At 39.2% G+C, this 72,089-nt stretch overlaps 1 pseudogene; it reads left to right on the top strand.

Annotated features, from left to right (window-relative positions):
• The first annotated feature begins 21,674 nt into the window (after nt 1-21,674).
• LOC130866881 (polyadenylate-binding protein 2-like) lies at nt 21,675-53,466 on the top strand (annotated as a pseudogene).
• The last annotated feature ends 18,623 nt before the right edge of the window (nt 53,467-72,089 follow it).

Here is a 72,089-nt window from a genome sequence, read left to right as displayed (position 1 = left end):
CATGAGAAGCTGTGGATGACCTCCACAAATTTAAAAATAATGATGACTATATGCGAAGGTTAAATGAAAACTACTGAATGTCAGGAAGATACTGGAGAAACTAGGCCTCTCCAAGTTTGCCAATGGTTTTCCATGAATGTATCATGCCTGCAGAAATTGACTAGAAAGACGTTTCTACACACAGCTCCCTGCTCTCAACTCTCTAAGCAAATTAAGCCCACAGAGCAGAGTTATTCAGAGGCCTGCCCACAGGTCCATGAATTAGCAAAGACCACATGGGACTTCACAACACAGGAAAACTGGTGGCAGGTTCCCACCCAGATCTGGGGAAAATGCACCTCACCTCACCCTCTGCTCCTCCCCATCTGAGACAGCATTCCCTTGCTCACCATGTTGTGGTTCTCCAGCCTGCCAAAGCTCTCCGTTCATCATTTCCCTGCAGCAGCAAAGGCAGACAGCACATAATCGCTGGTGCCAGCTCCTCTGGAAAGCCTAACATGGAGGCAGGTCGCAGGAAGAGCACTGCACCACTTCTGACTGGCAGGTCAACTGGAGGGTCTGATTGGCTAGTGAGGCCTGAGTGGGATGAACCTTCCCAAAGGGCTATAGTTTGCTTAAAGAGACAGCACAATGGTTCCTGGCCATTCCTTTCTGCTCCCATCAAAAGTCTTTTCTAGATTTGCAAAAACATGCATTTCAATAACACTTGCCTGAGCCTCCAATAGCAGACACTGCCACAATCCTGCACTCCATAGGAATCTTGCCTTTTTCCTCCAGGACACAATGTGGCTAGCTAGCTTGTACAGTGAGCTGTGCTGGGTGGGTGGAGTGATTTCCTGTCCCACAGGTAGAAGGCAGCCCAGAATATTAACAGCTAAAGACAATTTTTAGATCACAAAAGGAAATGTTTGTTGTGTGATTTTATGCTGAGGTCAGATGAACTAAAGGTACAGTTTACCTCACTGTCACAGGGATTTCAGATAATCATGAGAAAAAAGCAGGAACCAGATCTTTAAAAAGACCTTTCCCCCAACAGAGGCTGGGTGGTGGCTCCATGGCTTTACAATTTTATTTCTGAAATTCAGAGCAAATTCCAGGCAAATGAAAAATATTAAAGAGAGTAGGGTTCATGGAAATTTAAATACATAGAGAATAATGGAGCCAGGAAGAATGTCTTTATGAGCACTGCTGTGAATAAAATATACAGCTGTGTTACAGCATGAACAAGACAGGGCGAATGAACTCACCATTTTAGTAGAAATTGAGCTTATGACAAAGTCTCAAAAGCTGTGGTCCAGGTCATCTTAAAAATAGCTGTCTACTAATGGAATTTGGAAGAATTCAGTAGATTTCTGCACAGCCTTTTGTCTATGATCAAGTGAAGAATCCAGTAGTTGTTCAGTCCATGAGGTTCAATGTTTCACCTGGTTTTCAATATACATCAAAATTCCAAAGAAGTCGACTCTAATGCTAATAATGGAATGAACTCAGTAGCCAGAATTTGATACCAGAGCAAAAAGAGAGCTTCTTTCTTCAATATCCTTTCTATTATTCCAGCTGCAATCATCTAGAAGGTGAGATCTAGGTTAAAGGTGGATTATAGTCTTTGTTTGGATTTTTGTTTGTTTGTTATTTCTGTTTTTGTTTTGTTTGTTTTGTTTGGATTGGTGTTTTCAAGATAGGATTCATCTTTGTAGACCTGAAACTCATTCTGTAGGCCAGACTGGTCTCAAACTCAAAAAATCCCAGTGTCTCAGCCTCTTGAGTGATAATATTAAAGGTGTGCACTGCCACCAAGCAGCTAAAAGTGGAGCTTACAGGGTGGTGATGGTGTATGCCTTTAAACCCAGGAACTGAATGCAGAGGCAGGTGGACCTCTGTGAGTTCGAGTCCAACCTGGTCTACAAGAGCTAGTTGCAGGACAGGCTCCAAAACCACAGAGAAACCCTGTCTCAATAAAACAAAAAAAAGAAAAGAAAAAAAGAAAGAAATAGTTCCAAAACAGGGTCCAAAGCTACAGTGAAACTCTGTTGCAAAACACCAAAAAAAAAAATGTGGAGCTTACCACCTCAGATGATCCACATGAATAAAGGGTTTACCTATTCAAAACCTTTAATTAAATAAAATCCCTCTAAGGTATAATCAATTCTTTGTGTAGTTGATAATCCCAGAAGTAGTCAGTTTGACTACCATGAATAGCCAACTCAAGAGCCAAGATAGAGAAATGAGAAAATTTTCATCCCTGCATTAGGTATAGAAAGCATAGGAGTTTTTTTTTTTTTCAAAGAAGTCTTTTTCCTAAACAAAGGAAGGATGGAAATTTTACATAGGGAGTCTGGACATGCTCACATAATATTCTTCCTCTTTTTAAGCATGCTCCATCAGCGAATCCATTTCTAAACATGATCCCAATGTAAAAGCAAAGACATTTAGTGACATTCTTACTGCACTCATGCTGGAACATATATACATTATAAAAATGGTGGAAAGAAATGTCTCTGGCATGTTCATATTGCACCACAATGTTTTATTTGAAAATCCAGTAAATGACACTGTGAAAAGTTGATTGTCAACCTTAATGTTTGATCTAAAATAATAACTGGACCAATACCTTAATTCTCACAGAAACAAAAGATAGAGAACACAAAAGCAGAAAACTTCAAGGTAAAGTCACCTAACAGCACTGCATACTGAGAGAAAGAGACAGAGAAAGAAAGAAGAAAACTGAATAACATACAAGAAATGAATCACTGGGACAATATAGTGTTCACAGTGGCAAAGACAGGGGATAGGCATGAGCTCAACAACATGGACTTGCATTCACAATGGCTGACCTGACTAAAGCTGCTGCTGATGTCAGATGACCAAACATTAGAGACCAACATTGAGCCTCAGATATGACACCATTGCTGCAGTAACCAGCCATCAACCTACTGGGAGGTTGACTACACTGGACAACTTCCTCCATGGAAAGGACAAGTTTTTGACTTAGGCTTCTTTCCACCTCTCCCCATAGCTGTTCAGTCGCAATGAAGCACACAGAGGCTTACATTAATTATAAACTGGTTGGCCTATTAGCTCAGGCTTCTTATTAACTCTTACATCATTCATTAACCCATAAATATTGCTGTGTTACCCACGTGGCTTGGTACCTTTCATCAGTGAGGCTTTATCATCTTGCTTCAATTTACTCAGGTGAGATTGCAGATTCAGCCATTCCTCTTCCAGAACTCCCCTGTTCTGGTTGCTCCACATAAACTTCCTGCCTGGTTACTGGCCAATCAGCCTTCTATTAAAGCAATACAAGCAACAAAACTTTACAGGGTAGAAGACAATTGTCCCTCAGCAACAAGTTTTTGTCCTTATAGGAGTAGATACTTATTCTGGTTATGGATTTGCCTTTTCTACAAGTAATGCTTCTATAAAACCCTGATCAATGTATTTACAGAATGTTTTATCCATGGACATTGTATTCCCTACAGTATTGCTTCTGAACAGGGATCTCTCTTCCCAGCCAGAGAACCCTGAGAGTGGTCCTACAATCATGGAATCCTCTGCTATTAACATGTTCTCCAGCATCCTGAAGAAGCTGGACTGATAGAAAGGTTGAAAGAACTTTATTCATTTGATAAAAAGAGTTACAGCACCAATTAGGTTTCAGCGTCTTGAGAGCTGGGACAACTTTCTCCAGAAAGCCATATATGCTCTGAATATACACAATATATGGTATGGTTTCTCCTGTAGCCAGGATCCATTGGTCCAGGAATTTAGGGCTGAAAAGGAAATATTTCCACTCCCTATTACTACTATGGTCCATCTATGAAAGTTTGTGCTTCCTATATCTGCCACCAAAGTTCTGATGGCCTGGACGTTTTGGTCCCAAAGGGGAAGAGCTCCTGTCAAGAGACACATCAAATATTCTATTGAACTTTAAAAGCAGACTTCCCTTTCATAATATGTGCTTCAAATGCGCTTAAGTCCACAGACAAAGAAGGGAAAAACAACCTTAGGCATGGTAATATATCCAAATTACCATGCGGAAATTGAATTACCTTTGCACAATGGAGGTAAGATGGATTATGTCTGGAGTGCAGGAGATCCTTTAGGACATCTCTTTGTAGTACTGTGCCTTGTGATTAAAGTTAATGGGAAACTATAACACCTTATCCAGGAAGGATGAAAAAGGAAGGTATGGGTCACTTCTTAGGAAAAGCCCCAGGACCACGTGATGTGCTACCAGAGGGTTAAAGAAAGTATAATAGAGAATGGCCTGGCATCCTCCATAATCCTGAAGAAATTCACCTCAGAGAAAGACTGAATGAACTTTGTTCTTTTGAAGAAACAGTTACAGTACCAATAAGGTCTCAGCATCGTGAGGACTGGGGCAAGTTTCTCCAGAAAGTACTATAAGCACCGAATCTGCATGCAATATATGGTATGGTTTTTCCTGTAAGCAGGATCGATAAGTCCAGGAATCAAGGTCTGAAAATGGAATATTTCCGCTCACTGTTGCCACCAGCAACCATCTAGGAAATTTTCTGCTTCCAGTTTCTGCCACCCTAAGTTCTGCTGACCTGGCCTAGAAGTGTTGTTACCAAAATAAAGGGACTCCTGTCAGGAGACACAACAAATATTGTATTGAACTTTCAATGCAGACTTCCCTCTGGTTACTTTGGGTTCAAATACACTTAAACCAACAAACTAAGAAAGGAGTAACAACCTTTGACAGGGTGATATATCCAAATTACTTTGGGGGAATTGAATTGTCTCTGCATGATGAAAATTAGAAGGATTATGTCTTGAATGCAACAAATCCTTTGGGGTGTCTCGATCTGACATTGTACATTGTGATTAAAACTAATGGGAAATGACAACAATCTAATACAATAAGTATGACAAAGGTCACATATCCATCAGGAATATGGGATAGGTCACTTCTCTAGGAAAAGGCCCAAGACCATGTAAAGTGCTTGAAGAGGGTAAAAGAAATACAGAGTGTGTAATAGAGATGGCAGTTATACATACCATCTAAGACACGTGACCATTGCAGAAAGGAGACTTTTAACTGACATGAGTGCTTCTGTTGTATTTTGTTGATAATGCATTTGTACAGTTACTTCTATGTTCTTTTAATTTTTTAAACATATGTTGTAATATAAATTATGAGTATATCTGTGGTTATTAGAAATAATTTTGAAATAATAGAAAAAAATGTGCTCCAAGGGACATTGCCACTATTCTAAATAGATAATGCATTTGCAATTGTATTTGGTATACTTATGGTATGCTTAGGCATAATTACAACCTAGTTATTGATTTCAATTTGGAAATTAATAAGTTGATATGACTGTATGCCAAGTTGACAAGTGATTGATTATGAAAGCTGTTTTTGGTTGTTAACTTTGATACATTTGGAATGAACTATAACTCCAAAATAGAGAACAAAATTGTAATCAGGACCTTAAGGCAAGAAGACATGCCTTTGACCCAGATACTGAGGATGGATGACTCCTGCCTTTAATCTAGACCTTGAGGCTGGAAGGCACATGTTTTGTCTGAGTTCATATTCTGCTGGAAGGAATGTGGGCTGTTATTTCTCTCTCTGCTTTCCCTCACCTTGTCAGCACATGTATTCATTGTCATTGAAGTCTATTTCTCTGGGATTCCAGCACATACACTAAACAGCTTAGACACCCAGTCTGGTGGGACTGAGTAACTATGAGATCTTGCACTTTCTAGTCACTGACAGCAATTGTTGGAGTGCAGCCTTTAAGTTATTCCAATAAATCCCCATACACACACACACACACAGACAGACAACAGACAGACAGATATATAGATGGAGAGAGAGATTTAGTCCTTAAGTTCTGTTACTCTAGAGAATCCTGACTAATATACTGTGATTTTTTAGTCAATTAAATTTTTAAACTTCTAGTTCCCAATTTTTTATTTATGTCATAATTACACACCTGAAACACTTTTAGCTAATACTTCAGTATCACATTATATACATATGAAGAAAATAACCTTTCATGCAGTAATAGTCCAAAGTATGGGAAAAATAAAGTGTAATATTGAGTGTTATTTCTGATGAAAAAATTATCAAACAGTATGAGCCATTAGATCTATGGAAGATTTGATCATTTGTTTTGATCAAGTTGAAGGTGCTTATTTGTAGAATTCTATTTCTCTTTAAATTTTATCTTGCTGTCATTTATTCATGTCTATTAAAATTTTAAATTAAGTAAATGGATGCTTAAAAGGGATATACCACATTTAAAGGTTAAACCACAACAAGGTAAAACCCACTGACATTTTGTATTGGATCTGTTGAATTAACAGTCTGAAATTTTTTTCCGAGATAGATTTTCCTCATAATTTCTCAAGTCCCTAGCTAGTAAATCGTTGCATATTTAATACAAACATTTTAAAGATTATTTTAACAGGCTCACTTATTTAAAAGAGTGAAGAGTACTTAGCTAGTATTTCTCCCCTTGAGAATTATGATTTAGAATCTACAATAAGTGCTAATCAGTTCTCCATTTTCATTTTGGGTATTGGTTTCAGCATTCCCAAACAAATGGGTAGACCTTTGTTAGGTTTAAGAAATGTTAAAAAGAACAGCCATCTGAAACGTTTGGGGAGGGGAAGTTTTCTTGACCAGGGTCTCACAAGATACCTTAGCCTGGTTTGAATCTATTGGTGATACTCCTTCATCAACTTGCTATGTACTGAATGAAATCTAAAGTATGAACCACCAAAATCAGCACAAATGATGTTTGTTTAATGTTTTCTTTTGAGACAGTTCTTGCTATGTAGACTAGCCTGACCTGAAAGGTAAAATTCTCCTGTCTCCATATTCAATGTGTTGGGATTATTGGTGGGGAACAATGTGCCCAGCAGAAATCTGTCTCATTTGTCAAGCTCTAATTGGTTTTAAGGCCCTCAGTCTTGAGCTGGGGAGATTGCTGAGAGGCTAAAATCAGTTCCTGCCCAAAAGAATGATCTCAGTTCTATTCCCCATATCCATAGGGATTTGGAGGGGGAAGAAGTGAATGTGGCTGTTGTGTTGCTTCTCTGTTCTCTCAGCTTTACCCAAATATCTGACTCTGGGATTTTGTTAATACTACTAAATAGGATCACCCTTCAATCAATCATCTAGAATGTATCACCTCACTACTTATTTCTAAAGTAGACTACTTTAGTAAGTTTTCATGCTTCTTCTTGTCCATCCCTTTCTGTGCTGGGGCTATGCATGCTTTAAGTTGGTCATTGAACTCAATTTGTATACAATCCATCTTTATTTTTAAGTTTGCATTATAACCCAGAAAAGTAGGAGAGCCCCGTTTACCAGTCTATTTTTTTTCTCACTGACCAGTTAAGGTCCAGTCATGAAGAAGTTGGAGGACTTTTCAGCACTTGGAAGCAGAAGCAGGATAGGGTGTGCAATGGAATTCTCAATGGCATTGTGTGTGGCCAGCCTAAGCTACAGGAGACATTGCTTAAACATAAATAAGTAAGAAAAACAAAACAGACAAAAACATAAAACAAAAGGACTTCAAAGGTACAGAAAACCCCTGTCTTGAGAAACTGAAAAGCAAACCATCAAGCAATAAGTGAAGAAACTTAAAAACTAAAGTTTAAGAAATATACTCATGATCCATTGGACCCTGAATTCTACAGGTCCCATTCTGCCCCAAATCTCCTATTACATCCCTACAAACCCCCTGCCACAACCTCAATGGAACTCTGAAACACAGCCTTCTACTACTCAGAGGGGACCAAGAGGTGAGTGATTACCCATGCAGCAGGACACCCCACTCTCTATGTCCTCCATACCAGAACCAAATCACAGGACACCCCCCCAGTGGCCTCAGCTTCCTTAGCCAGATAGCCCATGAGTTTCCTGAAAGTGGGCTGCTCCAACAGCCCCATCGCATCCAGTGAACCTTAAAAGCTACAAGTCACACTCTGCCCCAAACCCTCCTATCCATGCCCCTCAACCTAAGTGGAACTCTGAATCACAGCCTGCTATTACACAGAAAAGTCCAAGAGGTGAGTGATGATCCACCCAGCAGGACAACCTCTCTAGTACTTCCATACTAAATCAAAACTCTGGGCCCAAACACTTTCTGCTTCAGTTCTCTAGCTAGTCAACAGGCAAGTTTCCTCCAGGTGTGCTACTCAAACATCCCCACACCATCCATCAGACCCTGAAAGCTACAAGTCTCACTCTACAACCAAAACCTCCCATCCTACCTCCCAGCCCCTTGCAACTTCAGAGGAATATTAAAACACAAGATGCAGCTTCACAGGGTGGACCAAGACAGGGACCCTGAAGCACGAGCTGTGACTGCACAGACTGGACCAAGAGAGTGATCCAGGAGTGCAGACCAAAAGATCAGGCCAAGAGAGAGTGCAAAGAGAGACCTAAGTGGCATGGCTCTCTGAAACACAGAGTTGGCCAAGAACAGGTCTCAAAGATACAAACAACCACATTAAAAATTGGACCAAGAGGCAAAGACACTGCTGTCACCAATTGAAGGATGAGATGGGTAGGTGTCAATGCAAGAATTCATCCCAACAACATAGAAAGCAACATGGTAACACCAGAACCCAGTGGTCATACAACAGGAAAACTTAATCATCCTAAGAAAGAGAAGAAAAAAAAAAGATTTTCAATGTAACTTTGTAAAAACGATGGGGTTCCCAATGTAACTATAGGAGGATGGTGAAGGAAATAAAAATTCCCTTAAAGAAACAAAGGAAAAGACAAACAAAAAAATGAAAGACATCAATAAATCTCTCAAAGAAACCAAGAAAAAACAGTCAAACAGATGAAACAAACAGCTCAAGACTTGAAGACTGAAATAGCTGCAATAAAGAAAACACTAATGAAGGGAATTCTGTATATGGAAAATCTGGGTAAACAAACGGGAACTACAGCAGGAAGTATAAATGGCAGAATACAAGAGATAGAAGAGAGACTCTCAGATGCTGAAGATACTATAGAAGAAATCAAATCATTGGTCAAAGAAAATAATAAATTCAACAAATTCCTTACACAAAACAACCTGGGAATCTGGAACACCATGAAAAAAATTAAAACCTAAGAATAATAGGGATAGAAGAAAGAGAACAACACCAACAGAAACAATATTCAACAAAAAAATCATAGAAATAAACTTTCCCAACCCAAAGAAGAATATCCCTATGAAGATACAAGAAGCTTAGAGAACACCAAATAGACTAGACCAAAAAAAAATCTCCCCTAACATATGATGATGAAAATGCAAAACAGAGGGGGCTGGAGAGATGGCTAGAGGTTAAGAGCAATGCCTGCTTTTCCAAAGGTCCTGAGTTCAATTCCCATCAACCACGCAGTGGCTCACAACCATCTGTAATGGGGTCTGGTGCCCTCTTCTGGCCTGCAGGCATACACACAGACAAAATATTGTATGCATAATAAATAAATAAATATTTTTTTAAAAAAGAAAATGCAAAACAGAGAATAAAGAAAGAATATTAAGATCTGCAAAAGATAATGGTTAAGTATAATATAAAGGCAGACTTATCAGAATAACACCTAAATTCTCCATGGAAACCATGAAACAGAGAAGACCCTGGACAGATGTGCTGAAGACACTAAGAGACCACAGACACCAGACCTACCAAAGCTTTCACTCACCATAAATGGAAAAAACAAGATATTCCATGGCAAAACCAAATTTAAACAATACCTATCCACAATCCAGTCATACAAAAAGTACTAGAGGGAAAACTCCAACCCAAGGAAGCTAACTGTAAACACCGGCAACAGATATCCTAACATCCACAAACCCCAAAGAGGGGAAACACATAAACACCACTACTGAAAAATAACAGAAACTAGCAGTCCCTCATTATTTACATCTCTTAATATCAATAGACTCAATTAACCTATAAAATGGTACAGGAAGAAAATGGATATAAAAGCAGGATCCATCCTTTTGCTTTATAAAAGAAATACACCTAAACCTCAAAGACAAACATTGCTGAAGAGTAAAATTTTGGAAAAAGATTTTCAAATCAAATGGACCTACACAGCACACAAGTATACGTATCCCAATAGCGAACAAAATAGACTTCAAAATAAAGGCAATCAGAATAGATGAAGAAGGACACTTCATACCCATTACAAAAACAATCCCTCAAGATGAAGTCTCAATCCTGAACAACTTTGCCCCAAATATAAGAACACCCGCACATGTAAAAGAAACATTACTAAAGCTAAAATTGAACCTCAAATCTCATACAAGAATAGTAGACTTCAACACCCCACTCTCCCCAGTGGGCAGGTCATCTAGACAAAAACTTAACAGAAAAATAAGACAACTAACAAATGTCTTGACTTAAATGAACTCAATGAACATCTACAGAGCATTCCACCAAAACACAAAATACACCTTTTTCTCAGTACCTCATTGAACCTTCTCTAAAATGGACCACAAACATGGTGACAAAGCAAACCTCAACACACAAAAAAATGGAATAACCCCCTGTGTCTTATCAGATCACCATGTTTTAAAGTTAGGATTTAGCAACAACAATAACCACAGGAAGCCTAAAAACTCATGGAAATTGAACAGTGCTCTATTAAACCACCCCTAGGTCAAGGAAGAAATAAAGAAAAAAATTAAAGACTTTGTAGAATTCAACAAAAATGATGGCAGAAAATACCCAAATCTATGGGACACTATGAAAGCAGTGCTAAGATGAAAGTTCATAGCACTAAGTGCCTACATAAAGAAAGTGAAGAAAACTTACACCAGTGACTTACCAACACACCTGAAAGCTCTAGAACAAAAAGAAGCAGACTCACCCCGGAGGAGTAGAGAATAGGAAATAATCAAATGAGGGCTGAAGTCAATAAAATGCCAAAATTAAATCAACTCCAGATGAACAATTCAAATCAGCTTATAATCTTCAAGGAAAGAGAAGTCATCAAAAGCCTTCCAACCAAAAAAGCCAATGGCAAGACATGTTCAGTTCAGAATTCTGTCAGAACTAAGAACTAATAACTATACTCAAAGGGTTCCACATAATAGAAACAGAAGTAAGATTGCAAAACCTCTTTTATGAAGCTATAGTTACCTTATACCAAACCACACAAAGGTTCAACCAAGAAGAATTCCAGACCCATCCTACTGATGAACATAGATGCAAAAATACTCAATAAAACACTAGCAAATCAAATCCAAGAACACATAAAAAATCATCTATCATGATGAAGTCAGCTTCATCTCAGAGATGCAAGGATTGTTTAAAATACAAAAATCTGTTAAGAATCCTGCCCTCTAAAATATCCAAGTTATGTAAAAAAAAGAATCCTGACCTCTTTTAAGTTCCCTTCCTAACATCCTTTAATAGTGAACAACAATATGGCAGTATAAGCCAAATTATCCCTTTTCTCCTCATCCTGGGTTTTGGTCATCATGTTTCATCACAACAGAAACCCTAATTAAGACACCATGTTTGGTTGATACGTATGACAGACCTGCTCTTTTCTAAAGTTAAACAGAGAAGAGAGATTTGGGGGAAGGTTGGGACAGAGAGAAATAGTGGGAGGAAACACTGCAGTCAAGATGAAAGAATAAATAAAAGATAAATGAAAGAGAGGAATGAGGAACACCGAGGGAAGATTGGGACAAGGAAAGATGAAAATTTAGGGAGGCAAATGACAAATCTTGTGGCTCTATCTCAGGTATATGGGCTTTATTTTCAAAGGGCTTAGAAAGTTCTATCCATGCTAAAGCATTAATCTAATTGACATTTAACAATAAGAAATGAGGAGTCAGAGAGCAGGGTAAGAAACTGAAAGATCAGAGAAGCAGTTAACCAGCAAATTGTCACTACCACCTCTTCAGTTTCTCCATGTTAGTAAAGTGCTAATATTCTCTTAGGCCTGCCTTAGGAATCCTGACTCCTATCTGTCCAGAGTCCTCCAAACCTCTATGGTAAATTTTGGTCAGGTAGTGATTAGCTCTGCTGTAATGCTAAGCAAGTTTTATTATCAGAATATAATCAAAATATCACACATTTCCCTATTTGTCTAATTAAAAAGTGAAGGTTTAACTATCACAGTAAAGCTATATACACTAAATACAATAACTAGATATAATATAGACAGGGAAGAATTATACTAACAATATCCAATCCATTTGCATTTGGTAAATTTAGAGAAAATGTTTGATCATCTATCCTATCTTAGTAAGCCCAAGGTGTTGTGAAAGACCCCCTGAAGGATGTCTTTTTTCTGGAGAGACCCCCTACCCAAGGATCAGTCGAGACCACTCGTGCGGATGCAAACAGCAAGAGGATTTTTTTATTCTGTTATGACAGGGTCCTTCAGGTTCAGGATATGAAGGACATCCATAGCTGTTACAGCCCATCTTTTAAAGCAAAAAACCACAGAGACAAGGGGGCGAAACCTGTAACTTATTGGATTGGCTTATTTAAAAAGGCTATTACCAATAATTAGCTGGAGAGTGATTGCCAGATCAGATGAGGTAAAGGGAAACTTCTGAAGGTCACTTTGCCCCTTTTCAGGGACTAAGTCAAAACATCAGTAACTGAGTCATAACCTAAGGGTTATCATGCCCCTATTCAGGGAGATGGAAAGTTTCCAACATCTCAGTACGTGCATGCATAGCTGTTATGTCCTTGGTTCCCAGGGGAGGTGGGGAAGTACTGAGAGTCATCAGAAATGGCTTTAGATTTTTTTTTTAAAGTTTTACATTTTTTTAGGGTTGAGGGGGCTTACAAATGCATTTAGAGTCTTTCATTCCCTCCTCTTGTTTTGTCAAATCCCAATCTTGGGATTTTCTGAGGTCTCTCTTGAGAGCCTGATATTTGTGTGTCAGTACTAAAACTTGGGTAATACTGAGTCTGCAGTCCTGGGACTGGGAAGAATGAAGCTGGGGTTTTTAGGGAGGGAGCTCGGAAATGGCAGGGCCTTAGGGTTTAATGTGGTGCTTAGGCCCCTGCAGGGGGGGCTAGTTCAGTGCCCCCCCAACTTGTCGGGTTTGTTTACATACACACATACACACACCGCAGACAAATATATCAGTCACAATGTCTACATGCAGGATAAGAGTCCCGGAGATTTAATATTAGTTTTTGAAAATAATAAAAATATATTTTCAAGAGAAAAAAAAAAAGAGTCCCGGAGAGTTTGTTTGGTATTTTTTTTAAGAGTTCTTTGTTTAGCTCTCCATGTGCTGAAGCTTTTATCTGGAGGGTCCTGAGTCGTCCTGTAGAGGTGCTGGCTTTACATGAGATGCATGGATCCAGGCTGCAATGTTGTCTCAGCGGATGTGAAATCTCTGGGTGTCCAGGCTGATAGGCAGCAGCCAGAGGCTTTCACACCTGGGCTTGGATGATTTGGAGGGCTTTAGGTGGGCAGATAACAGTCTGGGAAGAACAGTATCAGGATTATATACCTCATCCACCTTAGTGAGCAGTGGCAGCCCTCACATAGGATCTCATAAAGAGTGAGTTTAAATCGCCCCGGGGTGTTTTGAACCCAAAACAGAACAGAGGGAGGGAGGTCTATCCAATCATTTTGCCGGTCTTTAGGGCCAATTTTGTTAATTTGTAAAAAATTTTTTTTAGAATTTTATTTATTTTATTTATCTGACCTGAGCTTTGGGGTTGGTAAGCACAATTTAATCTTTAATTGGCCACACACTGACTTACCTGGGCAACAAAGGCAGGTCTATTATGAGACACAATTATTTTGGGTATCCCAAACCTCAGGATGAATTTTTTTATGATCGTTTTAGCCATTACATTGGGTGTCTCAGTCCTGGTCAATGTATGATGGCTATCTTTTTTGGCAAATGTGTGGCCTCCTGGAGGCTCAAAATTTCTGCAGATGTCAACAGTCCTCTTCGTCTGTATATTGTTCTGCATATATGGGTGGTGGTAAGAGCATACCTGCTGTCAGTATAGACGTTCCCTCTGCCATCTGTACAGCTTGTATCAAAGCCACAAGTTCAGCTTTCTGGTAGGGCCGATGTCCCTGAAGGGAGGCTACTGGCCCAGATCATTTGTTTCCTGTCCACCAATGTTGCCCCCGCCTTCTGCTTACCTTCAGTCTTGTGTACCTGCTCAGCTCAGACCCCCAGCCTTGTGCCCCAGGCAAGCTTTGCCATCATTTTCAGTTCTTCCTGGCACAGCTCAGCCTGCCATTCTGCCAGCTGCCTGTCCTTTCTGCAGATGCTGGTAGGATCCGTAGTTCATCGACGTGAGCAGGGCACAGGAGCAGCAGCCCAGTGCAGGAGGGCACCTGTGGTAGCATTGTGAGTGCTCTATCACAGTCTGACATGTGTGAGGGGAGCGAGACTGCAGGGTGAGCAGCCAGGGCTCATGCAGACTTTAGAGAAAGCGTGGCACCAAGGCAGTTGCTAGGAGGCAAGGATTTCTCTGGTGGTGACGGCAGGGGGGAGGTGGTCATCCTGGTGAGGAGGGCATGGCAGAGGCGTAGGCAGACAAGCAGCCTGTGTCTCCTGCAGAACTGAGAACTGCAGGGAAAGCAAAGTCCCTCATTTGGTCAACAAATGGCTTTGATCATACATTCAGGGGTGACCAGGGAGGAATGAGTCATTTATTTGTCCTTTTTCTAAATTTATAGTTCGTAAGGTGTCCAGTTTGTTCAATGGTTGTTTTAACACAGAGTACTCAGTTTCTGTGTCCCTTAGAAAATCTATAGAGGTATCTAATGTCCTTTTTTTTTGCCATAAGCACATTGGCCTTTGTCCAAGGAGTGCCTCTCTCCGTCTTTATTTGTCTTTGATCTTTTGTTGCCCAGGCTCCCTATCTGTCTGAGTCCTTTTTGTTTATGATCCCTTTGTTTTTTTTTTCTGCCTCCCGCCTTTCTCTTTTTTTTTGCTTTTTGCCTTTCTCTTTTTTTTGCTTTCTGCCTCTCTCTTTTTTTTGCTTTCCGCCTCTCTCTTTTTTTTTGTTTTTTGTCCCTCTCTCTCTCTCTTAACACTTTTTCTGTCTCTCATTTAACACTTTTTTTGTCTCTCATTTAACACTTTTTTTGTCTCTCCAAATTCTGCAAGGTATAATCTTGCAGCCTATTTACCTACTGTAACTTTTTCCTTATATCTGATGTTGACTGTCCTATGACGGCCATGGCTATCGCTACCTGCTGACCTTCAGAGGTTGGGTAAAATGCCTGTAAACCTCCATTAAACATTTAAGAAATACAGATTTTAACTGGTCCCTGGAGAACCATTTTTACCTTGGCCGAATCAGTGGGGTGTCTTGCCCCTGAAATTTGCCATGAGCCCGGCATTTTGACTGTTAGTTTCTCCCTTTCAGAATTAATTAGACATAGAAAAATGAAAATAGATCCATATTTATCTCTATGCACAAAACTGAAATCCAAACAAATCAAAGACCTTAACATAAAACCAACAATATTGAACCTTATAAATATATTTTTAAACATGGCCTCAGTGGCATAGACATTGAGAGAAACAATCAATAAACAGGATCTCCAGAACCAAGAAGCTTTTTGTATAGCAAAGGATATAATCAACAGAACATAAAAACATATAAGGAACTTAGGAACTTATTCCTCATAAGAACAAATAAAATTATGTTACAGACCTAAACTGTATATTTTTAACAGATGAACTTAAAATGACTGAAAGGTATTTAAAATTTGCTTAATATCCTTAATTATTGAGGAAATGCAATTTAAAAAACTCTGAGATTTTATCTTATCCCTGTAAAAATGACCAAGATTAAAAATATTGTTTGACAATTTATGCTTAAGAGAATGTGAAATAAAAATCCTTTGTTTTTGGTAAAAATACACACTGATACAGCTATTTTGAACATTAGTATGATGAATTTTCAGAATTAGGTAACATATTACCTTAAAACTTAGCAATATCCCTTTTGGGCCTACTTTACATAACAGAATTATTTTATCATAGACAGAATCTGAAAACAACCCAAAATGTTCCTCTTTTATATCAATAATAAATGAGAATCTTTGCCATGTTTTTAAATAGCCATAAACATTATAAAGAGTCAAAAGGGCCATTTTAACTCAACCTCATCACTTAGTAACACCCTCTTTGCCATTGTAGTGGGGTGAGAGGCTTTAATAGATCTTCACCATGTGGGGCAACTCAGGGCCCCAACCTTATCACAAACATTGTGAGCAGTCAGGTATCAAATTTAGATCTAAACATGGGCTGGCTTAGAAGCTCAGCTGGGCTGTTTACATGGCCCTGGCCCGGGGTCCCAGGGCTTTTACAGCAATAGTTCTTGAAGACAGTGTATTCCTGTATCCATCTAAACAGAGTTGGGAATTTAATTTTTTATGGGCACACTGCATAGTAAGAAATATAGAAACCAACAATCTGTAGGTTTTTATAAGCACATTTTTTTAAAGTGACTTAGCTTAACTTTTTTCCCATTTTTAAACCAGAAGCTTTACCCTGGACACGGCACGTGATGACTAGAACAGGGCATCCCTAGGAGAGAGATGCTATCAGGGCTGCGAGGCCCTTTTGATGTTGGCTTGCAGTACTACCTGTTGCTCCTGAATCCACATTTGCCTTTTACCAAAAGCCACAGGGATACTTACTTGCAATCTCTCTATCTGCTGTCATACCCAGTCCTGGCTGCCAAAATGAAGAGGTCCAGGTTCTTTACGGAACATGTGCTTTCTAATAGGGTATCTGAGCCCAGAGAAACAGCCTACTGCTGCTTCCCAGGCTTACTGGGTCCTATGGGGGAGGAATTAGCACCAGCTTGGACCCCGCTGGCATGTGTGCCTCCTGTTTGGGAAAAGAGACGGGGGAAGGTCAGATTGCTGTTATCAAAGTCAGAGGGAAGCCGGCCTTGGTGCCTGCACTGTGCTCTGTAACAAAAATAGTTTTTTTATGTTAATTTTTTTTAATAAAGCAACAAACAAATTACGAAAACAAACAAGACACTGAACAATCCAACAATCAGACGCGCTGCGCGGCTTCGGCGCAAAACCGAAAGCAAAAATTCAGATGGAGATCGTGAGGAGGGTCCGGATTCCTCGTCTCCCAGAAAAACCACGTACCCCTCGGACACGGGCGGAGCCCCAAAAAGTCCTACTCTGGTCGTGGGATCAAACAGATGAGACCCGAAAAATTGGGCTCCAGACACCCGTGGAACGTCTTCCAGGGCTGCGGGGGAGAAGTCCGAGCTCGTCAGCTCCTTCTGAGACCCGCCAGATACAGACCAACTCAGTTGCACAGAATACAGATTCGCAAGCGCAACAATTCAAACAGACAAACAGACAAGAACACAAACACACAAAACACACAAAGACGGCTGGCCAGCTTACCCCCCGAAGGTGGGTCGGTGGTCCCTGAGTGGGGGCCTCGGTTTCCCGGCCAATGCACCAAAATGAAAGACCCCCCGAAGGATGTCTTTTTTCTGGAGAGACCCCCTACCCAAGGATCAGTCGAGACCACTCGTGCGGATGCAAACAGCAAGAGGATTTTTTATTCTGTCATGACAGGGTCCTTCAGATTCGGGATATGAAGGACATCCATAGCTGTTACATCCCATCTTTTAAAGCAAAAAACCACAGAGACAAGGGGGCGGAACCTGTAACTTATTGGATTGGCTTATTTAAAAAGGCTATTACCAATAATTAGCTGGAGAGTGATTGCCAGATCAGATGAGGTAAAGGGAAACTTCTGAAGGTCACTTTGCCCCTTTTCAGGGACTAATTCAAAACATCAGTAACTGAGTCATAACCTAAGGGTTATCATGCCCCTATTCAGGGAGATGGAAAGTTTCCAACATCTCAGTACGTACATGCATAGCTGTTATGTCCTTGGTTCCCAGGGGAGGTGGGGAAGTACTGAGAGTCATCAGAAATGGCTTTAGATTTTTTTTTAAAGTTTTACATTTTTTTAGGGTTGAGGGGGCTTACAAATGCATTTAGAGTCTTTCAGTTGTACCTAAATTACTTTTTATCCTAAATGGTATTACTAACCTTAAATAATCTTTCTGTCTCTTAGCCTTATATACTTTATACATTTTTAGTTCATTTTTTTCAATTTGTTAATATATATAATTACAATTATCGAGTCTTTAGCACCATCAGAGAACTCAGAGGGATATAATATTACCTAAGTAAACAGGAAGTATAAAGCAAAAAAAAATTTAAAATGAAGAAACAACACCACCTGTCTGTGTAAAATGAATTTTTGTCAGCCAGTAGTGGTGCATGCTATTAATTCCATCACTTTATAGCAGAAGGAGGTATATCTCCCTAAGTTAGAGGCCATGCTGTCCTGTAAAGAGAGTTCCAGAGCAACACAGAGGAATCTGTCTTTTAAAAAAAGGAAACAAAATATCTTTTTGTTTCACCTTGAAAACACACCTAAAATCATAATAAATAAGTGACTGTTAAGCCAATTTATTCTTTTGAAGGGGGATATTTTATTTGGATGATGTGTTATTTTTTAGATACCTCAGTTGTCTAGTTTTTAAGTTCCTTAGTTCAATGTTTTCATTCTTTTGTAAAGACAAAACAAAACTCTGCCGTAACCCTAACTTTATAAGGAATTATTGTTGGAAATTATATTTAATCAAAAGGAAAACATCTGTTAAACTTACAAATTAGTTAAGATTGAATGGTAATGCTCTCTGATGAACTATTGTCTCTTTTACTCATGATATCTTTTTGTTTGAAGCTAATCTTTAAGAATTGAAATGGTGCCGGGCGGTGGTGGCGTATGCCTTTAATCCCAGCACTCGGGAGGCAGAAGCAGGCAGATCTCTGTGAGTTCAAGACCAGCCTGTCTACAAGAGCTAGTTCCAGGACAGGCTCCAAAACCACAGAGAAACCCTGTCTCAAAAAAACAAAAAACAAAAAAAAAAATTGAAATGGTCTCTTTAACGTTATTCCCCAATTTAATACATATTTTGGGTTTTATTCTGAATGCAATATATCTTTAAAGCATACAGGTTGATTTAATTTAGCAGGGCTTTTTTATTATCTAATGTCTCCCCACAGCTTCTGTTTCCTTTTTACTAGCATTTAAAAGTGTAAAGGTTAATAAGCTATTCTGTAACCTATCTCTATGACCTTAATTACTCCTTTCTGTTAACTGGGCACATATTTTAAGATGCTTGATGAAGTGTTAATCTAATTAATTTTTTTCAGTATCAAAACAACATAAAAATGATTTAAAATCTGCTTGCTACTACATGGCATAGAGCAGAATATGTGGATTGTGCCCTATCTACCTGTCTACCACATTGCACACCTGAGAAATCTCTGCGCGTCAAAAACTCCTTTTGTCCCCTGGAACTAAGCTTCACTGGATCACACCAATGCAGCTAGTGGTAACACCATGTTAAAAGCACTCTACTCTACTATTGCTCTACCAGGTCCTAAACAATTTGTAATCTTTATAACACAAACCTGAAATTGGAATGCAATATTCAGAACTTCTAGAAACTAAACCTTGAGTTTTCTAATCTCTCTTCCCACTGTACAACAAAAACAGTGACCATGTGTGTACTCTGGACAGAGATACAACCAGCATCATTTCCTTCCATTTCAGGGCTGCAGTATTTCTATACACAAAGAGGCTCAGAGAACAAGGGCCACTGCCAACATGAAGCACATGGACCAACATAACTACAGTCTAGCTCATGGTAGTTCCAAGTCTCAGCAGAACTGACATTTCAACAGACCTGCTCTGAACACCCCCCCACACTCATTACGGGATTGATAATGATCTTCCTTACCACTCCCTACAGCAGACACAGAAGAGAATCGTGAAAAGAACTCACAAACTGTCTGCCACTAGTACTCCTGATTTCTAATCCTTCCCAGAATCCCTCACTAGCTAGGACCACTCAGCTGGGCCTCTCAATATTGGCAGCTCCTCTACAGGATGATCAGAGATCAAATGACTCAGACAGCACAGTCCTTCCAGTTCTGCCCTCCCAGCCCAGCAGACAGGGCCCTAGTTTAGAGAGTTTGTATTTAGTACACATTTTCCCACTCTACTAGAGCACATCCTCTTCCTCATCTAAAGCACAGGGTCCTTTGTGTGCACATTCCATTACATATCCACTTCCCAGTTCAGCCATCCCATTGGCTCAGAGATGGGAAATCCTGCAGACAAACAGGTCACATTCATAAAGTACTGTTACAGTGTAACTGTGGTTACTTTGTAACTGTTGTTAAAGAACAGACCAGGAATTAGAAAACAATCCAAGGGGATTAGGGCTTTGAGGCAGCAAGGAGAATGTAAATATGATGTAGTTGTCAGCTCAAAAACTATTTTGAAAACCTGAGACAGACTTTATGGTCTTGTACTCCAGAGAAAAGGGATTTCTATTAGAGCACAATAAAATTTTTCACGTATTTTCTCTAAAGATCAATGTCTTAAAAGAGAAAATTCCTGTTAAGCAGGGCCACAACATTTTGCCCAGATCTTCTATTGTAGATGAACTACTGTAAATATAGCAATTAGGTTTAAAGATAAAGTCAGTCCCTTTCTCAGATTCCTTTTTGTGCTGGTGTGTGGACTGCAAACAGTGGTCAATCAGGACATTCATAGAGCATCTACAATTGACGACCTGAATCCACGTAGCTAATCTCAACTACTTATGAAGGGGAAAAGATTTCACCCTCAGTCCAGCCTCTCCTTTTCTGCACTGTGTCTCCACCAGCTTCAATAAACTCTTCCTCCTATTGTAGTCTGAGGACAGAAGGAATGCTCCATATGCAAATCCTTTCCCTGCAAGTGCAATGCATAGTCAACTGCATGACTCACATGCGTAATTTTAAAGCTGTGAGGAGGTACAATCATTTTTACAGGAATTTTGAAAGTCTAATGTACAGGACAGTAAGGTCATTGCGCTGGACAGTAGCAGAACAAGGCCACCTGCGTCAACATAAGAGAACTTGTCTCAGCAACTATTTTTCTAACAGGATGGAAATGCAATTGTTCTAGAATTAATATAACTTTCATTGAGAAATCACTTCACACACTTACGGTGCCAATCTGTAATGCCTCCTTGAAAGGCTTGATAGAGGTTGTTTTTGATATGGGGATGTGCCTGGTGTCTGGTTTTAAATCAACAGAGGATTCTTTGTAATGGTTCGGAGTCAAATATCTGGACAATCCAGCTGAACAATGTGTACCCTGTACCCTAAACTCTAACAGCCCTGATTAAAATACATTTATCTTTTGGGTGATTTAGAGGCAGTCCTCCCTCAGCTAAATTCTACTTTGGGAGACTAAACTGTTTCCAAGGCATTGGCGAATCCTTTGTATCAGCAATTCTCCTCTTCTATTCAGCTTAGAAGTGCAGTGCTACCCAACAGATGAGATGCTTTGACACTGTCCACATAGTTAAATATAAATGAAGATTGTATGTAAAGGTTAAATGAAAAGTGCTCAATATCGAGAAGATATTGAAGAAAGTAGGCTTCCCTGACTTTGGCATATTGAAGTTGACAAGAAAGATGTTTGTACACACAGCACCCTGCTCTCAATTCTCTAAGAGGATTAAGCCCCAAGCGCAAAGTTATTCAGAGGTCTGTCCCTAGGTCTAGGAATTAACAGGACCGTGTGGGACTTCACAATGTAGGGAATATGGCGGCAGGTTCCCACACGGATCCCAGGAGTACACAACATACTGTCTCCCGCACCTCACCCTCTGCTCCTCCACATCTGGAGACAGCATTCCCCCGCTCACCATGTTGTGGTTTCTCAGCTCGCCAAAGTTCTCAGTTTACTAACTCCCTGCAGCAGCAACTTCACCGCAACACAGGAAACCACTGGTGCCAGCTCCTCTGCAAAATCGAGATTGAATGCGGAAGGTAGAATGAATCTCAACATGTACGTAAAAAGTGGGCTTATTAGAATGTCTCACAAGCTGTGTTTCAGGTTGTCTAAAAATAGCTACTTATAAATGACAATTGAAGAATTTAGTAGATTGCTTCTCAGCCTTTTACCAAAGATCAAGTGAAGAATCCCGTACTCGTTCAGCCCTTAAGGCTTGATGTCTCAGCTGGTTTTAAGTATTCACCAAAATTTCAAAAAAGTAGTCTCTAGTACTAGTAAAGGAATGAGCTTGGTAGCCAGAGCACGGTGACAAAAAAGAGACTTTTCTGCTTCAATATACTTTCTATGTAATTGCTGCTACCAGAAGGTGAGAAGGTTAAAGTTGGATCATAGTCTTGTTTGATTCAGATTTTCTAGTTTTGGTGATTTCAAGACAGGATATTTTTTGTGTAGGTTTGGAACTCATTCGGTAGTCCAGACTGGTCTCAAACTCAGAAAAATCCCAGTGCCTCTTGTTGTGCCCATATTATGACCCCCAGAGAGAGACCACCAGAGAGGTCCAGACTGTAATAAGCAAGGTTTAATCGGCATGATGCAAACATGTTTGGAACTCTTCTCTATTCCCATTACAGCAAGGTAGAGAGGAGTTGTATCTCCTCTGTGGGGTCAGCTTTTTTTTTTGGGGGGGGGGTTTCGAGAGAGGGTTTCTCTATGGTTTTGGAGCCTGTCCTGGAACTAGCTCTTGTAGACCAGGCTGGTCTCGAACTCACAGAGATCTGCCTGCCTCTGCCTCCCGAGTGCTGGGATTAAAGGTGTGTGCCACCACCGCCGGCCTAAGCTTTTAAAGAAATAAAAAAAGAGAATCTTTGCTGCTGCTTTGGCATGGGTACAAGGACTTTTGCTCCCTCCATTCTGTTAAGTCAGCTTTCTCCTTGTTCTTAGAGCAAGGTCACTGTCCTTCACTTAGGCCATATTTAACAGCCTGTACCAGGTGGCTGGCTGGGCTGAGCTAAGTGACCTTGTGCTCAGAATCTCCTGGGTGGGAGAGAGGAAGGTCACTATCTTCCTGGGAAAACCATCTGCTGGGAAATTTCTTCTTGCCCCTTTGAGAATGAGGGATGAGGGTTCCACATTCCCCATTCTTTTTGGTCCTAAGCTCAATCATGAGCTGGCTTTGCTAACATTGGCCAAATTGTATTTTACAATTATAGAATCATTTTTATGTTTTTTTTTTGACTTATCATTTTAACCAGAGATGATTGGATGATGTATTCTTTTAACTGCTTCTAGCGGATTTTAGGGCATTGATGTAAAGGGTTAACAAAGGTAAAATATTAATCAAAAAGAGAAAATTTTAGGAACATTTGGATTGTGGATTTTGTTGAAGAGCCAAGGAGCATTTACATTGACTAGACTGGTCCACATCAGTTTTTAACAAGTCCATGGTCCACAGTCATTTGGAGCAGGTTGTAGTCAGCAATTGATGCTTGTTTTTGTCCACCAACCAAAGCAAAACCTGTTGAGACAAATTTAAACTAGGACCAGAAGTTAATTAATACATTTGAAACTTTTGGGCCCATATTAAAATTCATATTATAGAAATAGCAAATAACACATCACTATAAAACAGTAAAAATAGACTTATACCTTTGAGTCCCAGCAAAAACACAGAAAATCCTGAGCTTGTAACCTAAATAGTATATAGTCATTGTTTTATTGTTTATGAACTTTTATGTCCTCAGATTTTATATATAATGAGCTAACAAGCTGGCTATAGCTTTGTGTAAGGATCTGGATATCCTCTTTGCTCTTAAATTGATATTATAGCTGGCCTAGCCATTAATACAGAAATCTTAGAAGGATAAATAAATTATACTTAAGTTCAGACAAAACAGAAAAGTGACAGAGACCAGCCCATATACAGTCATACCAAGGTCATCATAGCATTGGAGGCAGAAGTATCAGAACAGCAAGCTTTACCAGACCTATAAGGTGATTGGTTTCTGTGGAAAAGGGACGTGGAGAAGACTGACCTTATTTGTCTAGGCAAAAGTGGTGCAATCAATTCTTCAAGGTACTAGTGTTTGTTCACAGTCTGCGCTAGGTCCTGGCAGCCAGTGCTGTACTAGGGGTTCATTGTTCCCAGTGGTCAGCATTGTTGTTATCCAGGTGGAGATATAGTGGTGTCCCATAATCTTCATTGGAGACCTTGGGTCACTGTTAGGATCTCAGGGTCTCTGTCTGATATAAGCTTTTTAAATTTTATTTTAAATGCCATTTTTATAGATCTCTGAAGTATTTGGGGCTGTTTAGGTATCTCTGATTAGACAGACTTTATTTTAAATTACGTGTTTTAAGATTTGAAACATATATAGGGGACTAAATAAGGCTTATCTATCTCTGCATTTATATTACTACTTTGAGGATGATTGATTATTAACTAGTTTTTTTTTTCCTTTTTTTTTTTGGTTTTTCGAGACAGGGTTTCTCGGTAGCTTTGGAGCATGTCCTGGAACTCCCTTTGTAGACCAGGCTGGCCTCAAACTCACAGAGATCCACCTGCCTCTGCCTCCTGAGTGCTGGGATTAAAGGCGTGCGCCACCAGTACCCGGCTGCTCTTTATATATTTTGGAGATCAGACCTTTGTCTGTTGCAGGGTTGGTGAAGATCTTCTCCCAGTCAGTAGGTTGCCTATTTGTCTTTGTGACAGTGTCCTTTGCTTTACAGAAGCTTCTCAGTTTCAAGAGGTCCCATTTATTCAATGCTGTCCTTAATGTCTGTGTGGCTTGGGTTATACCTAGGAAGCGGTCTCCTGTGCTCATATGTTGTAGAGTACTTCCCACTTTCTCTTCTATCAGATTCAGTGTGGTCGGATTTATATCGAGGTCTTTGATCCATTTGGACTTGAGTTTTGTGCATGGTGATAGATATGGATCTATTTTCATTCTTCTACAGGTTGGCATCCAGTTATGCCAGCACCATTTGTTGAAGATGCTTTCTTTCTTCCATTGTTTATTTTTAGCTCCTTTGTCGAAAATCAGGTGTTCATAGGTTTGTGGGTTAAAATCCGGGTCTTCTATTCGATTCCATTTGTCGACTTCCCTGTTTTTATGCCAATACCAAGCTGTTTTCAATACTGTAGCTCTGTAATAGAGTTTGAAGTCAGGGATGGTAATGCCTCCAGAATTTCCTTTATTGTATAAGATTGTTTTGGCTATTTTGGGTTTTTGGTTATTCCATATAAAGTTGATTATTGTCCTCTCAAGATCTGAGAAGAATTTTGATGGGACCTTGATGAAGATTGCATTGAATCTATAGATTGCCTTTGGTAGAATTACCATTTTTACTATGTTGATCCTCCCAATCCAAGAGCTAGGGAGGTCCTTCCATTTTCTGGTATCCTCTTCAATTTCTTTCTTCAAAGAATTAAAGTTCTTGTCAAATAGATCTTTCACTTCCTTGGTCAGAGTTACCCCAAGATATTTTATGCTATTTGTGGCTATCGTGAAAGATGATGCTTCTCTGATTTTTTCTCTCTGCTTCCTCATCCTTTGTGTATAGGAGGGCAACTGATTTTTTGGAGTTGATCTTGTATCCTGACACATTACTAAAGGTGTTCATCAGCTATAGGAGTTCTTTGGTGGAGTTTTTGGGGTCGCTTATGTACACTATGAAATCATATGCAAATAACAAAAGTTTAAATTCTTCCTTTCTGATTCAAATCCCCTTGATCCCCTTATGTTGTCTTATTGCTATTGCTAGAACTTCAAGTACTATATTGAAGAGGTATGGAGAGAGTGGACAGCCTTGTCATGTTCCTGATTTGATGGAGGAGTTACTTTCATTTAATAAAGAAACTGCCTTGGCCCATTTATAGGCCAGCCCTTAGGTGGGTGGAGTAAACAGACAGAATGCTGGGAGAAAGAAGCCGAGTCAGGAGTCGCCATGATTCTCCCACTCCAGACAGACGCAGGTTAAGATCCTCCCTGGTAAGCCAGCTCGTGGGGCTACACAGAATATTAGAAATGGGTTAGATCAATATGTAAGAGCTAACCAATAAGAGGCTGGAACTAATGGGTCAGGCAGTGTTTAAAAAAATACAGTTTCCGTGTAATTATTTTGGGGCATAAGATAGCCATGCGGGCAGCTGGGTGCCGGGGACGCAGCCCTGCCGCTCTTATTACAACAGAGTGGCACCCAACGTGCTAATGAACTCCACGTAAAACCTGAGAGGGCTTGAAAAGGAGAGAGAGAGAGAATTTAAGACAGCTTTTTGCTGTTTGTGGGTTGCGTGCGGCAAAGAAATTGTACTGACTCAGCAACAGGAAAAAACTGGCTGTTTTAAAATGCCGGCTTTCTGGGCTGTGCCGCCATTGCGATCTCTGTCTGGCTCCTGCTGGAGACAGAGCTTTTGAATGGAGCATTTGGAGTAAAGTGCTACGGCTTGCTTGATGGCAATGTGGACTGCTGTGTGCCTGGAACTATGTGTGGCTCAGGGGCACCAAATGGCTCTGAGGCAGGAGGGCTCAGCTCTACCATGCTAAATTGTGCTGGTCTCAGGCAGGAACTACCATAATTACTGTAATAACAGCGCAGTTAAGGTTTGGACTGAGCAGGACACAGGCGGTACCGTATTATCTGTACATGGTGCAACTTAAGTTTTTAAGAAGTGCTTAACATTTTAAGAAATGCTCCTGGATAGTAAAAAAATTACAGATTTACAATAGAACTGATTCAGACACTGTTGGATGAATGTACGTAGGCTAGAGAGAGAAGAAACAAATATAGAGAATAAAGTTAATGGTTTAAAAAAAAGGGTAAAGTCTTTAAAGAGACAGAGTACAGATAGTTGTAGATTAAAAGAAATAAAGAAAAATAAGCCACGTAAAAATGGAAAATTCACAGAGAGTCTGGATTCTTTGTATTATTGTGTTTTCTTTAAAATTTTTGACTGTAAAGGAGCTAAGTGCAGAGAGATATTTCATTATATGGGCTGCCAAGCTAAACCAGAATGGATACAAGGGTATTATGATTTCAGAATTTGGGATTAAGGATATGATGCTTCGGAGAGGGTCTTCTTTTGTTTTCACAGAGGATGCGACCCTGTGGATTTCTTCTATCCCAATATGGTATGATAGACCACGCCCTCCTGAAAGGTTACTGTCAACACCCTCAAAAAATTGCTTCACTCAACTGCCCACTGAGATGAACCTGGCACACAGGTTATACTGTGAAAGACCTGAATAACAGCGCCCCCATTCAGCAGGAAGCAGTTTGGAGAGAAAAAACTGCGCCCATATTCCCAAATATTGTTTATAAATGTTCTTTTACATTTAAAGGGCGAAATGATATAGGTATAAATAATTTACATTGGTATAGATTTTAAGGTCAATTTTGTTATGTGTATATGTATTTCTGATCTTGATTAAGGTATTGTGATTGTGTAGTTCATTTAAAAATGTAATGTATAATTAGGAAATATAGGTTGCTAATGGATAATCATCAATAATAGTCAAATTTGTAGTCATGTTAGTTAGATTTTCTAGATATATATAGATATATTTCAGTTAGATAGGCATTCTTCATATCTTTCAAAGACTGCAGAATATGGCATTTAAATGTTTTAATAACTTAGGACTTTTCATGACAATGAGACACGTCTGCTCCTGGCAGCACCAATCTACTTCAAGAGGAAGATGGGCATCGAAGAGGCTCCTTATGGAGTTGGTTAGCCATTTGGGCACAAAACTGTTTTGCCTGGACTGATGCATGAACTGGAAACAAAGAACCCGCAGAAAGAGGACTGCTGAACTTGCCTAAAGGTGAGATGATCTTTCGGGATTCCTGCCTCATGAAAGAGTCTGCGAGACATTCTGCAGGACACAGCAGAAAGTGACTGAACTGTCTTTGGAATTTCCTGCTTGATGAAAATGTCTGCTGGATACTATGGGCCTGAAGGCTGAAGATGGATGCCCCAATGGTACAAAAGAACTTTGGGTGACTGTCCAGGCAGTGAGATGTCTCTGTCATTTCTAGAGTTTTGGATCTCTTGTTTGCTTAGGTAATATTATATCCTTCTGGAGTCTTTGATGGAGTTGAAGAATGGATAGATAGTTATAGTTTTCCTTAGTTATGATAAGAGATAAAATAGATATAAATATTGTAACTGTAATTCTTGCTTGATAACCATTTTGTTATATGTAATTTTACTATGTTAAAGTTAAAGTCTTTCTTTTTTGTTTAAACAAAAAAAGGGGAAATGATGGAGGAGTTACTTTCATTTAATAAAGAAACTGCCTTGGCCCATTTATAGGCCAGCCCTTAGGTGTGTGGAGTAAACAGACAGAATGCTGGGAGAAAGAAGCTGAGTCAGGAGTCGCCATGATTCTCCCACTCCAGACAGACGCAGGTTAAGATCCTCCCTGGTAAGCCAGCTCGTGGGGCTACACAGAATATTAGAAATGGGTTAGATCAATATGTAAGAGCTAACCAATAAGAGGCTGGAACTAATGGGTCAGGCAGTGTTTAAAAGAATACAGTTTCCGTGTAATTATTTTGGGGCATAAGATAGCCATGCGGGCAGCTGGGTGCCGGGGACGCAGCCCTGCCGCTCATATTACAACACTGATTTTAGTGGGATGACTTTGAGTTTCTCTTCATTTAATTTGATGTTAGCTGTCAGCTTGCTGTAAATAGCTTTTATTATATTTAGGTATGACACTTGTATCCCTAATCTCTCCAAGACCTTTATCATAAAGGGGTGTTGAATTTTGTCAAATAATTTTTCAGCATCTAATGAAATGATCATATGTTTTTTTCTTTCAGTTTATTTATATGATGGATTACATTGATAGATTTTCGTATGTTGAATCAGCCCTGCATCTCTGGGATGAAGCCTACCTGATCATAATGGATAATTTTTCTAATGTGTTCTTGGATTCAGTTTGCCACACAAAGACTCAACCAAGAAAAGAGAATTACAGGCCAATATCACTCATGAACATCGACACAAAAATTCTCAATGAAATACTGGCAAACCAAATTCATTAACTAGTATTTTTAACAGACCAGAACTATATACCTTATTTTGTCAGCTTGAACCTTTAAATTAATGATTTTAGCAAAGACAATGAGACTCTAATCTAAATATTAATAGTATGAAACATTTTATAAGCATATATGTTTTATAACCTAATTTATTGTAGCTAATGCTTCTGGTGACTATCATTTGGCATTGGTGTTTTTTTCTTGTAACTTTTCTTGAGGAGTCTAGTCCCAGCTATTCTGGGTGGTAACTGACATTCTCATATATCAATAAAGAACAGCATAAAACAGTTTTTAACACTATCTATATCAAAAAGATATTTAAATTTTTGTGAACCTGAATGTAAAGACCAGAGCTCAGAGAAAAATTACAAGTACAAAACTTATAATTATCAAAGACTAATTTTTTAATGAAACAAGCATACAAATTTTCTTAAGAAATAAACATGATGGCCGGGCGGTGGTGGCGCACGCCTTTAATCCAAGCACTTGGGAGGCAGAGGCAGGCGGATCTCTGTGAGTTCGAGACCAGCCTTTTCTACAAGAGCTAGTTCCAGGACAGGCTCCAAAACCACAGAGAAACCCTGTCTCGAAAAACAAAAACAAAAAAAAAGAAAGAAAAAAGAAATAAACATGACTTTTAACAAAACAAACAAGTTTTTTTTTAAAAAAAAAACAGAATTAACCGTTAATCATTTAGGTACAAGAAATTACAGCAAACATTTTTTGGCGTTTTATAATTTTTTTATATGTTTTGTGACTTTTTATATACCTTTCTTTTGGGGGGGGCTTTCGAGACAGGGTTTCTCTGTAACTTTGGTGCCTGTCCTGGAACTAGCTCTTATAGACCAGGCTGGCCTCAAACTCCCAGACATCCGCCTGCCTCTGCCTCCGAGTGCTTGGATTAAAGGCGTGCACCACCACCACCCGGCTTTATATACCTTTTGTACTTTTTTATAACCCATATTTTTTTCCTATGGAAACAAAAGTATTTTTAGACATAATGTATCTTTGACATTTATTTTTAAATCAACATTTTTTAAAGTTACAAGTTGGTATAATTAAAAATTTCTTGTAAGCAATATCAGGACAGGAAAGGGTTACGATGAGAAACTGCTGGCCAGCAGAAGTACCTTGAGTGTTATCATACTAAAGAACTTGGCTCAGACAAAAAAATAGGCACAGAGAGTGTCCTTGGCTGCCAAAGCTTTTTTAATTTTTAATTTTTTTTAAATATTTATTTATTATGTATACAATAGTCTGTCTGCATGTATGTTTGCAAGCCAGAAGAGGGCACCAGACCCCATTACAGATGGTTGTGAGCCATCATGTGGTTGCTGGGAATTGAACTCAGGACTAACCACTAAGCCATCTCTCCAGGCAGCCAAAGCTTTTTTTTTTTTTTTTTTTTTGGTTTTTCGAAACAGGGTTTCTCTGTGGTTTTGGAGCCTGTCCTGGAACTAGCTCTTGTATACCAGGCTGGTCTCGAACTCACAGAGATCCGCCTGACTCTGCCTCCCAAGTGCTGGGATTAAAGGCATGTGCCAATGTTGTAATAAGAGCGGCAGGGCTGCATCCCAGCACCCAGCCGCCCGCATGGTTAGCTTATATCCCGAAATAATTACATGGAAACAGTATTCTTTTAATCACTGCCTGGCCCATTAGTTCCGGCCTCTTATTGGCTAGCTCTTACATATTGATCTAACCCATTTCTAATATTTTGTGTAGTACCACGAGCGGGCTTACCAGGAAAGATCTTAACCTGCGTCTGTCTGGAGTGGGAGAATCATGGAGACTCACTGACTCGGCTTCTTTCTCCCAGCATTTTGTTCTGTCTATTTCGCCTACCTAATTTTCTGTCCTATTAAAGGGGCCAAGGCAGTTTCTTTATTACTTAACCAATGAAACAACAGATAGAAAGATGACCCACCTCCATCAAGCCAAAACCACCCGGCCGGCCAAAACTTTTTTAAAACAGTTTTTGTTGACCTTTTTTTTGACCATGAATTCAGATTCTCTGTTTTACATTTACTCAGATTTTTAATTGCAAGCAGTCAATTCCCTGCCACCAGCGTGCATATCCCTCTCTCCTGTCAAAGCAAAGGCCCTCAAGATACAGAGGGAGAACAAGAGAGAGGGGGCTTCTCTGTTCTGCTTCAGCCAGCCTCTCTGGCACGAGCTCCAACTCCTTTCTTCTGAAGAGGCATTCCTCTGCCCTCAGCCAGGTGCATGATGATTTTGCCTCCTGCTCTGTCCCAGGTGCCACTGCTCCCTGGTCTTGGAGCCCCACAGGCCCCAAAGATCCTCTGCCACGTTGCATTTTCCAGTCTCAAGGCTTAGCTCTCAGCATCCAGGCAGTGTATTCTCTGCCATCAGACCTGGCTCAGGGCTAGGGATACAGACCCTAGATGAGCTGCTGTCAAGTCATCTGTATTTTTATATTTAAGTTTTGTCTTATTTTTTAGTCCTTGTCAGTCTAGTCTTAAACATAATAAACAAAGAGACAACAGTTATCTGGAACTCCAGAGGATCACCATCCACTGGATGTAGTGGCCCCAAAGATATTCCAAGTCATAAGCATGCATGCCCTACCCTCTGCACACCCAGTTCCTTTCTGGTGCTCTCCAAGATTTTCCCTCTCTCTTCATCTCCAGGGGCTGCAGGGGAGGTGGCTAGGGCTCCAGAGGAGATGAAGGATCCTCTAGGATAGAAGTTGAGAGAGATAGAAAACAAAGCAACAATTACCATAACATAACACAAAAAGACTTTGACAAATTCCTGGGACAAGACACAGTGACATTTTCTCCTGTGGTGGAAAAACTCAGACAGCTTTCTTTGAGGTAGCTGCAAATGACCCAGGGATGGGAGAATGCTGGCCCCTATCTATTGACCCAGGACTTCGAGAATTCCCATCTGGGAGCAAAACTCCCTATCTAAAAATGGCCCGGGGCCCTTGTCTGGAAAAGACCTGGGAGAAGGAGAATTCCCATCCCTCTCTGGAAATGGTGGAAAAGGCATTCTTTGATTCTCCAGGGTCTCTGTACAAGCATGTCCCCTTCAGAGAACACCTGTCAATACCAAAATCCCGGTACAAAACCAAAGCAGCCATGGTGAGACAGACAAGACAAAATGATAGAGACAGAGACAAGAGACAAAAGACAAAGAGAGCTCTCTCACTGGTAGATGCTAATATACCTCCAGACATTCACCATCCCACTGGAATCTCTGGGGTTCCAGGCCCATGCACCAAATGTTGTGCTCAGATTATGACTCCCAGAGAGGGACCACCAGAGAGGTCCAGACTGTAATAAGCAAGGTTTAATCAGCATAATAAAACATGTTTGGAATTCATCTCCTCCCTCTTACAGCAAGGTAGAGAGGAGTTATATCTTCTCTGTGTGTAAGCTTTTAAAGGCATAACTACTAAGAGATTCTTTGAAGCTGCTCTGGCACGGGTACAAGGACTTTTGCTCCCTCCCATTCTGGTAAGTCAGTGAAAGACCCCAAGTGCTGAGGAGACTCTCCTTCAAGTCTTGGGATAACATGACCTCCCAGTAACTCACGAGAGACTGTCCTTGCTGCAATAACATGAGGCTTTAATTGATGAGATGGGAACCAGTGCACTGGGGCCGAGACTCATAACCCACGCAGGGGAAGTGTTCGACCCCTAGTGACCTGGAGAAGGGCTTTTTATAGGAAGAAACCACAGCCTAGTAATCCAAAAGGGGCAGGGAGGGTGTCACAGAAAAATCACAAGGGGGCAACTTCCTGCCTCTCAAAATCACTCAAGGTCATAATCAGCTTGTTACTGAAACACAGTATTCCAAAAATACCTAATGATAATCACAAGGGGGAAACTCTCTGTTTCTCAAGATAATTCTCTATGTAACTTTATCTTCGGCTAGTTCCTGAAACACAGTCACTGAACTGGCTAATGCTAGATTCCTGATTCTTCTCTTCCTGTTTAGATTTTTGCTATTTTCTTCCTGCTGGGGGGGGGGTCTGGATTTATCCAGGTCTTCCATCAGCTTTCTCCTTGTGCTTAGAGCCACTGTCCTTGAGTTAGGCCATCTTTATCAGCTTGTACCAGCTAGCTGGCTGTGAAAGACCCCCGGTGTGGGGAGACTCCCACTCAAGTCTCCAGATAACACAACCCCCCCCCAGTAACTCACAAGAGGCCATCCTTGCTGCAATCAAATGAGGCTTTAATTGATAAGATGAGACGGGAACCAGTGCACTGGGGCCGAGACTCATAACCCACGCAGGAGAAGAGTTCGACCCTGAGTGACTGGGAGAAGGAGTTTTTAAGGGAAGAAACCACAGCTCAGAAATCCAAAAGGGTCATAGGAAATTCCGAAAATCCAGTGATGGAAACAAGGGGGCACCTCCCTGCCTCTCAGGACCACTTCCAAGGTCATAATCAGCTAGTTCCTAAAACACAGTCCAAAGACAATCACAAGGGGGAAACTCCCTGTTTCTAAAGATTATTCTCAAGATTACAATCTAACTTTATCTTCAGCTAGTTTCTGAAACACAGTCATTGAACTGGCTAATCATAGATTTTTGATTCTTCTCTTCCTGCTGTTGGGGTCTGGATTTATCCAGGTCTTTCAGCTGGGCTGATCTAAGTGACCTTCTGCTTGGAATTTTGCAGGTGGGAGAGGTGAAGGCCACTAACTTCCTGAGAAAACATCCTGCTAAGAAATTACTTGTCGCAACTTTGATAATAAGGGGTGAGGGTACCATACCTCTTGCTCCTGAGTCATGTGTTAAAAGTGTGCATGACCACCAAGCAGCTAAATGTGGGTTATATTATGTCAAATTATCCATATTAATGGAGGAATTTTCCATTTCAAATCCTTTAAGTAAAATCTCTCTCAGGTATAATTAATTCTTTGTGTATTAGTTAATTCCAGAGGTAGTCAGTTGGACTATCAAAAATAGCCATTTTAACAGCTAAGACAAAAGAAATGGGAAAAAAAAACTATTGCTTGTAGGAGGCACAAAGTTCATGAGAGTTATTTTTAAAATAGTGCTTTTCCTCAACAAAGGAAGGATGGGGATTTTGCTTAGGATGTCTGAACATGCTCATGTAATGTTCTCCCTTTTCTTAAGCATTCTAAATTAACAAATCCACTAGTGAACATGATTACAATGTAAAAACAGATATTTAGGGACATTCTTACCACAAAGTCTTGTAGGAACATATTTAAATTAGACAAATGATGGAAAGAAATGTCTCTGGCATGTTCATATTTTACCATAAGGTCTTACTTGAAAATCAAGTAGATGACACTGTGAAAAGCTGATTGTCAATCTTGATGTTTGATCTAAAAGATAACTTTACCAACACCATATATCTCACAGACACAAAAGATAGAGAACACAAAACCAGAAAACTTCAAGGAAATGTCACCTAACGCCCCTCTCTACAGTGCTCCTGGATGAACAGTTATGATGATCTCTGTTACTCTCAGAGCGAAGCTGGTTTTGCTCTGAGCAGGGTGGCAAGGCAGAAAGCCACAGCTGCTTCCATGGAAGGAAAGAAGGAGTCCATTTTAATTACACCTGGCTTGTTGTCTTCTCAGGGTCAGGACATCACTGTAGAGAATTTCATTCTTTCTTTTTTCTAAACTTAAAGAATCTTTAGTTATTTGGTGTTTTGCTTGCATGTGCCTATGCACAGTACCTACAGAGGGCAGAAGAAGGGATGAGATACCTGGGATTTGAATCAGAACAAATGGTGAGCTAGCATGCAGGGGCTAAGAATGGAATCAGGGTCTTCTGTGAAAACTCTGGGCCATCTATCTAGACCCTCTTTTTAATTTATAATTAATCTTTAAAAATTGTTAATCAAAAGACAATACATCATTTCTTATCTCTTTATTCCATCTCTGCCACAAATCCCTTCCAACTTCATCCTTGTTAAGTGTGGGTCAATAAGTATGCTGAAATACATAAATATGTCATGCCTAAATCTGCAAAGTCTCCAAAAAGCCAACAAAAAGATCAAGTCCTATATATAAAAGCAAAGATCCTTTATTTTATGCAAGTTTGTAAACTCGATCTCTCTGCATGTCCAGCATATAGGAATAACTGGAAAGCCTTGAGCTGAGATAGAGTTGGGGTTTTATAGTAGTAAAGGTGGGGGTGAGGGGTTTCTAAGGTTCAGCACCTCTGATTGGCTGACATTTGCCTAGGGGTGTCCTGGTGAGTTTGTGCTGGTAGGTGATCCTATCTAGAGCTGTTGGAATGCTAAGCATTTCCTTTGGATGGTCTATTTTGGGTGGTGCTTGGGTAATCTCAGTTTACATTGATATGGATTTTTGTAAATTGATACAAATTTATAGTTGTTTTGTTAGAAAATTACATATATATATGTTTCTAATCTTGATCAAAGTATTGTACCTATATACCTTATTTAACAATTTAATGCAAATTTGTACACCTTGAAAGTTATTAGTATCAACTAATTAGAATATCATGAAATATAAATTAATAGTCATCAGTTATAATTCATCATATCTGGTATATTTTCAAAGTCAAGCTGAGATATATTTTAGATAGCCTATGACAAATGGGCATGACTTACCATGGGTATGTTTTTCTCTGTAAATGTGACCAAAAAAAGGAAGTAGAAGTTTATGTTCTCTCTTTGTTAGTCAGAGCTGGTGCAATCCTGGCTGTTGGTCATCATAGCTCTTGGGAGAATTACATGACAGGAGCATCTAGAACAGTGGCATCTACCTAGTTCTCTATTTCTGAGTTTATTTTTCCTTTGAACCCTGAATAAATTGTTAAATACACTTTTGTGGGATTTCACTTTAATAGGAAGCATGGTGGTGTGCACGCAGACTTGGTACTAAAGAAAGAGCTGAGAGCGCTACATCCAAATCACTAGACAGCAGGTAGTGAAAAATACTTATATGTCCCTTGACCAAAGAATAAACAAGGAAAGTGTAGTACATTTACACAACTGAGTACTACACAGTAAAATATGACATCTTGAAATTTGCAGGCAAATCGATGGATCTAGAAAACATTATATTGATTGTGGTAATGCCTACCCAGAAAGAAATATTGTATGTACTCACTCATAAGTAACATTTAGACATAAAGCAAAGAAAAACCAGCCTATAATTCACAATTCCAGAGAACCTAGACAACATGAGGATCCTAAAAGAGACATACATGAATCTAATATACATGGAAAGTAGAAAAAGACAAAGTCATGACATCTATTAGTTCTCAAACACAGTGATGTTTGTTTATATAGCTTGATGCCATGTAATAGAAAAGAACATTTTCATTCCTGTGCTATTGACATGATATTTTTATGAATTCTGATGTCATCATCACATTTCCAAACAATAATTATTCAGTTTCTACATTTCCTTATGCTAGAGGACCTGACAGACCCATGTGGGATGTAATGTGTGTTATGTATATAAGACAAAGCCTATTCCTGATTATATCTTGAGCCTGAAGAAACAATGGAGTCAATTCTACATCATCTGGTATAAATTCTGTGGTTTCAATATGCAAAATTACTCTTTCTGCATATTGCAAATCAATAACTATGTTGAGAAGTCCTTTAAAATCCCTTAGTACAGAAAATAGAACACTAAGACAAATAACTATTAAAGGGGCTAAAGATAATCTAAGATAAACCATAATTGTGCTCTAAACCTATATCATCCAAACCTCTCCGCAATCACAAAAGTTCTAATCAATTGATTGTTCTTGCAGAAGACCCCGTGTGGGTGTGGCATTCTTCAGGGAACAACTGTGCCATTAGGCAGAAATTCACAATGACTGGAAATGTTACTGAGAAGTTTCTTTATTACATGGGGACAAGAAAGCAGAGAGAAGGAATACAGGAAAGGCCAGGGAAATATATAACTTGCACGGTACATCTCCAGTGACCTACTTCCTCAAACTATACTCTAAAGATCACACTAATCCCAAATGGTGCCACCATCTGGGAAACAAGTCAATAAGCATATGAACTATGGGATCATTTCATTTTCAAACTCTAACAAGGGCAATGAACTCCTAAATACTAAAGCTAGACTTCACAATTGCTAGCCATTCTGTGTCATCTGTTTATCTAACATCTATCCATCTGTTCACACGGAGATGGCAGTGGGGCATGGGGGGATATTAAAGTACTAGTGCAAGAATTTGATACCTGATTTTGGGTTCTTAGCACCCACATAAAATGTCAGGTTCTGAAGGCTTATGCCTGTAATTCCAGGTAAGGGAAAGAAGCAGACAAAAAGATTCCTGGGATTTATTGATTAGCTAGAGTAGGAGAATTTGAGTGCTCCACTTTGAGATACTGTCTCTAAAAAATTAGAAAGACAGATTGATAGGTACATAGATAGGTAGGTAGAGAAAGCACTTGGGGTCCAATCTCAAGGCTATATGGAACTATCTGACAAACTAAACCAAAACTAAACAATGCTGACAGAATATCTGTAGTTAAGAGGGCCTGAGAAGACAGGTGAGCTTCTTGTGAGAAGAAGGAACTCAGTTTAAGCCCAAGAATCCATGCTGAAGAGAAAACGAAAAAAAGTATGGTCACAAGGACTTTTCACACCAGTAATGGGAAAGGGACATGGAGACAAATGAGTACCTGGGGCTTGTTGGTCAGCTAGCCTAGTCTACTTGGAAAGTTACAAAGCAATCATAGAGCCTATCTGAAAAGAAATAGAAAATAAAAGTTTGGTGAAATCAAAGTCCAGAAACCAGAGATTTACTTCTGTCTTCCAAATATATACAATCACATACTTATATTTCCACAAGTATATACACACAGAATGCCCAAACACACACACAGATATACAATAGCATATACAAATTCATACAATAATACATACAATTCATTGCTAGCTTTGATTGTGTCTTTCTATGGTTATTTATGCTGGTTTGTATTTGTAATACACACATTCTCAGCTATTGACTAGGTCTGATGTAAAAAAAGATATCAGCTTTGTGACAGGTTTTGAATATTTTGCAAAACAAATCCCATGTACAAGGAACATCTGTGGTGGAGTGATTTTTCTGTTGTATACTCTGAAGATTTGTCACTCAATTTGCTTTAATAAAACAATGACTGGCCAGCAGATAGGCATGAGACAGAGGGAGCATGTCTAGATTGTGTCGTGCTAATAAATGTTCTACCATGTGGAGAATATGTGTTAACTTAAAAATGTCACAGGTAGTAATAAGCCCGATATATTGGTCAAGTATTTTCAATTATTAAAAGCCTCAATGTAGTTACTTTGAACTGGTATGTAGGAAAGAAATGACTGTTTAGAAATGGCATTCCTATGTGTGGCCAAAATTTTCACATAAAATCTTAAATACCTTGGAAAAGGAATCTAAACACAAAACTACATAGTCAAATGCAGCTTCTCTGTAACTGCCTTTTCTTTGGTGGGCTATGCTAAAGATCAGTGATCAGAGGCTTGCCTCCTTTTACAGATGGCTTTCTGAGTCAGCGTTTGCAGAAAATAGGCAGTTCTTTTAAGAGACATCAAGTTTACTCATACGGTGTCGTTTTCTCTTGCTGTCCTGAGAGCCTAGGTTATGAACCTGCTGACCACACCCCTGTATTTCTGCAAATAAAAAAATCAAAGTATGTGTGGAGCCCTGACTTGATTCACCAGGACAGACATGCTCAGGTGTTAAGGTCAGGTGTTTGTGGTTGAAGCCCACCTTTGGTCTTTTACTCAACATGACTGCATCTTGAATAGTTTCTAGAAAGTATTATTAGGAATCACCTTCAACACCTTCACAGAAATATCCTTTCTTAGTCAGTACACTGATCTCCTTTCCTACTGTGCACTATATCATATAGAAATTTACCATAAAGTTCTGTGTTCAAAGATATGATTGCTGATTTCTACTGAGGCATGGTATTTTCCCCATTTTTAATTCTGTGTCTAATTTCTTGATAGTTCAGAATTTTGAGTTATTTAAATGCATGATGATTATGGTCTACAAACAAAAGTCAGGAATAGAGAAAATTTTAAACTGAATACAAAAGCGATGTGTTTACTGTCATTAGTAGGAGGTGCCACCAATAAATGATAACAACATGATTGCTCTTTGTGGCCAACCAAGAATGATCCACAACCCTGTAGAATAAACTCAAGCAAGGGTACACCTGATAAGTGAGTTTTTATGTTCCAGTTATGGCCAATTGCTTTTGTTAAATAGCCAAATATCTTTTAAAAACTTACATTTTCAGCTTGTTTCCAGATTATTTTTGTACGTTTCCCTCATTTGAGGAAGATATGGGCTTGAATTCTTTAAGAACCAAGACTAAGTTAATTTCCAATACTATCAATCCTTTATTTCTTCTGGGCCAAGGATGAGTTAAGATGAACTTAGATCAGCCTTTTATACCTAACTGCTATTAATGACAGGTTCATGTGCCTGAAAAGAAGGCTTAGCACTTAGAACACTGGTGAGTCACCCAGAGAATCTTTGGTACCCAGCACCCACAAGACAGCTCACAACTGATGGTACCTCCAGTCAGAGGAGAGTAGACACTGTCTTCTGGTCATAACTAGTACCTGAGATACACTTGCTACACTTACTGGTCAAACTCCTACATCTAAATTGAATTTCATTCCTTTTTAAGGTAACATGAAAAAAGCCTAGTTAAAATATAGAATCAAATACAGATCTGTCTTGTCAGTATTTGCACACTTTTGCACCCTAAGAGGCCAGAAGGATGCATCTAATCTTCAGGACCTCCAATTACAGGGAGTTCTGTCCAATCAGATATGGTGCTATGAATCAAACTTGGGTACCCAAGAGGAGTAGTACTCAGGAGACAACTCTCCAGGTCCCACATGTGTCATAATTCTTAAGGTAGAGGAGTCACACTCTTTCTTCTGGCTTTAATCACTTGAAGGATAAAGTCCACTATAGATGGTTGTCAAAGATTCAATGGATGGAAGGTGAATGGAACTTGTATATTTCTTCTTATTTTCATTGTTAAGAGAGCTCTCTCTGTGAAGGAACATTTAAAGGTTGGTTGAAATCCATTTGACTCCAGCTAGATTTTATTAGGAAAATTTCCATAACTTGGGATAGGCTGTCTTTTGTGATCCTTTTGAGATATGATATGTTCATGTAGCCATTGATGCCAGGTATGTATTATGTAGAACAAACTGGCCTCAAACTCACTGAGATTAGACCCACCCACACTCCTGTGTTCTGTGATTAGAGCCATGCACCTCTAAGTTGAGCTGAAATGATTTTAAAGGACTTATTAAGTAAAAAAAAAGTAATGAAAGACTTAAAAGGGAACATCATTGGTTTGATAAATAACAATATTTCTTCAAATTGTATAATTTAAATGGCCAAATCAGTTCATATCTTCAAAATAATGAGTTATTTTTACTGCATTGTCAATCCCATCCATTTAAAAATGTTTGAAGTGAGTTTTTTTGAATACACCTGTGCCATGCTGTGTATGTAGTCCAGATAGGAAAACAGGGGTCTATGATCTACTTCCACTTTGCGAGTTTTAGTCCTTAAACCTAAGGAGTCATTTGACTGCAGAGACACTCAACGACACTTCCTTTGGTTTAAAATTTATTTGTGAACGAGATGATGTAGGAGTGTGTATAAGTAACTGATGAAGTCAACAAATATGAAAAAAAATTGTAAGAGTATTAGGGTAAACAAGATATAGAAGCCAGGTTATCAGACTTAAAGGCAATAAACTTTAATAAATGATGCAATTTTCTGGCATGTAATTTTGGTTCTGAGAAAGTCTAAATACATGTCTTGTTCTCAGAATGAAGAAATTAAAAAATCTGTGCTGGTAAGAATATTTTCACATTGAGACCAGCCTGGTCTACAAGAGCTAGTTCCAGGACAGGCTCCAAAACCACAGAGAAACCCTGCCTCGAAAAACCAAAAAAAAAAAAAAGAATATTTTCACATGCATAGTGGATTGCCTATTCAAATTGTCCCATGATCCTCTATTCTTATATGAAATATCATTTACAATTTGAAAAGAAAACAAGACTTTAATGTTGTAATATTTCTTCTAATTTAATTTCAGCACCAATGAGATGCTTCAGTGAGAAAGGACTCTTATGGGCAAGACTAGAATCCCAACCTCAATTACATCTTGAATTTTTTAGGAAAATGGATGGAGCTAGAAAACATCATTTTGAGTGAGGTATCCCAGACACAGAAGACAATTATCACATGTACTCAGTCATTAAGTGGGTTTTAATCATAAAGCAAAGAAAACCAACCTACAAATCACAGTACTAGAGAACTTAGATGGCATGAGGACACTAAGGAGACATACAAAATTCTAATATACATGGGAATTAGAAAAAGACAAGATCTCCTGAGTAAATTGGGAGGATGGGACCTTGTGGGAGGGCTGAAGGGAAGGGAAGAGGCAGGAGGGGAGCAGCGAAAAATGTAGAGCTCAATAAAGATCAAAAAAATATAAAAGAAAAGAACATTAAGTTATGGTGTCAGATAAACGGTTGATTGCTGATTCTACTACTTTATTGCATCTATAAAAGATAAATGAAAATACTTCTTTGAATACAAATAAGGTATTTAATGTTTCTTAATATTTATTTATCAGTCATTTTAATGTGAATATTGTCAAATCCTGTTGAAAAACCACACACATTTGGAGTTCATCATCTACCCTTGGACTTGTATTCAGAGGGCAGACATATGAGCATCATGAGTTCAAAACTATCCCTGAATATTTACTGACATCCAAGCTAGGATTAATAACAAACAAAAGCTGAAGGGAATTTGTGAAAAGATAAAAATCAAGACCAGAAACAAAAACCCAAAACATTTACCTAAAAAGTATGTTCCCACATGGCCTGACATTTCAATAACCAATGGGAAACAAGTATGATGGGTTTACCATACTATACATTATAGCAGAAAAATACCCATCACTTGGTAAAGGCATAATAAATGATGAACAAAATCCATAGAAATAATATAAAGACTACAAAATAGAATTCACTAAATGGATTTGCTGCACATATAGCTCACTTTAGTACATACCTCAAATATTTCAATGTAGAAACCACAATGCAATGATCTCCACCAGTCTTGAGAAAACATGGTATGTAATTTACTTCCTTCAGGGATATGGTAAAATTTTACTTAAAGCTAAAGAAAACTGTGATGTCTAAAGAAATTAACCAATTGTTGTCATGAATTGAACTTTCTTTTTTCTAAGTTTGTGTTCCTATTTCCAGACTTCAAAAAGATATAAATAGGCTTAAAATATTTAAGGCACTAGAGTCATGCCTAAGTGAGAACTAATGTCAGATGTTTGACAGCTTCTGGTAATTACTTCTGCAATAATATCCAAAATATTATCTTTATGTGGATACAGAATGCACATTCAAATACGCACAGAGACACACACATACATGACATAATTACAATTAAAACGACTTTTAAGACAGTTTTTCACTCATGAACACTTTTCTCCTGTAAACATTCATTCCTGTAAAAGAGGAGCTGAGAGCCATCTTACAGCTTACTTACACAATGAATTGGTTCTTGTAAAGAAAAAGCACACTTAGACTTGAAGTAAAAGAAATTAATTCCTTTTTTTTTTTTTTTGGTTTTTCGAGACAGGGTTTCTCTGTGGTTTTGGAGCCTGTCCTGGAACTAGCTCTTGTAGACCAGGCTGGTCTCAAACTCACAGAGATCCGCCTGCCTCTGCCTCCCAAGTGCTTGGATTAAAGGCGTGTGCCACCACCGCCCGGTCAAGAAATTAATTCTTCTAAGAAAGTTTTCCAGGCCAGGCAGTGGTGTTGTACACCTTTAATCCCAGCACTTGGGAGGCAGAGGCAGAGGCAGAGGTAGAGGCAGAGGCAGAGGCAGAGGCAGGTGGATCTCTTTGTGAGTTAGAGACCATCCTGGTCTATAAGAGCTAGTTCCAGGACAGGCTCCAAAGCTACAGAAAAACCCTGTTTGAAAAAAAAGAAGAAAATAAAAACAAAAAAAGAAAGTTTCCCAGTAGAAATATCTGGTGCTGATTTCCTCCACTCACAAGGGAACATTTCATAATATATGTCCAATTCTTCTGTCATCTTCTGAACTAAGTAAGTTCCCACACAGAAGTATCAATTGTATTTTGGCTCAACTCCAGGAGTTTCTGAAACATTCCAGTGAAAGAGGTATTCACATAAATCGTGAATCAGATTTATTTGAGAAGGAAGAAAACATGAGTATGAATACCTCTGCCAAGTGTGGAAAGGGGAAGCTGCATAGTAAATGAGCATATGGCTCAAATAGGACTTCTTAGTAACAGAGAGCAAAGGAGATTTTGATGGTGGGAATTTGCTGGATTTCAATCGCTGATCCTGAAAAGGCTCAGAGATGGGCTTGATTTTATGCTGAGGGATTGCTTGCTTTTGTGCTCAGTTGGACAAGGATAGAGTTTGTTTTTATGGTTCTGGTTTGAGAGCCAAATTGTGTTTATTTCCTGGCCCCTTTTAATGTTTTAGCTCTTTTCACAGAGATGTTGTTTCTTTAAGTACTTCTAGATTCAGAGATAAGGTGCTTTCTTTTCACTCTGGTTTCAGGAGCAAGGTATATTTCTTTGAATACCCTTTCTCCAACCAATAATGCTTCATAAAATGTTTGTCCATTAGTTTGCAACTTCAAACTAAAATAAAAAGAGGTATCATGATGCTTGAACAAATTGTTGACACTATAAATATTTTTCTATAATATAACTGCTTTTGGTTGAAAAAATAATTAACAATAAGCCCCCAGTTTTTTCGTCAGGTCCAAAGATTATGGTAATATGCACAAACTTAATCAGATTGATTACACACAAAAAGTCTTACTCCTATATGCAGCACAAAACATTCCGACACTGATTTCATTCATAGAGTATCACTACAGTATGATTTTTCTAATGTTTTTAAAGAACACACACATTAAACTCAGAGTTTCTCTATAATATGACTTATTTTACATATTTGGAGGTGGTTGGGAAAAAGGATACATGACAGATTCCATTCACATGTATCTCTCCAGTATGTGTTCTTTTATGTGTTTGAAAATGATTGTGACATGCAAAGTCCTGACCACATTGATGACAATCATAGGGTTTTTCTCCAGTATGTGTTCTTTTCTGATTTTGAAGAGCATAGTTTTGAGAAAAGGCCTTACCATATTGATTACATTCATAGGGCTTCTCCAGTATGTGCTCTTTTATGATTTGAAGATTACTGTGTTGAGCAAAGGCCTTATCACACTGATTACATTCATAGGGTTTCTCTCCAGTATGTGTTATTTTATGTGTTTGAAGATGATCCTGATGTGCAAAGTATTTACCACACTGATGACATTCATAGGGTTTCTCTCTAGTATGTGTTCTTTTATTCCTTTGAAGATGACTATGATTAGCAAAGGCCTTACCAAGCAGATTAAATTCAAATGGTTTTTCTTCATTTTGTGTTCTTTTATGACTTTGATGAGTTTCATAAAGATCAAAATCTTTTTTTTTTTTTTTTTGGTTTTTCGAGACAGGGTTTCTCTGTGGCTTTGGAGTCTGGAACTAGCTCTTGTAGACCAGGCTGGTCTCAAACTCACAGAGATCCGCCTGCCTCTGCCTCCCAAGTGCTGGGATTAAAGGCGTGCGCCACCACCGCCCGGCAAGATCAAAGTCTTTATCATCTAGACTATATTCATAGGGTTTCTCTCCAGAGTGTGTTCTTTCATGCATTTGAAGATGACTGTGATAAGCAAAGGCTTTACCACATTGCTTAATTCACCACATTTTTCTCCAGTATGTATTTTTTCATTTCTTAGAAGGTGAGTGTCATAAGACAAGGTTTTAGCACAGTGAGAATATACTGAAAATTTCTCTCCAGTTTGATTTCTTTCAATCCTGTAATGATAATTGACACATGTAAAAGCTTTGCCACATTCAATACACTGTTGAACCTTATATCTGTATGAATTAATTTCATAATTTGTTCCAATTGTAAAAATGAATCAAATATTAAGGTTTTATAACTTTGTTTAAAATCATGTTTTCTTCCTTAGGGGTCATTTTGCATCTGAAAAAATATTTGTGATGATAAATCCCTTTGTGTCATGGTTTGCCATTTCATATATACCTATATCTATATTTTTTCTATGATATTTTTCACATTTTTGAAAAGAACTGCATACACTGTGTGCTTTACCAACTTTACTGCATTCATAAATTTTACTATACTATGAATCATTATACATTGGCTAAGTGAATAAGACACCAAGAAGTGCCGGGCGGTGGTGGCGCACGCCTTTAATCCCAGCACTTGGGAGGCAGAGGTAGGCAGATCTCTGTGAGTTCGAGACCAGCCTGGTCTACAAGAGCTAGTTCCAGGACAGGCTCCAAAGCCACAGAGAAACCCTGTCTCGAAAAACCAAAAAAAAAAAAAAAGACACCAAGAAGTATTTTCACAGAAATAGAACTCATGGGGCTTTTTTGTAATGTGAGGTTGGTTATGTATTAACAATGATGGTAGAAAACCAATTACTTGTATACTTGGATTTAAGTGAACAAGTATACTCTACATGGGAACTACAGTTTATCTTCTAATTGTTCTTCATGAGATGTAGGCTACATCTTTTCATATCCATATTCTCATACGCTTGTGTCAAGAGTAACATATGATATACATAGTAAAGGAAGAATAGTGAATAAAAGATTTCCACATTGAATCCTCATGGCTTGACTTGCTGTTCCTCATAGACTTGTGGTATAGATATTAAGGTTTCTCCACAACAACTGCCCCTTGACCCTTGACTCTAACTGCCACTTTCACTAAACTTAGCAAGTCACAAAAAGTAAATGAGTAATCCAAGTCTTACCATAGGCTATTGATTTAGGAGAAAGTTTGCAGCTATACTCATCACTGAAATATGTATACAGTTTTTGTCATGAGTAGCAAGAAAGAAATGGACTGGCAGATCTACTACGTAGCTCTCATGTTGTTATGACTCAAATGGTGATATCTGTTTAGTCATTGCTTCCTTGACTTTTTCTTAAATTAATGCCTTGCAAATACAATTCACATACAAGAAATTGAGGTATATGGATTTGTGAGAATTTAAAAACCATCAATGCATTTAAAGCTGTTGTGGGAGCCCATGTTGGTCCAACATAGATCCCCTAATCCGGCTGAAATGGAGTCCTGAGGAATAAAACTGACAGAGCTTACAAGGTCATCTTGGAAAAGGCCAGACTCACTCTTTATTCTCGGAACATCTTATATCTACATTTAGTGGGGGAAAACACATTAGGCTGTCTCCTAGGCAACCAGGTGCCTGGGCTTAGGTCATGTCTGCATCTAGCAGTCAGGTAGGCCATGAATTAGCATCTCTATAAGACATCCTCTTAGTAACAAAGGGAAGGAACCACCAAAACTCTAGACTCTTGAGTCATCAGCTTTAGCCAACATCTCTTCTCAGGTAATCCACATTCTAACAAAAGAAACTAGGAGCAGCACATCCTGACTTTTGTTAAGGAAGGGGCAGCTTGTCTGCAGAGCTATGTGACTAGCTCACACCAGGCTAATGGCTACTGTGCCAAACCGAAATATGGGCCTACAATCCACTCTCTCTTATTAATTTTAATAACTCCTGTGCGTCTGCAACAGGACAGACACGTCGCGCCTGGTTTGGGCAAAGTCCTCTTCATTTACCCAAATTTTTCTGTCACTGGAACAGGCATCAATTATGCACACTCCTGTCTTAGGCATCTGGGGAGAAGAAGCTTTAAACCCGTCATTGACTGCCGACCTCTGTAAAGAGAAGAGATTAGTGGAGAGAAATATACTTTTTAGGCCCTGTATATCAGCCATATCTCTTGTTAGGATGTATCATAATGATTTATGAATAATTATGCTCCCAAAGACTATATTTTTCTATCTTAAAGGAGAGTAGAATCACCTGAGTTGAAGATGTTTTTTTTGCTGGTACAGAATATCATTTAGGGTTTACTTTCTCAGCATACGTATCAACTTTCAACATTTATCGTTACAACCTCACTTTTAGCCAACTGTCAAATCACAGCAATTTACAATCATGATCTTTTCACATCATCGGTCAATACCAATCTTTAAATTTTTAATACCGTAATTTTATATTTAGCCAGTCAAAACCAGCTCTCCCAATTTTTATAATTTTATATTTAGTCGGTCAATACCAGCTCTCCAAATTATTTATAGTTTTGTGTTTTGTCGGTCAGTACCAGCTCTCCAAATTATTTATAATTTCACCTTTAGCCGGTCAGTACCAGCTCTCCAATTATTTATAATTTAACCTTTAGCCGGGCAGTGTTTAAAGCTGTGCTTATTCACACTGTTGCTTTCGATTAATTGCTCCAGGACACATTACAAACTAGTCAGAGTTACATTGTTATAAACTTGCACAAGAAAATTATCTTGCAGGTCTTCTAGAACATTGACTATGTTCCTCAGTGTTACAGTCATCCAAAATGTACCCTAAAATACAGTACCAGAATGTGTATGTTATATTATTTAATATTGTACTATTGTACAACAGTTAGCTCATTATGTTTTGTTTTTTTTTTTTTTTTTTTTTTTTTTTTTGGGTTTTTCGAGACAAGGTTTCTCTGCGGTTTTGGAGCCTGTCCCGGAACTAGCTCTTGTAGACCAGGCTGATCTCAAACTCACAGAGATCTGCCTGCCTCTGCCTCCCAAGTGCTGGGATTAAAGGGGTGCACCACCACTGCCCGGCAGCTCATTATCTTAAGTGCACCTAAGAACTATGATTGTGTTATTCATCTCATTTTCTTCTTTCTAAATCAAATTACAGAACAACATTATAAGCCAAGGAAAAGTTGTCTTCATATTTTGAAACATGAAGGAAATTCATTTTTACCTATAGAAGTGAGGTTCCTGAAGGTCTCCAGCATCACATCTTTGTAGAGATTCTTCTGGGAATGATTCAGCAAATCCCACGCTTCCTGAGTGAAGTTTATATGTAGATCATCATAGGTCACTGCCTTCAAATATATACCATACATGTGTATAATGTAAGCACGACAGTGACAACATTGGAAATGCATACTTCTTTGAAATTATAGTTGTATGATTCTGATTCTGGTGTTCCCCAGTCTTCTTCCATAATATAGGCAGTCACTTTAGAAGTAAATTGAAAAGGGGAGTCAATTCTGTCATTTCTATACACTTTGAATCGGATTCCACCTTAAAAGAACAATATCTATTAATAGGGTGAGACAAGAAAAAAGACCAACAGTAAATTGTATGCATAAGAAAGTTGTATGAAAAATTACTCATTACAGAAAGGAAAAAAGATAGACAAATGGGTATATTGGTGTATTGTGCCTTTAACCGCAACACTCAGAAAACAGAGGTTGGTATATTTGTCTCCGAGTTGAATGCCAGTCAAGTTAATGCAATCAGGTCCAGGAGAGGTGGCAGTACACATTAAGACTCTGTCTACACTGCAAACCTCAATGAAACAAACAATGGGATAGAAAAACGAACAGGCTTTTATTGAAGTTTCTACAAAGAGTTGTTTTCACTCCAGTTCTGTAGTTATCTTCCAGACCCTGAAGTATCCTAATATAAACTGCAATACCAATAACATTATGTAGAAAAAGAAATGCCTGTATAAAACAGTTACAAGTGGACAGATGAAGACCTGTAGAAATATAAATGTTGGTCATAAATAATCAACACAGACCTGGAGAGAAAGCAGATTATTTCAGCACTCTTGCTGATCTTGAATAGAGTACAATATTGCCTGTACTTACATGGGGATTACAACTATCCATTTTTCCAGGGTCAGGATTTCTGATATCCTTTGATCACTCTCATGATCAGTTATCCATATGGTACACACCCATGCAGACATATAAAACAGTCATATTGATTAAAAAAATCAAAGCAAGCATAGCAAGCAAGAAGATGTTCATACAACTGCAATTTAATGACTCAAAATACTCAGGCAGTATTAATGCTATCAATCCATGGGATGGCATCCTGGGAATCAGAGTGATACCCTCTGTCAAATTTTTTTTAAAGATTTTTATTTATTATGTATATAGGTTTCTTCCTTCATGTATCCTGCAGTACAGAAGAGGACACCAGATCTTATTACAGATGGTTGTGAGCCACCATGTGGTTGCTGGGAATTGAACTCAGGACCTCTGGAAGAGCAACCAGTGATCTATTCCTCTGAGCCATCTCTCCAGCCACCCCCTCTGTCAAATTTTAAAATTTAAGATAAGCATAAAGCTCAGCACAGCAGCATATACTTGACATAAAAAAATACCTGCATTCCAGGGCTATCATCCAATAACATAGAAACAAATAGAGCCAGGAATGATGCCACCCTTTAGTTTCAGGAATTTAGAGCCACACAATTACACAGAAAAGCAAACAAAACAACTAAAACAGCAGGTTACCAAACTCCTGAGCACTGAATAACAACTGTTTCTGCTCTATCTTATGTGATTTAGAGATCGAGCCTATAATGATGGTAAAAGCATTTCAGTATAAGTAGGAAGTTGGCTGATTAATGTCAAGCACAACACAGTAGATATAAATGTGAGGAAATTACTTAAGAGTATTTAAACTCATAGCATACAATGAGGAATTTCATCTAGAAAGGCTTCTCCTACTAAAGATCCACAGAAAATTGAAACCAATAAGGAGAGAAAGTTCTTCAAATACATGATATTTTCTGGGGGGTTGTTCATTCAATCAAGTACATTCTGAACCCAGTCACTATTGGTCCATGGTCAACAACTGAAAAAAAATCATTTTGTCATTTCAAAGATTCACATTTAATGATCCTTAAAGAAGGACTCTTAAAAGAATTACAACACTAACTCAGAATTGAGAAATAGATGTTTATTTGTTAGGGATAGACTCACAAATCAGAATCCTATGCTTGAACTGAGATCAGAAACTGACTCATGTAGCCGGGAAAAGAGGCTGAACTCATGCTCTATACTGGCATATATAGTAGGCTGTAAGACTTCCTACAACACCTCCCCCTTTGTTTAAATAAGACAGTTCTAAGCCCAATACATAATTATATACAATAAGAACAATATATTCATTAATTATCCTGTCCTAACTAAATTATGTCTTGTATAATAACTTGGCCAAGTCATGAGAGGAAAGTAACTTCAACTATCTAGTCTTCAACACCATTGAAGATCTGAGAAGGGAAATCATATTACTTGAGTAAGCAGAAAGTGCAATCAAGCAACTTTCAAAATGTGCAACAAATTACAGAGAAAACTGGCTCCCTGGGCAATCATCCAAATTCTCATTTGCAATGTTGAAGCAACCAACTTTGGCAAAGACCTAGAATAACTGATCGACCATTTAAGGAGGTAGGAAATTTTAAAAAACCATCTTATCCTGTCTTGGCAAGATTTAACAGTCCTGCTTATCCATTTTTGGATATCATGTATCTTGTCAGTGGTTGAGACATGAACATGTCTTTGCCCAAAGGCCAGTTTTGTGAAGAAGAAAACAAGCTCCAAGTGAAGTAACCAGTGTTCAACATTCTCTCGGGAATAGAATGATGCTACCAGGAACAATTGTGTCTCACTTAAACATAGCTCAAAATTATTTAAATGCCATAGTCTACAGCTGTTTAAAGTGGTTGAAGATTACCTATCTATGCAGAATATAATCTCTACAAATCTAAAGAACCTAATTATTCTAACTATAACATAAATGACTATTGACCTATAGTTCTTAATACCTATAAACTTAAAAACTAAGACTCAGAATATTGTTCAATAAACAACTGTGAAACAAATGAGGACAATGACCTCAAAATGTAAACAATATATAAGTATCTTGATCAGAGGTAGAAATGTATGTTGCAATATGATAAATATATATCAATCCATAAAAATGTTTTAAGCAGAGTTAGAAGCATGAATGCATACAATATTCAATATAATTTCACATTATATCAATATACAAGAATCTATACCAATGCAATTGCCTATATATAATAACTGACAAATTATTACTCACTATTACTCACTATTATTATTTGTGTGAGTAAGCTCACACTAATCTATTATCCCATCCAATTTTCTCATTTTTTTTTCAAAAATATCCCTCAGCCTCTAAAATTTTCTCTCCAATCTGCAACCCTAAATCAATTATAATCAACCCCTAAATGATGTCCTGAATTCTGAGAACACACTTTGTTGGGAGAGGGGACGTTGTCTTTTAGAATTACTTCCAGGTGGGGGCTGGAGAAATGGCTCAGAGGTTAAGAGCATTGCCTGCTCTTCCAAAGGTCCTGAGTTCAATTCCCAGCAACCACATGATGGCTCATAACCATCTGTAACGGGGTCTGGTGCCCTCTGCTGGCCGGCAGGTATACACACAGACAAAATATTGCATACATAATAAATAAATAATTTTTAAAAAAAAAAAAAAAAAAAAAAAAAAAAGAATTACTTCCAGGTATCATGGGGGTGATTTTCTTTCTATGGGATCCTGTGAAAGTAAAATGATGGTTAAGTTCCAAGATTACTGTCTGGTATAATTGCAAATAGTCTCTGCGTATTTGGTAAGGTTTTTCTGAGCTTCCTATTAGGAAGTCTGTCCAGAACGTTGTAAAAAGTGCATCATTTCAGCTAACCAAGTTAGAACCATCTTGAAAAACTCGTGGTACTCAAAACAGATCTTGTAGTAGCGCTATCATCATCATGATGTAATATCAACCAGGTTGAGTTGATGTTCTGGGGCCCCATCTTCTTCCTGGAAACTTCAAAATTTACTGCAGAAAAATTTATTGTTCGTTGTGAAAACCTTCAACATTAATTATATAGACATATACAGAAATATATATTCAATGACATGTACAATAGAGACAAAAATAGATATAAAGAAAATAAATTATTTTCTAAATTCTTTTTTCTTTCTGTCCCATGCTCCTGACATGAGACAGAAATTCTGAATTTTTCTTTTAACAACATGTTTGGATTTATAGAGGGAGAGAGCCAGTGTCCAACTCCAAAGACAAATCTATATATTCATAAACATTTATCCACCTACAAAAGGCACCCAAGGAAATGATAGGATAAAAGTGTAGATTATTGAATCTGCTCTTAAAATATCAAGAGGCATATATATGTATGATGAGATGAAAGGGTAGATAATTAAAATTAATTTAAAAAAGTAACTACTTATTTAAATATTTTACATTGATATAGATATGTATGCTTCCTTTTGATAGTAATTTGACATTATTTTTGTTAAAACATGCTGTCTATGATGTTATATTCTTACTCAAGATATTTTACCTAAAACAACTCACTTAAACATGTAATAAAAATGTCTAGTCTTTGAAAGTTATTATTATTAACTAATTAAGATACAAAGTACTGCATATTAGTAGTTTGTTACTTATTACAGTTAAAAGTATAATCATGTTAGGTATGTTTTCAACATTATACAGAATTTTATTATGCCTGCTGTTGGTTCTTCTTCCAGTAACCTTGATGGCAGTGAGTAACATCTGTGTTAGCCAACAGAAAAAGTAGTTATCTCAAAGTGACCCTTAAACTGTTGTTTCTGACATCTAATTACTAATCTGTCTTCCAAAGACAGAAATCTCATGATATAGATGTTCTCTTAGCAAACAGAAGAGTTCACTTGTGATGGCTCTCCAGCACCTTGTGCTTTCTTCTGGTTTCAGATAAATGCTGCTCCACTGATACCCAATCCCAAACAACGTAGAAAAATGATTTAAGGAAGAGTGAAAGAAGCAGGTGGTTGGGGATCCCTGCCTGAGAAGTGGGCCTGGGGACTTTGGGGAGGCTGGGAATGAGGACCCCCCAGCTACAGGTTCCGGGAACAGCTGGGGTGTCCCCAGAAACCAGAAGGAGTACTTTGGGGACAGCATCATTGAGGACCCAGAGCTAGAACTGATCAAAGCTTCAGGGAGTCAGGGAGATAGAGGAAGAGGATGAGAAATTAAAGGAGCTACAAAATGAGATAGAGAAGTAGATAAATAAGAATACATCCCCAAAATAAGAGGATAACCCCAGGCAATGCTGGCTCAGTGATCAAGTCTCTTGAAGAAAAGATGGAGGCTGATGCCAGTCCATCTATGTTGGCAATGTGGACTATGGTGCAACAGCAGAAGAGCTGAAAGCTCACTTTCCTGGCTGTGTTTCAGTCAACCACGTTACTACACTCTGTGTCAAATTCAGTGGCTTTGCCAAGGGGCTTGCATATGTAGAATTCTTAGACAAAGAGTCAGTGAGGACTTCCCTGGCTTTAGGCAAGTCCCTGTTTAGAGTGAGACAAATCAAGATGATTCTCATCACTACTGCAAACAGGGGTTTCCACAAATCCAATACCATGCCCAGACTACCAATTACAACATCTCCTTGTCTCGATTCTATAGTGGTTTTAACAGCAGGCCCTGGAATCAAGTCTACAGGGGCCAGGCTAGAGTGACATCATGGTATTCCCCTTACTAAAAAAAGTATTAGAATGAGAGAGGGGAAAAAAAGAAGAAAGAAGGGAAAAAAGAATTAAAAAAGAAAGAAAAACAAAAGATGACCTCGTTGGGAAAAAAAAATTAAAAAAGATATGCTGGGGGTGCTGAGAGATGGCTCAGAGGTTAAGAGCACTGACTGTTCTTCCAGAGGTCCTGAGTTCAATTCCCAGCAACCACATGGTGGCTCACAACCATCTATAATGAGATCTGGTGCCCTCTTCTGGCCTGCAGGGACACATAAATAAATAAATAAATAAATAAATAAATAAATAAATAAATAAATAAATAAATAAATAAATCTTTAAAAAAATTATACTGTGGAAGGGGGAGAGTCCCATAACTAACTATAGGGACCTGATCTGGGTGGTTGGGGAGGCCCAGGGAATGGGGCAGGTGTGACATATTTCCTCTGGAGATTCAACATGGACACCTCTCAAATGTGCAAACATTTTCCTGTTTCCCTGCTCCACTACACTCTTTGGGACTGCTCAAGGGTAGGTGGGTACAGGAGGTAGAAGGGCCATTTTTTACACAGAGTTCTGGAAGGGCACCAATCTGTTCAGCCTGTTTCCTTCCCTCATCTTCTCTCTGTCTTTTGCAGTCCCTGCCTGCTTTTGATTTCCCAGGTCTAGGTACACCTTACCCTTCTTTCCTCAGGGCTCGAAAGTCTCCAGTTTGTCTGGTGAACTAATTTGTTTGCTTTTTTGTTTATTTATCTGTCTTGAGTGTCTTTCTTTGCAGGTTTTTGTAGTAGAAAGAACTCACTCCCAGTGCAAAAAGTGTAAATTCCACTTACCCTTCGAGAAATACAGTACTTTGTTTTGGGAAGTTTTGCAGTGGTTTTTTTATCAGGTGTTTTTGTTTTGTTTTATTTTTTCTTCACAATTTCCCTTTATTTGGAGGGAATGGGAAGAAGTAGGAATAAGGAGGTGGGAGCTGGATTTTGTTTATTTTTTTAAACTCATTTACAAGGGATGGGTTTTTTTTTAAATAATGTGTCATGAAGAATGTTGTTTGTAGAAAACAAAGAAAAATGGTTTAAAATTTATTTTCTGCTACATGGATTATGGTCCAAGATGTGGATTATGCTCTATCTACCTGCCCAACACAATGCACATCTGAATTTTTCAGGGAAATGGATCTAGAAAACATTATTTTGAGTGAGGTAACCCAGACACAGAAAAATAATTATCACATTTACTCACTTATAGGTGGTTTTTAAGCACAAAGCAAAGAAAGCCAGCGTACAAACCACAATCTCAGATCTTAGACAAAAATGAGAATGCTGAGAGACTTACATACATCTAATATACATGGGAAGTATAAAGTATAAAAAGACAAGATCTCCTGAGTAAATTGGGTACATGGGACCTTGGGAGAAGGTTGAAGGGGGGAGTGGAGAGGCAGGGAGTGAAGCAAAGAAAATTGTAGAGCTCAATAAATTTCAATTAAAAAAAATCGATCATATCTGCAGAGGATAGTTGCCTAATTGCAAATTCAATGTTCCTTGACTCAAGATAACCTTCCTAATCTGTACACCCACACAAGCTGGTCTGTGTTCATTCACATAACATTAATTTACACATGCTGGGCAATTACAAACCTCTCCTGCTACCACAGTCAGGACCTTTTTCATAGTGGTGGCTCCAACAGCTGATTGCCTATGCTGTGCCCCCTGCAGTGCACACGATAATCTATTCTTCCTATTGAGGTCTGAGGACAGAAATACTCCATATGCAAATCCTTTTCCTGTGACTGCATTGGCAGTCAACTAAATGCCTCAGATGCATTATTTTATTTTATTTTAATGTATTGATTTTGTTTGAGACATGGTATCTCTGCAGCTTTGGTGCATGTCCAGAAGCTAGTTCTTGTAGACTCTGCGTGCACCACCAGTGCCAGGCAAATACATAATTTTAAAACTGTGAATTGGTACAGTCATTTAAGAACTTTGAGGGTGTAATATAGAGGACACTCAAGGTTGCCCAGGAAACAACAGACAGGGACCAAGGCCATGTGAGTCAACATAACAGAAGTTGTCTCAGAAACAATATTTCTATTGGGATGGAAATGCAGCTCTTTTAGAATTAATATGCCTTCCCACTGAGAAATCACAATACATGTTCAGAAGATTAATAAAGAAAAGTCTCTTCAATGATGTTATGTGCAGCACCAGTGCGGGCTGGAACCAAGCATCTCGGCGGAGGGTGTCCAGGTTCAATGAATACACAGAGCAGGAGGTTGAGGTGGAACAGCTTCCTTTATTGTCTTCTGGGCTGGTTTTAAAACATGGCACCAAATGAGGAGGGGGCTGCGAAGGGACTGTAACCTGACCCATGCAGGGATCAAGGACTGGTCAACATGCACTCAAAATTCCTTCCTTCCCCACTCCAGGAGCCAAGGGAATTTATTATGTTTTCCTTGCAGATAAGCACCTCAAATGGGGGCAGGAATATCAACTCGGGGCTGCAATTCCCACAATTCCCCCTACTTTATTTTATAATGAGGGGTCCTGTCTTAGGTCCTGTGAGAGAAGTACCTTCCCTTACCCGTCATAGGGCCCCCAATGCCCTGTCTTAGGTGGGGGGTCTCCCCACAGGTTGCCTGTCTTTGGAGGCCCTCATTTTTTCAGCATCTGTAGCCACACCTCATGACTTCCGGGAGAGTCATGCGACAGGCTGAGTAACACCTGACGGTGAACAAGCTCAGTAAGAGTGAAAATGTTTAAGACTCATTTTAAGAGGAGCAGGCCTACTGCCACCCCTACTAGTCCCAAGATCCCCAGGGATAAGGCACCTCCCCATCGCTGTGCCCAGCCCCCAATCTGGGTCATGGTATTCCACCATCCCTCAGCAGATACAGGTTCAACACGAGTTTCATTAATTGCAATAATTTGATGTACCAAAGAGTGGGTAAAGTTTACAAAGGAATCATTCCAAGGTCCCCTAAGGTAAGCATTAAGGCGTTGCACCTCAAAGGACATATTTTTCACTTCCATAAGGGTCACACAGGCAGAATGATAAAAATGAGAACAAGAGGCTTGTTGCACCATCCACAACACATTAATCTGTTCCTGTAATAAGGCCGTTTGCTGACTTAAATTTAACATCCCCAACTGAATATGTGAGTTAATAGTATTTTGAGTTTCTAAGGCCTGGGTAACACAGGCAGCAAGAGTGTTAACAGTCTCTGCAGTAGCTGCACTCTGGGACACGGTGATTCCTGCAATGGTGGTGGCTGTGGCTGATATGGCGATAGCTGCGATGACTGCGGCGGTGATCCCAAAGTCTCTCCTTTCTCTATACAAGGTAAGCTCTCATCCATCATGTGGGTCTTCTACCACCAGGGGAACCAGGGCAGGAATTCTCACCATCAGCATGGACTCATTCGTCGGGAACCAGCAGTTGCTCAAAAAGCAGGAGCTGGAAGAACAATTAAGGATACCATCCTCCCTGACCGACCCATTAAAGAAACAAACATAACGGGAGGTAGAACACAAGCTAGGCTGACAATAGAGAAATTCATTTCCGCAGCATAATTAATCTGGAGCGAGGTTTCAAAGATGTCCGATGTGTTCCATCGGGCTGTGGCATTGAAGGCCAAGCCCCTTTGAAGGGCTAAAGGTCTAATATTTGTACATGCACGAGGGCCACAGAGAAACATGCCTGCGAACATAGTGAAACTCCTGCCATATTTGGATTTCTATAGGAAAAATCAAAGGCCCCTCCCAAGGAGTTTTTAAAGGTAGGTCGGTGACCAAACCACCATAAATATTTATCTCCCTCCAATTTCCATGGTTCCTTAGGAGCACAATTTCCCCAAGGCAATGGTAAATATAATTTGAAGGATTATGGCGTCTTCCAACATAAGGGAGCTGGTCTCAGCGGGGTAAGGAGTCCAGAAACATTTCTTTTAAAATTTATTGGGTAAAAGATATCTCTCAATCCAAAACAGGGATGCCCAGAAGAATTAGAAGAGAAATCTCCCAGAGAATAATTACTAAGGACCACACATGGTACAGAAAGGGATACACAAGGCATCACTGAAATATTGTTAATCCTCCAGAAGCAGAGTGCATGGGATATATCAAACATTAAATTACCCAGTGAGGATCTTTCTAATGCTGTATTTGCTGCAGGAACTCCAAAGGTATAATTGGTGGAGTAAAAGGATGGAAAAACAGAGCTTATTTTACTTACCGGCATCAGTATGGGTGGAGTCCTCACCAGTGCCCATCTCAAGCCTCCCTCAATGTTCTTCACTTGAACCCATATTTTCAGGGCCAGTAGGGCCCGACTCCACCGGCCGAACATTCCGCTCTGGCACACAGATGGGTTTTTTGGTGCCTGGAGGGAAGACACAAATGGCTCCCCTCACCCTAGCCAGCATAGGTGTGGGTGATTGCCATTGTCCCGTAATACTATCCTTCCATATAACCCAGCCCAGAGATTGGGAGGGTTTCTGCCAATGTCCTTCCATTGCTGATAGACCTTGTTTATCTACTGTTAGAAAATTTAAAATGTAAAAAATTGTATATAATTGGGTATTTGGGGAGGTGATATACTCCCCCTTCTTTATTTTACAAAAGAACTGTTTAAGGGTAGCATGTGTGCGTTCCACTATGGCCTGTCCTGTAGGATTATGTGGAATTCCAAAGGTATGTGTAATTTGTTGTTCTTGGCAAAATTTTGCAAACCATTGGCTGATATAAGCCAGTCCATTGTCTGTTTTGAGAAAGTCTGGGATGCCCATATAGGCAAAAGTCTGTAGGCAATGGGCAATAATGTCCTTAATCTTTTTCCCTGAATGTAAGGAGGCATAAATTACCTTGGAATAAGTATTTACAGAGACATGTAAAAATTTAAGTCTACCAGCTTGGGACAAATGGGTAACATCCATCTGCCAAGGTGGTTAGGATGGAGGCCTTGAGGATTAACACCTTCATTGGAGGCATTATGAAATGGAACACAAGCTGGACATTGGAACATGATTTGAGTAGCCATGGCTAGAGAACAGCAAGAGTGAAACTTTAGAGAAGAGGCATTTAAATGATACTTTTCATGAAGATGACGGGCTCGTTGTTCCTCAGAAAGGAACAATGCCATTGGGTAGGTGAGGGAATCAGCAAGCTTATTTCCATCTGCCAAGGGCCCTGGCAAATCAGTATGGGCCCGAATGTGGCCAACAAAGGCAGGAAACACTCTTTGGCATATAAGACTTTGTAGTTGAACCAAAAGGTGGAAAACCTGAGAGGTAGATAATATGTATGGTGAGGTTTCCAATGGCCCAACAATCCTTGCCACCATATACTATCAGTATACAAGTTAAAGCGTTGATCCTTGAAAAGAGAAGAGGCCATAAGGCAGGCCGTGAGTTCTGCCGCTTCGGCAGAAATTGGAACTAGGGGCTGCTTTTCTTTAATTGAAACAGGGACTACCACTGCATAGCCCTTGGAAGAACTGTCAGTGAACACTGAGTGCACTCCCTTAAGGGGGGAGGTTTTAATAATTTTTGGAAAAATAACAGGATGATTCTTAAAAAAGAAAATTAGACGGGAATCAGGATAATGGTTATCAAAAATGGCTCCAGTGATAGTGATGAACAAGGTCCATCCATCTTGAACCCTCTGTAGCCTTGCTATTTCTTCCTTTTGATAAGGGATTAGAAATTTATTTGGGATCCTGCCAAAAACTTGTAAACTAAAATCACATGCCTCCCAAAGAAGCTGTAGCACCATTTCATAATATGGAGTCACCACCTTCCTAGGGGAAGCGAGTAAATGTAGCCAATAAATTGGTCCTCCTTGCCAAAAAACTCGAGTAGGAGAAAATTTTGAAGAAAAGACCATGAAATAAAAAGGGTGGGCATAATCGAGGTGGCAGAGATATGCCCACTCAAGAGCATTAAGCAAGGCATATAGGGCTTCTTTTGCCTCTGGAATCAGGATCCTGGGGGAGGCAGGGGAAGGGTCCCCAGGTAGCATGTCATAAAGGGGCTTAAGTTCCTGTAGGAATGGAAAGGGAGGAACGGTTCCATTGAACATCTCCCAATAATTTCTGCCAGTCATGGAGGGTCTGCAAATGAGAGCAATCCAGCTGCAGCCTCTGAGGCTGAAGCCCAATGGATTGGATTTGAAAGCCCAGATAGGAATGGGGGGGCTGCATCTGCACCTTCTCTGAGATCACAATGAATCCATGTCCCTCCAGAAGGGTCTGTAACTCTGCAAACATTAATAAACTTTCTTCTTTTGTTGGTACTGCCAGAAGTATATCTTTTATATAAAGGACATTATGGAAGGAGGAAAGCTTAATCCTAAGTGGATCCAAACAAGATACAACATATATTTGACAAACTGAAGGACTGGCAGCCCTGTCCTGGATTGTTAGGGTCAGGAATTTTTATAACAGGAGCAATCAATGGGCGGCACTTAATGCCTCCGCGGGGAGCCTCCTCCTAGTGGAACCTCCTCAGAGCCCAACCAAGTGGGAGGGATGGAGAGGTCCTGAATGCCTCAGAAAGAGGATAGGGAGGGGACTTGTCCTGCTCCCCAGAGGTCCCCTTTGTCTTTTCTTTTAAATGGGCCTTGCGTAATTCCCACTGCAGAGCTGCGATTTCTCCCTCCAAAACTTCATCTTCTGAACCTGTTGATTCCCCCAAGCTCTCTTCAAAATCAGACAAAGAAGGGTAGAGGCGTGTTTGCGCTGAAGAATTTTGCTTGGGACGAGCTCCTAAACTCTGAGAGGAAACTCCGTCCAGTGATTCACTTCCCTCCCCCCTGTCTGGAGGTTTTCACTTTCTTTTAATCTTTCTCTCCTCTACATTACAGGGCCTCCCCTTAGCAGGCTGAGAGAGCAGTTCTGCCTCCGTATCAGAGGCAATATCAGAACAAAGGGAAGCCTTAGTCTCACTGTCTTGAATCTCAGATAACACCTCTTTTTTTGCTTGCAAAGCCTGCTTAACTCGGACTTTCTCTGTAAGCAAAGCATCCCTGATCAGTCTCCAAAGGGAGAACATGGCCATTGGCAGAACCTCAGGCCCCTCCTCTCTCAATGTTTTTCTGAAGATCCCTGAGGACCTGTTCCCATTCAGAAATATTGAGGGCTCCACTGGTGATGAACCAAGGACTCCACGTCTCTAAAGTCTTAGTTTTTACAGCTGTTAACTGTTCTTTCAATAATCTCTTTAACAGAAACTTTAACTCCAATTTACTCATAATATTTCCCATATTAATTAATTAATTAACTTTCTTTTTATATAATTCCCCCAATGCTTCCCGGCCAACTTATGGGACGACCCAGTCCTCTGTACCTCACTTTCCGATCTCGGTTGGGACGTCCAGATGCCGCGCCAGTGCGGGCTGGAACCAATAGTCTCAGCGCAGGGTGTCCAGGTTGAATGAATACACAGAGCAGGAGGTTAAGGTGCAACAGCTTTTTTTTATTGTCTGCTGGGCTGGTTTTATAACATGGCACCAAATAAAGAGGGTCTGCGAAGGGACTGTAACCTGACCCTGGCAGGGATCAAGGAACGGTCACCATGCACTCAAAATTCCTTCCTTCCCCGCTCCAGGAGCAGAGGGAATTTATTATGTTTTCCTTGCAGATAAGCACCTCAAATGGGGGCAGGGATATCAACTCGGGGCTGCAGTTCCCACACTGGCATAAATGGATATTAACATGTAGAAAGAAGAATGAAAATTGATCCGTTTCTCTCACCATGCACAAAACTCAAGTACAAATAGATCAAAACCATCAACATAAAGTCAGCCACACTGAACCTTATAGAAGAGAAAGTGGGAAGTACACTTGAATGTATTGGCACAGGAGAACACTTCCTGAATATAACCCCAGTAGCATAGACACTAAAACAATTACTAAATAAGATCTGAAACTAAAACGCTTCTGTAAAGCAAAGGACATGGTCAACATGACAAAAAAACAGCCTACAGAATGGGAAAAGATCTTCACCAACCCCACATCAGACAGAGGTCTGATCTCCAACATATACAAAGAACTCAAGAAATCGGTCATCACAAAAGCAAATAATCCAATAAAAAATGGGAGTACAGACTTAAACATAGAACTCTCAACAGAGGAAACTAAAATGGCTGAAAGACACTGAAGAAAATGCTCAAAATTTTTAAGCATCAGAGAAATACAAATCAAAACAACTCTGAGATTCATTTTTACACCTGTAAGAAAGATCAAAAACACTGATGACAACTTATGCTGGAGAGGTTGTGGGGAAAAGGGAACAATTCTTCATTGCTGGTGGTAATGCAAATTGGGACTGCCCCTTTGGATGTCAGTGTAATAATTTCTCAGAAAATTAGGAAACAACCTCCCACAAGACCCAGTAACACCACTTTTGACAATTTATTAAAAGGATGTTCAATAGTGCCAAAATGACATATGCTCAACTATGTTCATAGCAACATTGTTTGTGATAGCCAGAACCTGGAAACAACCTAAATGTCCCTCGACCAAAAAATAGATAGGAAAAATGTGGTACACAGCAGAAAATAACATCTTGAATTTTCCAGGCAAATGGGTGGAACTAGAAAACATCATTTTGAGTGAGGTAACCCAGACCCAGAAATAACATGTACTCACTCATAAGTGGTTTTTAAGCATAAACCAAAGAAACCCAGTCTACAAATCATAATCTCAGTGAGCCTCAACAACAATGACACTAAGAGAAATATACACACATCTAATCTACATGGGAAGTAGAAAAAGACAAGTTCTCCTGAGTAAATTGGGAACATGGGGATCTTGGGAGAGAATCGAAGGGGAGGGGAGCAGAGAAAAATGTAGAGCTCAATAAAAATATATAAAAAATGACGCTTCAAGGCATAGGCAAAATTTTTACATAAAATCTGAAATAACTTGGGAAAGGATTCTAAACACCCAAAGAGCATAGTGAAACAAAGCTTCTTTGTAACTGCCTTTTTTGGTGGGCTGTGTTTGATAGCAGTGACCAGAGGCTTGTCTCCTTTAACAGAGGGCTTCCTGTCTCAGCATTGGTGACAAACAAAGCAGCTCTTTTAAGAGATCCTAAGTTTGCTGATTGTGTGTCTTCTTTCTCCACCTGAGGGCCCAGGCTTTGATCCTGCTGGCCACTCTCCCTGTCTTTCTGTAATTAAAAGAATGTGTGGAGCCTGATTTGATTCTCTAAGACAGACTCTCTCCAGTGTGAAGGCCATTAATTTACAGGTGGCTGCTGCCCCTCTCTGGTCTTTTGTTCAATATGGCTGCCTCTTGAATAGTTTCTGGGCACCATTATGGGGAATTACCTTCAAATCCTTTCCTGAAATATCTTTTCTTAGTCAGTACACTGATCTACTTGGTTACATTCAGTATAACCTATTGAAATTTACCACAATGATAGTCTGCGACCAAAGATAGTCTGACTTCTACTGTGCAATAGTGTTTCTTGCACTTCTAATTTTGTGTCCAATTTATTGATAGTTCGAAATGATGAGTTAGTTAAGTGCATCATGGTTAAATATAGTATATAAATAAAAGTAAGGATAAAAGAAATTTTTGATGTGTCAGCCTACAAAAGTGATTTTTTTTTTTTGAAACAGGGTTTCTCTGTGGTTTTGGAGCCTGTCCTGAAGCTAGCTCTTGTAGACAAGGCTGGCCTCGAACTCACAAAGAACCACCTGCCTCTGCCTTCCGAGTGCTGGGATTAAAGGCGTGCGCCACCACCGCACAGCAAAATCTAAAAGTGATTTCTTTACTGTCACTACAAGGTAGTGCCACCAATAAATGAAAACAATGTGGCTGTTCTGACTAGCCAATTATAAACCACCTACAACCTAGTGTGGCACATGAATGAATACATGCATATATCCAAGAATATGTGCACATGAAAGAAATGATCTCACTAGTCTTCACAATGTGACATAAAGCGTACTTGTGCAGATAAAGACATTCATTAAATTGAGGAAAGGGATTGAAGTAAGACAGCAAGAACTCCCAAAGGCTTGCAAATCAGTTGGTAGTCTGAAATGACTGCATAAGAAAGCTTCCTTTGGAGTACTGCAGATGATTTAAAAGCAATCAGCTGAAACTTATTTGTTTCTTAAACATGCACCACTGCCAAATGTAATATTTTTGTACAAATTCAGCAATGTGAAGGTTAAATCATGTAGGAAACAAACCCAAGGCCATTTTCTTGTGTTCTCTTCTACTTGTTTGAATTGTGGAATATTATAGAGGTCACTGTTCATTTAATTTCAAAAGAATACTCTTGCTTCCCTTTAAGAAGTAATACTATTTGAGTAACTATTTAAATAATATAAAAGCATGTGTAATGGTATTATGTATTGCTCTGGTAATTACATCTTAATCATATATTAACTGGTATATTAAAATATTAATTGTTTAAACAGTATGCAAAGAAAAAATGAAAGGGTTACTATCTAAAGTGGGTTATTTCAACAAAAGAAAACAAAGACTCAATTGTATAAGATTAGCATATTTTTGTCAAACTATAATTATTGTCATTAATTAAATTCAAACAAAACAGGCGGTCTGTTTCTTTGTTTTTACTTCTTCTGTAGTATAAATCTTTGGCAAAAATTTCTCAAACTAACAAAATAAAGGAATTTCCTGCATTTTTACATTATAATAGAACATTTGCAGCTCATCTTTATAACAAACCTTTCTACAAAATTCTTGATACTTTTGTTCTCTACATACCAACTAAATGAACATAAAAAACATTTAAAAGTGATTGCCTCAGCTAGATTCATTTTTTCTACCCCTCATTTTTCATTGCTGAAGTTCTCAGTTCCATCTGATTTATGAGGCTGCACTAGTTGATTAAAAACAGATGGAAGAAATAGGTGGTTTGACATAGCCTAAGCTGTAATTACATTTTGTTTTATGACGAACACAATACTGACTGTGACCATACTTCAGGAGTGCATGAGCTTGTTGACCATTGTTGTCACCATCCATTTTGTTTTAGCACAGTGGCCTCATGAGGCACAGCACTGTTCCTCTATATGCGAACATTTAGGTCATTTGTACATTTAAGCCACCAAGGAAATACCTGCCATAAACATGAGAATCCTATACTTTTTCATTCTAATTTCAATAATATGCATAATATGCCGAGAAGATTGCTGTGATCTACAGTAATTTATGTCATTTTATGAGTACTCTGTATATTATGAAGACAAATAAACACAGGACTATAAAGAGAATGTCTAGGCATTACAAGTCACTGTGTTTCCTATGGTAATGGTGCTGGCCCATGGGGGTATATGTCCAAATTCACCAGAATATATACACTAAATACGTGTAATTTTACATCAACTCTAACAATGCAACATGATGTCATTTAATTTTAGTTGATATCTGTGGGAAATCCCAATCTCCTGCTATCAGAGTCTATATCCCATGATACTACACAATCTCATGTCACATTCAGATTCATTGTTAAATTCTGGAAAGTGCATTATTTTCACTGTTTGTTTTTTCATTTACATAATATTGAGTGTATAATCTTTTAGATAAAAATAACAATGTATTCTTTGTCACTATCCTATACTGCAGTCTTCTTTCTATGTCTCTTTACATTATTTTCCAAATCCATATGCAAGAATGTTTACAGTCCAGGGTGCATGATCAACACATGAATGAACAGAATCACACTCTGTCTTATGGTCATCAAACTCCCAGAAGATCTGTCAGCTCAGCCAACCTGCTCCTCCTGTTCAGAAGGCAATGCACCTCCACTTCCCATGGCATGACTTATGGTCTTCCTCACATTTTCCCAAGAGCATCATAAACAGAAAACTAGAATAATCCCCAGTGGTGCCCCTTTGTATCACCCTTCTGGGCCTCAGGATCATAGCAGCTTCCCTGATAGATGAACAGAGATCAAATGATTAGACTGCACAGGCTTCCCAACTATGGCCTTCCACCCTAGGGGAAGACAGGAGTCTTATCAAGGAAATTTGAATTTTAGTAGAAACTCTTGTCAGTCTCTCAGTGCACTTCCTGTTCTTCTTTCAAGATACAGTGTTCCTTGTGTGCATATTCTACTACACACTCAATGTTCAGTGCAGATTATCCTTTGCATAATAACTCATAAATCCTGATGCCAAACAAAGGTCACTTTTAAACAGTAACTTCTGTTAAAGCAAAAAGAGGCCATGATTAGAAAACTGTTGTAATATGAGTGGCAGGGCTGCATCCCCAGCACCCAGCCGCCCACATGACTAGCTTATGCCCCGAAATAATTACACGGAAACTGTATTCTTTTAATCACTGCCTGGCCCATTAGTTCCAGCCTCTTATTGGCTAGCTCTTATATATTGATCTAACCCATTTCTAATATTCTGTGTAGTACCACGAGCTGGCTTACCAGGAAAGATCTTAACCTGCGTCTGTCTGGAGTGAGAGAATCATGGTGATTGCCTGACTCGGCTTCTTTCTCCCAGCATTCTGTTCTGTTTACTCCACCCACCTAAGGGTTGGCCTATCAAATGGGCCTAGGCAGTTTCTTTATTAATTAACCAGTGAACGTAACAGATTAATACAAGACCCACCTCCATCAGAAAATAATGAAGTAGATATGGAAGGGCCTAAAAGAAGTATAAAGTAGAGGGAAATTAAGCAATTGTTAAACCCAAAAATTATTTTAAAAAGCTGAAACAGGCTTTATGGCCATGTGCTCTACAGTTGAAAGATTCATATTTGAGGACACGTTTTAGTCACACATTTTCTCTCAGATGTTCATCTTAAGCCTGTAAAATAAGAGTTCTTTTAGGCAGGCTCATACTATTTTATCCAGTTCTATTTTGTTCACACTAGTGTACCTTCTGAAATTTAGTTCCATAGTAAGTTCCATTCTTTATCTAAACTCACATGTCCCTGGTCTGTGTAATCTAGAAATGACCAGCCAGAACATATATCAATTACAATGTAATATTTTGTGTTTGTTGCAACAGATAAAGCTTGCCTGGTGATTAGAGGTTGGAGGTAACCACTATTGGATGACAGGATCTGACAGAAATTGGCTCATGCTTTTAATTCTAGCATTTGGAAGATGAAGCAGGAATATAAGGTGGGTGGAGACAGAATCTCATCCCCAATTCAGTCTGATGATTTGGAAAGATAAAAAGTGAATTTGACTGCTGGGTTGCTTCTCAGTTCTGTCAGCTTTTCCCCAATATCCGACTCTGGGATTTTATTCATAATACTAATTAGGATCATGCTTCAATCCATCAATTCTTAACTACTTATTTCTAAAGTGTACTACTTTCAAAAGATGGAAATATTTGTGCTGCTTTCTGTCTATCACTTTTTGTGCTTGGACTGCACATGGTTTAAAGTTGACCTTTGAACTCAATTATTACACAGGAGGGCACTCATTTACTGGTCTATATTTCTTTCTAACTGACCAGATAAGGCACAGCATTGAAGCAGTTTAAGGACTTGCTTTCAAGCACTGGGCAGCAAAAGGATTATGAGTTCAATAGAATTCTCAACTGCATAGTGTAAGGTAAGCCTAATCTAAAGGAGACATTGCTCTCAACAGAAATATATAATCGCCGGGCGTATGCCTTTAATCCCAGCACTCGGGAGGCAGAGGCAGGCGGATCTCTGTGAGATCGAGGCCAGCCGTCTACAAAGGGAGTTCCAGGACAGGCTCCAAAGCTACAGAGAGGTCTGTCGCCCCAGCCCGGTCCCTGCCGCCCCCGTCAACATGGCGCTGGTGGGGTCCCTGCCCATGCCCAGCGACTGCTTCCCGCACACTTTGTTCCGCGCCAGGCAAGGGGGGGCGGCGGCATTGCGTAACTGGGCGGGGGAGGGGCATATCCCAATCAACCCATCTCTAATAATCTGTGTAGCATCAGTCTTACCAGGAAGGATTCAGCATGTCTGACCTGCCGGCTTGCTTCATCGCGTCTGCCAGGGAGCACACCGGCAGGCGTCTGCCCCTTTCTGGTAGGAAATGGCATCTGAGCTCACTTCCTCTTCCTCCCTGCATTCTGTTCTGTTTACTCCACCTACCTATGTTCTAACCTATGAGGGCCAAGCAGTTTCTTTATTATTTAACCAATGACCTTCCTCCATCATTTCCCCTTTTTCTGTTTAAACAAAAAAAGAGGAAGGCTTTAACTTAAACATAGCAAAATTACATATAACAAAACAGTTATCAAGTAAAAATTACAATATTTACATCTATTATATCTTTATCATAATTAAGGAAAACTATAACTATAACTATCTATTCTTCAACTCCATCAAAGACTCGAAAAGGATACAATATTGCCCAAGCAAACAAAAAATAAGAAACTTTCAAACTCTAGAAATGACAGAGACATCTCACTGTCTTGACAGTCACCCAAAGTTTCTCTGTACCATTGGGGCATCCATCTTTGGCCTACAGGTCCATAGTATCCAGAGACATTTCCATGAAGCAAGAAATTTCAAAGGCAGTTCAGTCACTATCTGGTGTATCCTGCAGAATGTCTCGCAGACTCTTTCATGAATCAGGAACCCCAAAAGATCTCACCTTTAGGCAAGTTCTGTAGTCCTCTCTCTGCGGGTTCTCTGTGTCCAGTTTATACAATAGTCCAGAAAAGAGCAGTTTCTTGCTGAAAGAGCTATCAAACTCCATAAGGTGCCTCTTCGATGCCCATCTTCTGCTTGAAGTAGATTGGTGCTGCCAGGAGCAAAGTGTCTCATTGTCATGAAAAACCCTAAGTTATTAAAACATTTAAAATGCCATATTTTATAATCTTTGAAAGATATGAAGAATGCCTATCTAAAATATATCTATGTACATCTAGAATATCTAACTAACATGACTACAAGCTTGACTATTATTGATAATTATCCATTAACAACCTATATGCATTACATTTTTAAATGAACTATACAATCACAATACCTTAATCAAGGTCAGAAATACATATACCTACAACAAAATTGATCTTAAAATCTATAGCAATGCAAATTATTCATACCTATGTCATCTCCCCCTTCAAATGTAAAAGAACATTTATAAACAATATGTGGGAACATGGGCACAGTTTTTTTTCTCTCCTAACTGCTTCCTGCTGAATGGGAGCACTGTTATTCAGGTCTTTTATGGGATAACCTGTCTGCTAGGTTCATCTCAGTTGGCAGTTGAGTGAAGCAATTTTTTAAGGGTGTTCACAGCAACCCTTCAGGAGGGCATGGTCTATCATACCATATTGGGATCGAAGAAGCAATCCATAGAGTCTCATTCTCTGTGAAAACAAAAGAAGAATCTCTTTTCCAAAGTAACATATCCTTAGATCCAAATTCTGAAGTCAAGGTATTTTGAAAATATCTATCTTGGATTACTTCAGCAACATTTATAAACAAATATATTTTAGCATCTTTTGCTCCTTCCTCAGCATTCAAACAATTCAAACAGAGCATAATAGCATGTAGTATCAAGATTCTCTTTGTTTTTTCCATCTTTGTGCAGCTTTATTTTAACCTCTATTTCGTTTACTTTTACTTTTATTTTATATTTTCTGTATATCTTCATCCTGGAATAACTCTTTAGACCAGGCTGTCCTTGAACTCTCAGAAATCGTCTGTCTCTGCCTCCCAGGCATTGGTATTAAAGGCATGGGCTACCACGACTTGAAGTCACAGAGGTCAATCTCCCTCTGCCTCCAAAGTGTTGGGATTAAAGGTGTGTACTACCATACCCAACTACTCTCTTTCTTCCTTATTTTTGTTTTACTTTTAAGTACTTTAACTTTTAGCTTGCATATATTGTAAATCATTTAGAAATTTTCTTTGTCTTTTAATCTCTCTTTACTGTATATATCTTTCTTTTTCTGACCACATGAGCCTAAATTACTGAGCAATGTGGGTAGGACTAAAGCCGTAGCTTTGCCAGCTAAATCCAGCCCATTCCTTAGCTTTCCATCCTCATGGCTTAGGTACCAGCTGGAGCCACATTTATCACCACAACTCTGTGGCGTTTCAAGGTCCTTGACAGCAAACAAGCTACAACACTCAAATGCTCTCTCTGTAGCTGATCTCCTGCCTCAGACTCAGAGTTTGCCCTGGCAGAATGGACCAGAATGCCAGCATTTTAAAACAGCACAACTTTTTTCCTGCTATGGCTGAAAACAAACAAGCATTCAGTCAGCTTTTATCAATACCATTTAAGTGTTTTGTGGCAAGACCTCTTAATAGCTGCAGGATTTTGCAGCTAAAGCTGAGTCAGGAAGCCTCTCTTAGATGAGAGTTCTTGCTTGCATCTAGCAAGCAGAGCAGACCCAAGAAATTGCTGCTACAAAGAAAACATGCTTTATTCTATTGTTTCCCAAGCTTTCTCAGGCTTTCTGTAGATTCAGTGCCCCATGTCTGGGTGCCAAGGTTGAAGTAAGAGAAATTAGTCCTTCTAAGTTGGTGATATCATTTAGGAAGATTTAGGGCATGCTGTCCTGCAGAAAAGAATATGTCACTGAGAGTAGGCTATGAGAATTTACATCCATACACCAGTTCTAGTTCCCACTCTCTGCTTCATGCTGAGTATTAGGATGTGAGTTCTTAAGCTCCTACTTCAGGTGCCATGTCTGACAATTTTTGTCATGGAACTTTCATGGTGATCCTTTTATCTTCTAGAACCAAGGGCCAAATTAAATGCATTTATAATTTGAAATAGAGATGATATCACAACAAAAAGGAGCTTGTTCATATCCTTATATATTTATACCTGAATTACTTATCCCTTGCAATTGAAGAGAAGTATAAAATCTAATAGGGTTTCATTATCATTCAAATTCATAGCCCAAGAGTTACAGTACTGAAGGGAAAGGTACCCTTACTGCCTGAAGTCAGGAAATACCTACAGTTGTGGAGAAGGGCACCACACTAGATGAGGCAATGATGTTCCTCTCTGAGAGAGAGCCATCACAGCTGGGATCTGCTCCATTCTTCTAAGAGAGTTTTGCAGCAGAAATGTCTGTTACTGATCTGCTCCACTCCCCTAATGAAGTGCCTCAAAAGAGGTGTCAATTGCTGCTGTGCTCCTCTGGGTTAAATGATTTTCCAAGTAGAAGTATCAATTATGTCTCATTTCAACTCCACTAGGGTGTTTCTGATCCATTCCTGTGAAAGAAGGTCTTCACAGAAATCTCAGTCAAGAGATTTATTTAGGAGTGAAGAGAGTGACTGCCTCTGCCAGGGTGGAAAAGGACATCTGTCAACTGAATGAGCATATGGCACACATAGAGCTTCTTAAAACCAGATCTCTTTCAAGGAGATTTAAAGGTGGGAATTGGTCAGATTTCAATCCTTGAGTTGAACAAGCTGAGACATAGGCTGGATTTTGTGCTCAGAGTCTAGTTGGTTTTGAGCTTAGTTGGACAAGGGTAGAGTGTGTTTCTTTGGCTCTGGTTTGAGAGCCAAAGTGTGTTTCCTTCACTGGATGTTTTTAACTTTTTGGCTCTATCTTCAGGGTGATGCTGTCTCCATAACTAGCTCTAGATTCAGGGACAAAGTGTTTTCCTTTGGATCTTACTTCAGTACCAGGATGTGATTCTTTGACTGGCTCTTTCTCTTGCCCATAGGTCTTCATAAATTCAATAATTACATTTTGTCTATTAGTTTGCTTGTACAAAAAGAAAAGGTATCATATTGAACAGATTATTGACACTATCAATTTTTTTCTACAGAATGAATCCTGGTAGTTATCTGATGGAAGAAGGTCATTGGCTAATAAAGAAACTGCCTTGGCCCATTTGATTGGCCAGCCTTTAGGTGGGTGGAGTAAACAGAATAGAATGCTGGGAGGAAGAGGAAGTGAGCTCAGATGCAGGGCAGCTCCTCTCAGAGCCAGAAGTGATGAAGCAAACCGCCATGTCAGACATGCTGAATCTTTCCTGGTAAGACTGATGCTACACAGATTATTAGAGATGGGTTGATCAGGATATGAGAATTAGCCAGTAAGGGCTAGAGCTAATGGGCCAAGCAGTGTTTAAAAGAATACAGTTTGTGTGTCATTATTTTGGGGCATAAGCTAGCCAGGCATCCATGAGCCGGGCTGTGGGAAGAGGCCCACAGCTCCTACTACAGATAGCGCCCAGACATGGGGCACTGAATCTACAGAAAGCCTGAGAAAGCTTGGGAAACAATAGAGTAAAGCATGTTTTCTTGGTAGCAGCAATTTCTTGGTTCTGCTCTGCTCTCATCTAAGAGAGGCTTCCTGACTCAGCTTCAGCTGCAAAACCCTGCAGCTCATTAAAAGGTCCTGCCACGAAACACTTAAATGGTATTGATAAAAGCTGACTGAATGCTTGTTTGTTTTTGGCCATAGCAAAAAAAAAAGTTGTGCTGTTTTAAAATGCTGGCATTCTGGTCCATCCTACCAGGGCAAACTCTGACTATTTGAAGCAGGGGGGCCGACTACAGAGAGAGGACTTGATTGTTGTCTGTGGATGTAATGCTGCAGTTTGCTTGTAGGCAAGGACCTTGAAACAACACAGAGTTGTGGTGATAAACATGGCTACAGCCCGTACTTCCACCATGAGGCTGGAAAGCTAAGGAATGGGCTGGATCTAGCTGGCAAAGCCATGGCTTTAAT

Source organism: Chionomys nivalis, chromosome 26 (assembly GCF_950005125.1).
Source record: "Chionomys nivalis chromosome 26, mChiNiv1.1, whole genome shotgun sequence".
In the NCBI taxonomy this organism is placed as follows: Eukaryota; Metazoa; Chordata; class Mammalia; order Rodentia; family Cricetidae; genus Chionomys; species Chionomys nivalis.
This window is presented reverse-complemented; position numbering and strand designations above follow the sequence as displayed.